Genomic DNA, 72,089 nt, shown 5'->3' on the forward strand with positions numbered 1-72,089 from the left:
TTTTTCGACATACTATACTGTAACTTTTTTATCACATTTTTTGACATACTAAATTATGACTTTTTATCACCTTTTCCAACATGCTATACTAAGACTTTTTTATAACTTTTTTAACATACATGCTATGACTTTTTAATCACTTTTTTTTGACATACTATACTAAGACATTTTATCACCTTTTCAACATGCTATACTATGACCTTTTTCGACATACTGTACTATAACTTTTTTCAACATACATGCTATGACTTTTTAATCACTTTTTTCGACATACTATACTATGACTTCTTTTATGACTTTTTTCGACATACTATACTATGACCTTTTTCGACATACTGTACTATAACTTTTTTCAACATGTATGCTATGACTTTTGAATCACATTTTTCGACATACTATACTATGAGCTTTTTCGACATACTGTACCAAAACAATTTTTCGACATACTATACTATGACTTCTTTTATGACTTTTTTCAACATGCTATACTATGACCTTTTTATCACATTTTTCGACACACTATATTATGACTTTTTATCACCTTTTTCAACATGCTATACTATGACCTTTTTCAATGTACTGTACTATCACTTTTTCATCACTTTTTTCAACATGCTATATGACTATTTTATCACTTTTGTTCAACTTACTATACTATGACTTTTTTATAACTTTTTTAACATACATGCTATGACTTTTTAATCACTTTTTTTGACTTACTGTACTAAGACATTTTATCACCTTTTCAACATGCTATACTATGACCTTTTTCGACATACTGTACTATAACTTTTTTCAACATACATGCTATGACTTTTTATTCACTTTTTTCAACATACTATACTATGACTTCTTTTATGACTTTTTTCGACATGACCTTTTTCAACATACTGTACTATAACTTTTTTCAACATACATGCTATGACTTTTTAATCACATTTTTCAACATACTATATTATGATGTTTTATGACTTTTTTCGACATACTATACTATGACTATTTTATCACTTTTTCCCCGACTTATTATACTATGACTTTTTGTCATACTATACTATGACTTTTTTCAACATACTATACTATGACTATTTTATCACTTTTTCCCGACTTATTATACTATGACTTTCTGTCATACTATACTATGACTTTTTTGAAATACTATACTATGACTTTTTAATCACTTTTTTTGACATACTGTTACTACTGTAACTTTTTTATCACATTTTTCGACATACTATATTATGACTTTTTATCACCTTTTTCAACATGCTATACTATGACCTTTTTCAATGTACTGTACTATCACTTTTTTCAACATGCTATATGACTATTTTATCACTTTTGTTCGACTTACTATACTATGACTTTTTTATAACTTTTTTAACATACATGCTATGACTTTTGAATCTTTTTTCGACATACTATACTATGACTGTTTTATCACCTTTTTCAACATGCTATACTATGACCTTTTTCGACATACTATACTGTAACTTTTTTATCAAATTTTTTTGACATACTATACTAAGACATTTTATCACCTTTTCAACATGCTATACTATGACCTTTTTTGACATACTATACTATAACTTTTTTCGACATACTATACTATGACTTATTTTTATCACTTTCTTTCGACATACTATACTATGACTTTTTTCGACATACTAAATTATGACTTTTTATCACCTTTTCCAACATGCTATACTAAGACTTTTTTATAACTTTTTTAACATACATGCTATGACTTTTTAATCACTTTTTTTGAAATACTATACTAAGACATTTTATCACCTTTTCAACATGCTATACTATGACCTTTTTCGACATACTGTACTATAACTTTTTTCAACATACATGCTATGACTTTTTAATCACTTTTTTCGACATACTATACTATGACTTCTTTTATGACTTTTTTCGACATACTATACTATGACCTTTTTCGACATACTGTACTATAACTTTTTTCAACATACATGCTATGACTTTTGAATCACATTTTTCGACATATTATACTATGAGCTTTTTCGACATACTGTACTATAACTTTTTTCAACATGCATGCTATGACTTTTGAATCACATTTTTTGACATACTATACTATGACTTCTTTTATGACTTTTTTCAACATGCTATACTATGACCTTTTTATCACATTTTTCGACATACTATATTATGACTTTTTATCACCTTTTTCAACATGCTATACTATGACCTTTTTCAATGTACTGTACTATCACTTTTTCATCACTTTTTTCAACATGCTATATGACTATTTTATCACTTTTGTTCAACTTACTATACTATGACTTTTTTATAACTTTTTTAACATACATGCTATGTATTTTTAATCACTTTTTTGACATACTATACTAAAACATTTTATCACCTTTTCAACATGCTATACTATGACCTTTTTCGACATACTATACTATAACCTTTTTTGACATACTATACTATGACTTATTTTTATCACTTTCTTTCGACATACTATACTATGACTTTTTTGTCATACTATACTATGACTTTTTTCGACATACTATACTGTGACTTTGTTATCACTTTTTTTGACATTCTATACTGTAACTTTTTTATCACATTTTTTGACATACTAAATTATGACTTTTTATCACCTTTTCCAACATGCTATACTAAGACTTTTTTATAACTTTTTTAACATACATGCTATGACTTTTTAATCACTTTTTTTGACATACTGTACTAAGACATTTTATCACCTTTTCAACATGCTATACTATGACCTTTTTCGACATACTGTACTATAACTTTTTTCAACATACATGCTATGACTTTTTAATCACTTTTTTCGACATACTATACTATGACGTTGTATGACTTTTTTCGACATACTATACTATGACTATTTTATCACTTTTTCCCGACTTATTATACTATGACTTTCTGTCATACTATACTATGACTTTTTTGAAATACTATACTATGACTTTTTAATCACTTTTTTTGACATACTATACTAATACTTTTTTATCACCTTTTACTACATACTATACTATGATTTTTTTTTGACATACAATACAGTGACTTTTTAGACTTACTATACTATGACTTTTTTATGACATTTTTGTGACATACTATACTATGACTTTTTTCATGATATACTATACTATGACTGTTTTATCACTCTATTGACATACTTTACTATGACTTTTTTAATCACCTTTTTCAACATACTATACTATGACCTTTTTTGACATACTATACTGTAACTGTTTTATCAAATCTTTTGACATACTATATTATGACTTTTTTATCACTTTTTTCAACATGCTATACTATGACTATTTTATCACTATGGTTTGACTTACTATACTATGACTTTTTTCGACATACTATACTAAGACTTTTTTATCACTTTTTTCGAAATACTATACTATGACTTTTTTGTCATACCATACTATGACTTTTTTCAACATACTATACTATGACTTTTTATCACCTTTTTTGTCATACTATACTATGACCTTTTTCGACATACTATACTGTAACTTTTTTATCACATTTTTTGACATACTATATTATGACTTTTCATCACTTTTTTCAACATGCTATACTATGTTCTTTTCGACATACTATACTATGACTTTTTTATGACTTTTTTCGACTTACTATACTACGACTTTTTTCAACATACTATACTATGACTTCTTTATCACTTTTTTGAAATACTATACTTTGACTTTTTAATCACTTTTTTCGAAAAACTATACTAATACTTTTTTTTTAATCACCTTTTACTACATACTATACTATGATTTTTTTCGACATACTATACTATGACTTTTTCGACATACTATACAGTGACTTTTTAGACATACTATGCTATGAATTTTTATGGTGTACTATACTATGACATTTTATGAAAAAAAACACTATGACTCTTTGGCGTACTATATTATGACCTTTTCGACATACTAATACTAGTTTGGTTAATACTATGACTTTTTTCGACTTTTTTTATCCATTTTTCGACATGTCCAACTATGACTTTTCTTCACTTTTTTTTGTGACATTTTTATAACTTACTATACAATGACTTTTTTCAACAATACTATGACTTTTTATGACATACTATACTATGAATTTTTTATCACTTTTTGAAATACTATACTATGACTTTTTAATCACTTTTTCCAACATACTACACTAATACTTTTTCATCACCTTTTTCAACATGCTATACTATGACCTTTTTCGACATACTATACTTTAACTTTTTTATCACATTTTTTGACATACTATACTATGACTTTTTTATAACTTTTTTCTATGAGTTTCTTTTTTTTAAATAATTTTTTGGGCATTTGCAGGCCTTTATTTGGATAGGACAGCTTAGACATGAAAGGGAAGAGAGAGTAGGGAATGACCTGCAGCAAAGGGCCGCAGGTCGGAATTGAACCCGGCCGCTGCGTCGAGGAGTAAACCTCTATATATGGGCGCCTGCTCTACCAGGTGAGCTACCTAGGGGCCCACCATACTATGAGTTTCTTATCACTTTTTTCGACATCAATACTATGACTTTTCTATCACTTTTTTTGACATACTATACTAAGACTTTTTTATCACTTTCTTTCGACTTACTATACTATGACTTTTTTCAACATAGTATACTATGACTTTAAATCACTTATTGAAATACTATACTATGACTTTTTATCACCTTTTTTGTCATACTATACTATGACTTTTTTATCACCTTTTTCAACATGCTTATACTATGACCTTTTTTGACGTACTATACTGTAACTTTTTTATCACATTTTTTTACATGCTATATTATGACTTTTTCGACATACTATACAGTGACTTTTTAGACATACTATACTATGAATTTTTTATGAAATTTTTGTGACATACTATAATTTGACATTTTGTGACAATTTTACAACATACTTTGACTTTTTATGACATACTATACCATGACTTTTTATGACTTTTTTCGACATGCTATATTATGGCCTTTCATCACTTTTTTGACATACTACAGTGTGACTTTTTTATGAAATTTTTGTGACATAATATACTATGACTTTTTTATGACTTTTAATGGCATACTATGCTATGACTTTTTATGACACACTATACTATAAATTTTTATGAAATTTTTTTAACTATAATTTGACATTTTGTGACATTTCTACAACATACTATAACTTTTTATGACATACTATACTATGACTTTTTATGAAATAGTATACCATGACTTTTTATGACTTTTTTATCAGTTATTTCGACATGTTATACTATGGCCTTTCATCACTTTTTATGACAAACTATACTATAAATTGCATGACATTTTTGTGACATACTATACTATGACTTTTTACAACATACTACACTTTGACCTTTTATTACATTAAGACATGCTATACTTTCATTTTTAATATAATTTTTTCACGACTTACTAACCTATGACGTTATTAACCATCACTGTACTTTGACACTTTTTCTGACATTTGTATGACATACTGTACTATGACTTGTTAGTGACATTTTGATGGCACACTATACTATGACTTTTTCATGACATTTTTATGTCATACTATACTATGACTTTTTTTTTTTAGTATTTATTTTGTAAGTAAACCGCGCATGCGCCTGGTCTGAAGTATGTGTGAGGTGCGCACATTCTCACCACACATTCTCCCTTTATAAATATCAGTTTATGCGTGGAAAATGGCATATGTATCACTTGGGGGCGTTGGTAACTGAACCTATGGAGCATTCTATGATGGGTATTTGTTAAGAGGGAGCATCTACATCACGAAAACCAAATTCTGGTTATATAAGTACATGTAGTGACATTTTTGACATCCAATTCATTTAATTGCACCAAAACATATATATCAAATACATTGACAAAGAATCAATATATAGTAGCCTAATAGTGAGTTCAAGTGTGTGTTAAAGGGAACAGGATTGTGTTTCTAGCTCTCGTTTCACAGATATTACTCTTTGTAATAAACATTGCATTAGTAACTCAATTCATTCTCTTGTGCTTTGTTCCCACACTGTTAATCGGAATTATGTTGCATTTATACATTGTTTTTTTTGTTTTCTACTGTCCTTTTTACTGTGAACAGCGTGATTTTTTGTTTAGTAAGATAAAAGCAGAGATTGATTTGGTAAATACGGATGATGCTCAAAGACTGAGATGGCTGTTCACATGTGTAACCTATAAATCAGCCAGTTATCTTGAGAAAGCCTGGGAGAAAAGGAAAAAAGCTCTTTATTGAGATGATCTGTAGATGAGGATTTGTTGTTTGTATATACTGTGTGTATACATATATATATATATATATATATATATATATATGTATATATATATATATATATATATATATATATATATATATATATATATATATATATATATATATATGTATATATATATATATATATATGTATATATATATATATATATATATATATATATATATATATATATATATATATATATATATATATATATATATATATATATATATATATATATATATATATATATATATATATATATATATATATATATATATATATATATATATATATATATATATATATATGTGTATGTATATATTTTTATTCATGTATTTCTCCGAATGATTTGTATATGCGTTTGTGGTGTCTTGCAATCCCATGTGGGATGGGCCAAAATGTTTGGTATGACACAGAAATAAATTAAACTAACTATACAGTGATCCAAGGAGAGGACAGTTTAGTTGTGCTATTTTACAATTAGTAAATTAAAGTTTGTGTGTCGCTGATGTAACCACTTAAAACTAGAAGTGGTCTGAAAATGTATGGAAAGGGGTCTTAAGGTATTGGGGCAGTGGAGGCCTAAAGGTTAAACTATGAGGTCGTCGGTTCAATCCCCCAGACCGACAGGATGAAAATCTGGGTGGGGAAGTGAAAGAGCAGCGCTTGTCCCTCCCTGATTACCACCACTGAGGTGCCCTTGAGCAAGGCCCTTAACCCCAACCGCTCCAGTGGAGCTGCTCAGTGGCCAGCAGATCAGACTGTGGTTGTAGTCGGCAGCTTCGAGGTATGAATGTGTAACTGTGTGACCTGTGACAGGTCGTCGTTATAAATGAGAAATTGTTCTCAATCTACTTACCTGGATAAATAAAGGTTAAATTAAATTACATGTAACTTCAGGATTCCTTGATATACCTTGGTCATAAATATTCGTTCAGTAAACAACAGGAGATTTGCGTGATTAATTCTTAACTATATAAAAAAAAAAAAAGAAACATGCCATTAGATTTTTCTCAAATTTAAAAACCAATCCTTAAGTCAAAACAGTACATGGAATGCCATTTCACTGTACAGGGGAAGCTGCAAAATAACAGTTACACAATATAAAAGTTTTCATAAATTTACAATTGTAAGAAAAATTATTCTGTTATAGACCCCCCAAAATAAAAGCTATATTCTATGACATTAGATGTGCTATTGTTTTTGTTATGTAACATTTTCTACCAAATGCGATCCTTTTAGAGCACAACAGTAAAAATGGTTATCCAGCAAACCAAACTATAATGGAGTCATGTGGCAATTTACACAAAATCTGCCAAAGAAAACATTTACCAACACTGAAACAGTTTTATTATTTCAACAGTGAAATTAAGTTGCTTGTACCCCTTGCAATTAAACAGTCGCAAAGTTTTTTTCTCCAGAAATCAGTTGTATTGTAAGTTTTAGATGGGGTTCCCCCATGAACTATCTATCTCTGTAAATATATTTCCCAATCAACACAATATGACTGGTGGCACAAAGAACAGCATAATTCGCTGCCACACCCATGAAAGACAGGTTTATCCACATGATAAAATGAGTTATGTTTCGCCCTATTTGTGTTAGTCCTGGTTGGTGCGCGGACAAAGCTGCAAGCATTATATATATGTGTTCAGTAAACCCTGCTAACAGAACATCCTGCATATCATTCCATTTACATATCAAGTGAGCACTATTGGAGTAGCCTAAAGTGAAAATAAAAATATGGAAAGCGCTTCTTATCAGTAAAAAAAAAAAAAGGGTTATACTTTACAGTGTGGTAGTATTTTGTTAATAACTACCACTATACACCATATAAAACCAAAACATGTTTGTGTATCCATTAAGGATATTTGCTGAGCTTCACAATCCACCATCTGAGGGAATGTTCACGACTGGAATAAAGGTCTGTGGTATTGTGAGGAGTGGCTGGAAGAGACTTGAAGGTATCAGGCTTTGGTCTCCTACGAAGACATGTTGACTTTCTTGACCATACTGATTTCCTAAAGAAGGAAAAACATTTTTTTAAATGCTCATAATACAGATTGCTGATGATGGTCAAGAAATTAAGACAAATCTACAATGACCTAACAAATTTAAAGCAAGACTACATAGAGCAAATAAACATGTTTGATCCATTCCTTATACTTTTGCCCTTTTGATTTTTGCTTTTGGAAAGGTATTAAAATCTTTGTTGATGCTCAACTCAATTAAATAATTAATCATTAAAACAGTTTTAATGTGTGTTGATGATTATTTAATCAAGGACTGAGTTCTGCAATAGTAACTCACCTCAGAAAGAACATATTTTAACTGCTCATAGGCATTCTCCAAGTTATCATTCATAATTAGGACATCAAACATACCGGGTTCTTTACCTAGAAGGAAATATAATTAGGTTCAGAGTCGCGTTTTTAACATTTATGTGGTTACATTTTTGCAAACAAACTATAAATACTTACTAAACTCCATTTCCATCTGAGCTGCATGTAAACGCTTCCGGAGGCTCTCCTCTGACTCGGTTTTTCTGTCTCGCAAACGTTTTTCCTAAAATAATACAGAAGGCATTCAGAATTATTCACAGAGCACCCAAAACCTGTATGACCAGAGGCCTGTACTACGAAGCAGGATTTGGGGTTAGTGAGGTAACCCCAAAGGATTAATCCTGTGTTTTCCGTTTTACCGTGGTAACTTATGCTAAATAGCTGCCCTGTTTCTTAGTCCAGAAAAAAACAATCAACCCGTATAAAGCAGTGCCTACTGACCAATCATATATATATATATATATATATATATATATAGTTGATAACCACAGTTGTGTGATTGCTTAGCGTGATAGCTGATGATAGGATTAGCGAAGCCAGATAACGAAAAGCTATACTGGATATATTGAACTAGCTTCGTAGTACAGGCCTCAGGTAACTGTGGTACAAAAATAAACTCAAGGTCACATCGAAGGACCCCCCCCACCACCCTCTGGTAGGGAAACAGGAACCTCTATTGATTCAACGAAATACATTTCCTTCTATGCTTACCAGGACTGCCATGGATGGCGGCTGGATAGATATGTAGATGGGATTGAGGTCTGTCCTTTTGATGTTTCTCACACCCTGCATGTCAATGTCAAGTATGCAGATGAGGTTCTTGGCCTGGACAGCTTGCACGGCAGCTTTACTCGTCCCGTACATGTTCCCCGAAAACTCGGCATTCTCAATGAAGTCGCCGTTGTCAATCGCTGTCTGCATCACCTCCCGTGTGACATAATGGTAATCTGAAACCCCAAAAAAGGAGACATGCTACCATTATACTGACTCCTAAAAATGTGATTGACTGTGACAGTGGTCATGAAAGCACAACATGTTGTACCTTTGCCATTCTCTTCTCCAGGTCGAGGATTTCTTGTTGTATCTGAGGGTTGAGAGGACAGTTACAGTATGTCATAGTACTGTACTTTATTTGAACCTTAAAATTAAACAATAATCGATGAATCCATTAGTTGAGCGACAGGAAATGTGTCAGAGCTGCAACTAAGGTTATTTTCATATTTTCATCAATTAATCATTTGGTCCATACATTGTTAAACAATGGTTTACAAATTTAAGAAAATAATGGGCAGATTAATCAATAATGAAAACAATCATTAGTTGCAGCCCTATTTGTATTTGCTTTTATGCGTGGCATTAACTAACATTATACACCTGTATACATCCACATCATAGAAAACCTGGATGACCTACAGGACTGACTATATTGATCAATGACAAGCCTTAGAACTTGTGAGAATGAAAATGAATGTTAAATGTTTTGGCATAGAGTGGCACACTTACGGGAGACGCTGAAGCCAAAGACACCATCGTATTCTTTCATGAGCTTCTTCAGCAGAGTGCTCTTCCCTGCCCCGGACGGGCCGCTAAACACCACAGGCCTGGGTCCAGCCATAGCTATAAGAGAGGTGGAGAGGAGAGTTCAATATAGGAAATTAGTGGGTGATGCTGGAGGGATGACACATATCCACTGGAATCCTATGGCATGAGTCATGTATGTGCACAAACATATGGCTTTAAAAAGATTTTACAACATTACAGCAGGCCCAACCTGCTCTGGTGAGATACATGTGATAAAATTATACGCCAGTGGTTCTTACAGGTGAACCAAATGATGAGACCAAAACATCTCCCAAAAAAGCAAAGGCAATCAATAGGTTGGAAAGCCGTGAGGTTACCATGGTGCAAAAACAATTACTCACTAATTGGAGAACCCTACTCTGCTTGGGATGGCAGGACAAAAACAGAAGAGCTAAGACATACAAGGAGCTAAGGAGGAAAAATGCTTTTAAAACTCTTTAAAACTCCCTTTAACTAAATTACGCAGAAATCCAATCACTGACAAACCTATAAATGTTACTTGTACTTTACATCTTTGCAAAATAGCTACTTCAACATCATACCTTCTCTACACTATATATACACTATACACTATATACTATATATTCTACACAACTTTTCTTTCATTAACAACATTTCTTAGGCAAGCTACTCAAGTAAAGAATAAAGTAATCGTCTGTAGCGTTCCTCCTACCTTTCGTCAATACACACAGAGCCGAAGCAGACCGCAAATTCAAGTGATTGTGTGTGTGATTGTGTGTAAGTAGATTAGGGAGTAGAGTAGAGAGGGAGGAGAGAAAAAGGGAGGGCAGTGCCATTACACACTAGATTTTGTTATGTATTGAGATAAATTTAAAAATGTTGAGTAGATTTATCCAGAATGATCTGATATTAAAGTAAAGACCTGTATGCGTGTTTTATTTCTAGTCCAAAAGCTGAGACAACCCTCAATTCTCCATAGTAATATTAAGTGTTTGTAGTTTTAAGAAGCGAAGAAAACAATGCAGTATAACTGGTTCTCAGTAAAAACTGGGAGCACCTTCCAGATATTTGCAACAGGAAACCAGCTATAGTTGAGCAATTGAGCTACTAAAACACAGTGAAAAGCTAATATTAATCATTAGCTTTTGGTAATAGGCCTACTACATCAATGTCAGGTATCAGACAGATTGGTAATTGGTCTGAAAATACAGTATTCCATATGACATGCACCAAAGTACAAAGGAGAAAGAAAAAAAAAAAAAAATATATATATAGCCTTATCAATCTTTAAAAACAAAAGTAAAAGTGTGCTGGATTTAAAATAAGAAAATGCTGTGGAATCACAGCATTACAAGCCTTCTTCTTTCCAAGCAAACCAGATGAAGGCGAGGTTGTCTGTGCAGGTGCAAATGACAAGAGTAATTCTCCATTGCCTCTTGAATGCTTCCCGTAAACAGCACCATGTCTAATTAAAGGTGCAGTAGTTCCTCAACATTTTCCTATCCTGAAGTGGGTATCACACCCTACCCTCCACCACACAAGTTATCCATAAATCTAAATCTATGTCATTATTGATTGGTCCGATTAATGGTGGAACCTCGTCCCTTTTTTGTCTGACTAAAATCAGGTCCAAAAGCCAAAGATATTTAACCTAAACAGCAGCTAATACTCACATTTGAGAAGCTGCAACCAGAGAATGTCAAGTATTTTTGCTTCATAAATTACCTTAACAGTTGACAGATAATTAAGTTGCTCATTAATTTCTGTCGATCAACAAATTGTTTCAGCTCTAAAACAATACAGGAAGGATGCTGTATGCCTCTGATTGGCATATAGTGCTAATTCTTTACTAAAACTACTGTGATCATTAGAAGAAACAAAACAATTATTTAATATGCCTCATGAGTTTGCTTGTTAATAGATGTATTGCCAAGATTAAAAGATGGAAAATTGATTCATGAACTAAATCAATCAATTCTGATACAAGACTAAATATTAGATAAGTAAAGTTAATATTTACTGGTAACAAAGAGTTTTGCTCTTTATTTACTAATACTTCCTTTAATTGTATCATCAACTGCCAGTCAAACTAAAAATATGCTATTTTAATTAATCAGAGAAATAGTGAGCATTTATCATAGGGTCTGACATTTTACAGACAGACTTTTTTAAATGAATGTATTGACAAAGCTTCTGAAACTTGCAGCTCCATATAATCCAAAATCCACCATGTGTATTTGACAGAGCTGCGTGACAGGAAATGAGCGACATGAGAGTTTACAATCAGCAGGGGCTGACACTTATTAGAAGCTGCACGTTGCTTGACTTTAACCATGTGCACTAAACCCCATGCGATTGATATTTGCCTGAAGCAAAATTTAAATCACGTGAAATCTTCAGGTCTCAGTAGTCTGCTAGGTGTTCAGTATGAGCGATGAAACAAGAAGTTGATAAATCAATAAATCAATCAACAAATACCAGCAACTACTTCTCAAGCAAATATGTTAAACATTTAATGGTTCCAGCTTATTAAATCTGATAACTGGGTTATATGTTGTTTTATATGAGAATATATTGATTATATTTAGTTTGAAATGTTAGTTGGGCAAAATAAGCAATTTGAATATGTCAACTCGGGCTCTGGGAAACTGTTATCAAATTGTTTTTTAAAAACAATTGACAGACTCAGTGATGAAAATAATGTTTTGTTGCAGCCCTAGAAAGTACAACCTACATTATGTGTTTTGACATGTATGTTGTACTTTCTAGGGCTGGAACAAAACATTATTTGTGTTAGTTTAGTTTACCCAGAGGAGTTTAAGTAGGCTGTGTTTAACCATTCATGGTCCTTATTCAGTCTAATGCTGTGATCTCTTCATTCTAATTTTTTTCATCCAAATATAGCATATAGTAACTGCCAAGTAGCTCTTTCATGTTCTATTATTGCAGAGTGATTGTCACAAGTGCTAGACTTTATTACTTATTTTACAAATAAAAACGACTCAGGCATTGCAAAGTGCACTTTGACTCACTGCTATAAAAGCAATTAACTGTTGTGATTTGCATGAAAATGCTGAATTCATGTTTTTAGGGTGGTAAATGCACACTAGAAAAGCATTCCATGAAGAAAATGTGCTTGAGTGATTTGTGCATTGATGCTGATGGGTAGGAGTTTTGATAACTTTATAATCATATGTAAACTAATTGAGCTAAAAAAGGTATTGATTGAGATTAAGATGCAGGAGTGAATAGGGGGGTCCTTAAAACAGCTCAGCATTAAGCATTAACTACAACTACATAACACATACACATAATAAACTGAGATACCAACATGGATTGTTTTTAAAACTCATGGTTTAACAGGTATCACTGATGGCTCACATCTACAAGGACTATTAGCCTATTATTAGTAGTAGTATTATAATAATTAGAATACTAATTAAGGACGATATTTAAACGACGATTAAACTACAGGTAACGTCAGTGAACACACAACAACCATCTTCTTCCCGTGCAACAACACAGCATAAACAATCCGACTTCTCACTGAATGGAATGAATGGCAGCATTAGCTACAGTGATAATGGCAGACAATACATAAAAGAGACAGATATTCTCCTTCCTACCTGAAAATAGCCTGGAAAAATATCTCATGTACATCGGGAGTTACTTTAGTCCAAGATTTTGGGTCAGGCTCCGGATTTTCTGCCTCCTCTCCTCTGAGTATTTGCTGTTTAAGCCCATAGACAGTATGTTTAAGCCATTAATGAAAATTGTGCTGAGCACGTCATCATTGCGGGCCAAAACATCGAAACGTTACGTTCGCGAGCGTCGGGAAATACGCGCGACAACAAAACACAAATCTACATCAAGACAAAAAAGTGGAGTTTATTATTTATCAATAGCCAAAGAGAATAGACGATAAAAAGGCAACCAATATTATATATTACAGCTACAGTTTCTACCTTAACCGGGAGAAACATATGCGCACTCTTAGTGTAGCTTTGTTTTTAGGTTCTTATTATACATCCATGTTTTCAGGTCGCAAAGTAAAGTTAGTTATATAGCATAGCCTAGCTTCAGTTAACGCGGTTTAATCCAACGATTCATCTTGCGCTCTGCAGCTCTTTGGAGGAAATAACTGACCACATTAGTTACCGGATCAGTTTCAAGGGTCAACGTAAACACAACCACTAGGAAACGCGTTGTTTCGATCAACACTGGGAAGATCAACTTAACGCAAAACTACCCGGATGAAGGCCTTACCAATCGTGCTGCTCTTGTGCTAATGTGGCTAAAGTCAGCTGGTTGAGCTAACGGTAGACCGCTTCTTCTCTAAAGTCATCAAAGCAACCGACAAAAAATGTTTGGTTCATCGAGATCCGGAGGGGTCAGAGGAGGTCAGGACCAGTTCAACTGGGATGACGTGAAAGTCGATAAACACAGAGAAAATTATCTCGGTAAGTCTTAAAAAACTGGCAGCCAAGTCCGCTATCACCGCTCACACCGCTAGCGTTTGCTAACTTGCTACCAACAGAGCAAGTCTTCTAAAATCCTAGTTAAACTACACACCATGGCTTTGGTACTCAACGTGCTGCATTTCCATACCTTTTGTTTTGGCGTCCCTCATAACACGGTGCTCGGTAGTCCTGTTTTCTACTTTATAATCAGCAGGTCCTAGTTTTTGTCGCTCCCTCTCCTCTGAGCACGCACACGTAGCCACTCTGCTATCTGAGCAAACACACGGCTGCCAACATGTCAGCATGCCAAACAAAAAGACCCACCACCGCTGTGACATAAAAGGATGAAATAGAATACAGTGTTGTTAAGCAAATGGCCTTCTTTTTGGAACATGAACTGACGTAAACACATGAATGCTAAAAAAATGCTCATGCCACAACAAATGACAATGCCTTTTCAACAGCAGAGCTTTTAAAAGTATAGTAAAATTGACAGGTGATTTTGGAGAGTCCCAAAATGTGTATTCTCCAAAGCGAAATATCATTGCCAAGGTTTTTCTTCATTAACGTGTTAGCTACATCAAAGGAAAAAATCAGCCCCAAAACAGAATAATTTGTGCTATTCCAGTTTGGATAGTGAAGTCAGTAGCTACAAACACCAACATCAGTGCAAAGGTGCACTGATTAGTCAGTTAATCAACCTACAACCAAAAGATTACAGACTGTTTTGACAATCGATTAATACTTTTTTTTTTTTTTTTTTTTTTTTTTAAAAAAAAAACAAAAACAGCATAAGGAGGGGCTGTTCAAAACTGAGCTGTAAAATACAGAAGAAATGAAGCATCTTTCTCAACTACTCTCAATTCTCCTGCCTTGTTTCCAGGGAACTCTTTAATGGCACCAGTAGGACGATGGCAAAAAGGCAAAGATCTGTCATGGTATGCTAGAGACAAAAAGGATGGCACACCTTTGTCCAAAGAGGAGGAACTTGCTGCTGTTAAGGCTGCAGAGCATGAGGCACTGATGGCTGCCCTGTACGTACAACTTCCTATAAAAGAAATGGTTGAAAAATGCAAGTGTGGGTTAAGAAATATATAATTAATTTATCTTTTCCATTCTGCATCTAGAGGGCACAAGAATATGAAGAGGCAACCGACTGGCCTGACCAAAGAGGTATGCCATTTAGTTTGGTACTGCTTTCACTCAAAAGCTTTTTTAAATTTGTAAAGAACTTGCATTTATTTAAAATGGTTGAATGATTTAAATGTTTACATTTTTGATACCAGGACCTTGCAGATGTTTGCAGGAGGGAAGATGATGGCGAAGAGAGAAATGTGGACCGTGTTTCAGGCTTGGGAAGTTCCAGGTGATTTTCTTATTTCTTAAAAACATTGTCAACTTTTGGGGATATAACAACCTATTATACAAAGCAACTAAATAAAACAAATCAGCAATTTTAAAAGGGCAGTATGTGAAAATAAAATAACCCTGTACTGAATATACATATAATTTACACAAGAATATGCAGAAATCATGGAAAGTTCCAATCATGGAAAGTTTCCACCTCGAAAATGTCAGAAGAAAGAATTCCTGAGCATTTAAAATCATAACTTTAAATACCCTCTTCATATGTAAACACAGCATTTCAGAAATTAAAACATCCACCACTTTTGTGAGTTTCAGTTCATTAAAGTCCTGCTTTTTACATTAGTAAGATCTTTCTTTCTATCTTGAAAATTGTTTGTTTTGGAGCAAACAGCATATTGGTAGGAAAATTACATTACATCTCACTATGTTCTATTTTTGTCTGTTAAAACTTATTAAACTGTTCCCAGTGATGGCAGGAGAGCCTTTTATCTTAATGCACTGTGATTGTAAAGTGTTTGTTATTAAATATGTTTTCATCTACAGTGCAGGGTCAAGAAAAATGGTGCTATCCCAAAAGGAAAAGGAGGCAGCTAAAATAGGCTTGCCTGTTTTTACGGTAAGTTCTTCTCAATGAATATTGTCACTGAACGTTTTAAGATGAAGACTCAGTAAGATGCAGACGTTTATAATGTAAGTGCAAATCATAAAATAGAAAAATAAATAGGCCTTTTGAATATATTGTGCATGTAGTGAAGAGACTTTAACAGTTTAGAGTAAGGACAGTTACTTTCATTGGATTTACAACTTGATGTAAAGATTAAAGAAGTTCTTACTTTCTTTACAGCACCAAAGAACAGAAGGTTGTCCAGAAACCTCAAAAACAAAGACATCTCAGAGTGTAGAAAAAGGGGATATGGAACAACGGTGAGTATGCTATGCATTATATAAGTTACCACCTAAGACCAAAATTGCTGAACACCCATACATTTCAGACACAAAAAAACATAAAACACAATGTGTTGTTGTTTTCTCTCTGTAGGCACGAGAGCAAAAAGAAAAAGAAAGAGAAAAAGAGCAAAAAGAAGGAAAAAAAGAAGAAAAGGGAAAGAAGAGATTCGTCCTCCTCAGGGTCAGATGACAACAGAAAGAGGTTGGTTCATTTATTCATACAGATCTTTGGATCTCTCGCCTGAGAGTGGAAAAAATAACAAGAACATTTATAAAGTATGGCATAAAAAAACCTATGCTCATGGCTCCCATATCATGTATTTGGAAGAACATCTCTCATCTCTTTCGAAATCAAATGTAATTATTATAGGCTTCACAAAGGTTGCATCAATGAGTCAAATTGTATTGTATTTTGTTAAATTATATTGCACATTTGTTTATGTGACTGTGTCCAACTCCTGTTTTGCGGCCAAACTTGCAAATTTACAGACTTGCTATGAAACAAAAGCTTTCGTCTGCCAGCACTAGAGGGCACTAATGCACTGTCCTACACAGGGATCTTGAAGCATTGGCTTTTTAAGTTTGGGGTGCATGTGTCAAAAGACCTTAGATATATCATGTAAATCAGTTGTGTAGGAAAGGGGGGGGGGGCATACCAGATTAAAATACTGTAAATGAATGTGCTGGTGAGAGAGGAATTATAATATAACCTCAACATATGATGGTAGCGTACAGATTTAATTATATAAGTTGTTAAATATACAGACATTTGTCGGTGTGGGTGGTTTCTGTGGATGTCACTATAAAGCTCATCTGGCAGCTACTTTTTCCCCGGCCTCACAACATCTTACCCGATCCTCCACGACCCTATCATTGATTATTTGTTTCCCTTTTACTCTTCAGGCAGAGAAAGGACCACCATCATCATAATCCATCATACTATAGTCAGAGTGGAGCCAGACCCCATGACAGCCATTCAAGGGGGGGAGCAAAGGCCGAGCAACGGCCCTCCTACCCCCATCATCGTCAGCAGCGGCATGACACGGACTCCTCTGATGGGGGGTCTCCTGTGCCCCGTAACCCTGTCAGCCACAAGACGGCTCCTGCTGGTGCCACACAAAGCCACAGGCGACGCCACGACACAGACTCGGACAACTAATGTCCTCCCCATCCCCCCAATTCTAAGACGCATTACCCGAATGCTCTACAGCAGCTTGGCTGGCCCTGAAGACCTCATTTCCCCCGAACAGCCAAACGGACGGTGGATGGAGACAGGTCGATGTGTCTGACTCGCAGGCTTTGGCCTCGTGTTTTAACTTCTTCACCCAATGAGTTGGTCAGCTAGTTATGGGACACTGGTGTATTTTGTGTTATATTGCATTGTGTTTGACAATTATTTTTTTTTGAACACAATTTATGTGATTAAACCAAGTATCTCATTTTCTATATTGTTATATGTTGTGATTTTTATCTCATTAGTGTAGAATACAACGCAACATATTTTGCAAAGCAAACACAATGCTCTTGTATTCCTAATGTCTGGCCCTGGTAGCTGTTACTGTTTGGGCAGTCTTAGAGAATTAACTCGGAACATTGTTGCTGCAAACAGAACAAATATGTATCCTGTGTGTATCCTGACACTGTGTTTACAACCGCTTAAGTAAAAGAATATTAAGGATACAGATTGAGTTATCATTTTTTTTTTTTATACAAACATTTCTATGGTAAGGTATCGTACATCTGGCAGCATTTCTGCAAAGTTGAAACTTTTGAAGGTTGTGTCATCAGGACAGTTAACCTCATCATTACAGAGAAAATATTTTAATATAAGACATGGAGCTGTCTCTTGCTAAATTAAGCCTACGTCTGAAAAGAGTCAAGCAAGTGTTCTTGAAATATTTCCAAGATGCTCCTTGATGCCTTTTTCCGTCCTTGCACATGTCCTCCATCCCACTGTGCCTCTTGCACTACTCAGCAGCTTCAGTCCTTTTCTTTTCTCAATCATGCCAGCGCTCCTTAATCCCTCACCATGTAGGTTCAGCTCCCTGACTAGTGCGATACCATTGGAATGCTCTCCACTGGTAATAATAGAGTGTAGTGTTTGCATTTGCCTTGAATTGGTCTGAAAGAGGGTATTCTGCTGGCTGGCACCTGGGGGGTGCACTAAAAAAGAGCAAGGCATTCATAAAGAAGAGTGCAAAAAACGGCTGGTCCTTTTATATGGCCGAGTACCGTTAGACTGCCACACACAAACCAAGCTGACGGAGCAGCAGGAGAGGAGGCCACACAAAGCAGCCCTATGAGGGACCCAAGACTCCAACTCCCTCCCCTTCCACCACCACCATACTTTCCTGCCATGTTTTATAGGCCTGGCTGCATTAACCATAGCAGCCTAATCAACCTGCAAGAATGCTGTCCTAGATTGCCACCCTACACAGTGTGAAACAGGGTGTGCTCTCCACATTACTACTTTAACCCAACAGTGGGTGGTTTACATTACCTTGGGGTATCTCATTTCTCCCTGGGTCAAAGGGTGACAGCCCCAACAGGTTGCTATGACACCACGTTCTTGGGTTTGTTGTTAAATTTTAGTATTGTTTCGTTAAGTTTATTACTACTTTGTTAGAGCTGCAACTACTGCCTTTTTTATTATCAGTTCACCAATTGTTTTTATTAATCACTGTCAATTAAATGTAAGACAAGTGGGAAAGCTGCCCATCACAAGTGAATTGCTTTTTTTGTCTGACCAACACACCAAAACCTTTTTGTTATAGAAAATTAAATTCCTTTTCAAAAATTGTATTCAACAGAAAACTAACACATACTCATAATAGGACTTTTCCACAGAGGGCATTTTGACTACAGACAAGGAAAAGCACAGGTGTGAATAATGAAATTAATGAAGCTTAATTCCATTTAGCTGCTTTGATTTCAGGTCCTGTTATGCATGCTTGCGTACTGTCACACACTGGAGCACTTGAATATAATGGAGCTGGAGACAGAATATTTGGCATTTTCTGCATTTCACCTCTATATATAAAGTTAGCAAAATTAGGTGTGCATGTTTTAGTAGCAGAGATGCACATTGTCAACATATGGAGAAAAGCTACACCTCGACATTCAGCAGTTTTATTGCATAGAGTAAGAATGAAAATCATTTGCAGAAACAGTTTTTATCCAGTCACTTTAATTACAGTGCTTTTTCCTCACAAAACAAACGCTTTACATTAAAAACAGACAAACTTAAGAGATTAACAGTTTTCAAATATTTAGGTTGATATAAATCAAAGACAAAAATGTTTGATGCACCCTCAAGACATGTTCAGAGCAGTAAAATAACACACGTAGAAAAAAGCTTGAAAATAAAAGGCAACATGTGTTAACCCAAGCACAATGCTGTACTGCAAAGGAAGAAATACTGGCACTACACTAAACATGTAGCTGAAACTGATTTTGTATTAAAATCAAAATGCAATTTCCCAGATTTGATAAATGAATAAAAAAAAAAAAAAAAAAAAAGGCATGACTTGCCAGAGCCTTTAGTGAAGACAGTAGGGCCATTGTAGTGTGCAACTCCTTTTGTTACAATAACCTACCAGTACAGAGTTACAGTATAGGGCTGTTGAAATAAGTACTCAGTGGAGTAATAGTTCCTGTGCAGCCTAATGATGTAAACACCCAGTAAGTTTGCATGTCCCTAAAGACCAACAGACCACATCATGCAATTTAGCTAATAAGTATATTGCAAAGGCAGCACACGATAAACCTGAGACTTAGAAATACAAACACCCAATGCTGACTCGACAGCCTGCCTTTCAAACAACCATGAAACACAGATGTGAGATTGCTGCAGCATTTCTCAATTCAAGTCAACATACTGTATAACAAAGGCTGGTAAATGTTCACAGACAGGAGTTCTCAACTTGGACAAAGTGATGTCAGTACAGAGTACAAATAGTCAATGCCAGTGTTTAAGAACACACTTTTGGGGGGCTGGTACATGAAGTCACTGGTTAAAGTAACCACAGTAGCTGCAAGTAGTGCATCAGTGTTTAATTCAGTTTTTTTTTTTTTTTTTATAATTATAAGCCCCTCATGGATCACTCCCTACAGTACATGTGACCAGATAATGACAAGTCATCAGATTGCATTGAGGTCTTGGGCAAATGTGCTGGTAAATTTGTATTCCTCACCTCCCTTTTCTTATTCAGTGGACACATGGCTGCCCAACAGCCAGAAAGAGAAATAACCACGGTAGGATTTGTAAGAGTGCAATAAGCTGCCCCATTACCAAATATATTTACAATTACATAAAATAAAATAAAACCTGACAGCTTTACAAGAACAGATCATCTCCACCACTGGCCTGTATGTTTGTGACAATAACAGCTGAGGCGTGGGCATCTTCCAGTACATTTTTTAGGAGAGGATAACTCAGTTTAGCAACACCTTAAGAGTAAAGAGCAAGGTCAAAGATTGGGTGGAGTAGATTAGTTGTAGATAGCAGGTGATTATTAATGGTTTTTGAGCTGACTAGACAACCAATCCAGTCCTTCGTAGAGGCCATCCCCGGTGGTGGCACAGGTCGCCTGGATGTACCAGTTTCTGCCGCGTAGGTTGTGAAGATTCAACTTGTCTGTGAGTTCTGCTGCATTCATAGCGTTTGGAAGGTCCTACAATCAATAAACAGTGAGACAACATTAGAAGCCAACCCTGTAAACAGGAGAAACTTGCAGTAAACTGGTTATGATATACACCTGCCTATATCAAAGCTTTTCATAAGTATATCTTACTTGTTTGTTGGCAAACACTAATAGCACGGCATCACGCAACTCGTCCTCTGCCAACATTCTCGAGAGCTCTTCACGAGCCTCCTGACATCGCTCTCTGTCATTGCTGTCTACAACAAAGATGAGACCTGGAACAAGAGCAAATAGGGAACAAATGAGTGTGTGATGATGTATCCTGTATCTTACAAAAATATAAAGCAGTGGACATTTAGTGAATATAAAAAAAAGGACATTACAAAGTGACTTATGTAAAGCAAACAAATGTCAGGCACTAAGGTTTTGACATAACTAAACATACCCTGTGTGTTCTGGAAGTAATGACGCCACAGCGGTCGAATTTTGTCTTGACCACCGACATCCCATACTGTAAAACTGATGTTCTTGTACTCTACTGTCTCTACATTAAAACCTGAATAAAAAAAGACAACAAATAATCACATTAAAACACACACCTAAAGTCCCCATTTAACAGTAATAAGGGCACACATATATTTATATGTAAACATAACTATTTTACAATGTTTAACTTGCCTATTGTGGGAATGGTAGTCACAATCTCTCCAAGTTTTAGCTTGTACAAAATAGTCGTCTTTCCAGCAGCATCCAGACCGACCATGAGGATCCTCATCTCCTTCTTCCACATATTAAAGAGCGATGCAAACATATTCCCCATGGCGGCTGGTGATGGGAACCTACTTTGGCAAAAAAAACTGAGGAAAAACAAATCAAGTGTTGAAATTAGGGCAGCATCGAAGACCATGCCTAATATAATCAAACATTATTTGGAGTAGATCTGAACAATTCGTCAATGAATAATAAAAAAAGTAACCTGCAATACCAAAAAGTATTTTTTAAAGCAAAAAGTAGTTCTTCCGACTACGTTGTGTTGAGCTTTTTAAGCCGTAATGTGGGTAAAAACACGGAAGCTACAAGGAAGATGCGTTGTATTTTATTGCTCAGAGCGTTTAAATAACACATTAAATAATGTTTCGTGTTTATTTCCATTTTAAAGCTTTATATTATTGATTGTGTCCCAGACTTCTTGCTACACTAGTACATTCCCACACCTCTAAAACATTGCTCAGAGTGTTAAACAACTAAATTAAAATTTGATGATTATTTCATTTTTCCGATAGCACATGAATGCAGCATTAGCAACTAGCCGTCATTCCGAACGTTACCGGTAATTAGCTAGCTAGCTATGCTTTCTCCCCAAGTTAGCTACACTAACGTTGTGTTAGAACCCCAGCATTTTCGCAAATACAGACCTAAGGCGGCTAACTGGAGTACTTTGACATTAAGCTTGCAAAGGGGCAATGCCACACTAACATAAACAAACAACGTTAGCTGGCTATGAGACGATGAAAGTATTGTTAGTCGTCCAAGCAGTTCACATTTTCGACAATTTGTTGGAAAACTACTTTTCAGCATGCTACGATCCTCATTTCATTTATTTTCATGTCAAATTAAGATATGTTATCTAGCTAAGAGTTAGAAAATAAGGAAATATCAGGGAAACGTTAGTATATTTAGCTAGTTAGCATCATCGGTAATGTTAGCTTTTAGCAGCCGTCAGTTTTTTTTCTTTCGGTGTCCTTATTATCCTAAAAACCGCGCTCACAAAGACGATTTTGCTTGAAAACGCATGGCTTCTTGTACGACTACATTCAGCGAAAACAGCAAGCTTGATTAAAGTTTTACACACTTACACAGTTGATATGTTTCCTTCCTCAAGGCGTTTCCTTCCTCAGGAAAATGGCGACAATTTGACACGTCAGAGTTTCCGTTCCAGCTAAACTTCCGTGAGCATCAGGCTGGAAGATGTCGCCCCCTGTGGTTGAGGGAAGCATTACACGCACCGCTGACATTGTTCAATGCTGAGGTTGTCAATCTTTTTTTCAGCCAAGGACCCCTTACTCCCTATGGGGTATATAACGGGGCCCCCTCATGTATGTCTCTTGAAATAAATTGACGTAGCATATTATGTATCTTTATATTGGGGGTTAAAAATAAACTGTTAAGGGGTCAAGTGTAATATTATTGGATTTCTTTAAACACACAGCCTAAACCCCAATACGCAATATTGTCATTTAACCTAAATTGTTATATAAATTATATAAGTCTGAAGACATCTAACCTATTGTAAATCAGCAATATACTCTACTTTAAATTGATTTATGGTAACTCCCAATGTTTTGTCACGTGTATTAATTGTCTAGACTAGAGGATGCCTATAAAGAGGGAATCTTTTACTGCCAAAGGAGCATCCTGGTGATGTCTTACTGTGCCGTTTGAATTAAATTAAATCTATAGAGGTATTTGTTTTCAAACTCTGCTACTTCCACTTCCACTCCTTTTGATCCAATGAGGAAAAGTCTAACCACGTTATTGTTGGGCCAGTTGAATTTTAACCAGGGTCAACTATGCCGGCTACCCCCAGCAGAGGGGGCAGCAGGAGGGTAAAAGGGCAGGAGAGAGCAGCAGGAGGGGAAAAGGGTCTAAAGTTGGGGATGGACCACACAGTAAAGGCTCGTAATGCTGTCTCACACTGCAACCATAATTTGTGGTTTTGCCCTGCCAAATGCCTGAGAAATCGCTCTCAGCATATTTTCACAGCAATTGATGTCTTTTTTATGTATGTGGAAGGTGTTTACTGAGTAGCAATTGTTTAGATTTGTCTCACATTTAACTCCGCTTTCAATATCAGCGTTACAATCAGACATAGACATGATTCAAATTCTGATTCACTATAACAAAACCCTCAGTATCTACAAGACCTTCTGTTTTTTATCTTCTTTTTCTTTTGCAGATATTGTTTGAAGATTTGTTCTTAAGGAAATAGTTCCTTAGAACATATTGCCAAAACTAATACTATAAATTGTTTCAATTTTAGAAAACACACAGCTATGTGACAATCTTAAAAAAACATGGACTAAAAACTTTGTCCATGAAACAACGGTTTCATAAAGGGTCAAGTGTCTTCAAGTGAAAACAGAAACTCTGACACGTGCCAGTTTTCTTTAACAAACTATGTGCTTTTCCTTGATATAAGGAAATTCTGCAACCTATGGGTTTATCTAACCTTTTCAAAATCAATTCTAAATTATAAAAAAAACCACATTAAAGTAAAGTTGCATTTCGGAGAACACAGCGATATGTATGTACATAGGTGTTGCGTTTATTGATGTTTCCAATATCGTATTTAGTGAATCAGACATTTACCAAAGTTTGTGCTGTCAAGTTTGGATAGTTACATTTGCATAACAAAGCATTTCACTGCCCATTCAGATTATCTAAAGCAAATCCATTTTCTAAAATAGTGATATCCAATGCATGTCAAGATGTATTATCTATATTTATCATCTTAAAAACATGGTTATGAGATCAAAACCTGTTCTTCACCTGTCACTGTAACTGTTAACCATCTTTACTTTTAATTTTTAACAGTATCAGTTAGACCAATAACCACCACTTAAATTACAGCAAAGAAAACATAAACAACACAGAACACGGGCTTCAGCTCTGCATTGTTCTGTAATTCCTCAATGCAAAATACAACACAGGAAATAGGCTTTAACAAATACAGTTTACCAAGACAAGAAGTAAGCTGTAGCTATACTGTTTGATTTGGTGACCCTCCATACAGCTGGAGAAAAAAACAAAGTCAAATCCATCCTTTCTCCTCTTTGCACAGCCAGAGCACAGGTGCATGTGTTGAGGTGGGACAACAGAGATTCATTCATTCATTCATTCAACCTTTATTTATACTTGAAAGATCATTGGGGAGGGTTGGGGGGGTGGGGGCAACCAGGGGCGATTCTAGGATCAGACCTTTAGGGGGGCTCAGCCCCTAATGAGAATGTGACACGGATACAGTGCCTTGCAAAAGTGTTGACACCCTCTCTACTAAATCAGTAATTTCATTAGCCAATAATCTCTGAGCTAATTACTGAACAACATCAGCTAACGTTTTTTGACACTATGATGGAACTAAGCCTGACACTTACAGTAGTAATGACCAATTTGACACAATGTTCTAACATTCAGCAATTTTAGTTGCTTACATTTCAATTTGGGTTCTAATCTGAGCCACGAAATTACCAACTTCTTCTCTGGGGACTACCAACGTTAAACTTCACAACCGCACTCCTGCTCTCCATCTGACAGATTAGATAAAGACTCAGTCAAAGGCGGGAGTCTGGCACAACCACCTCCAATTGGCCAAAACTAAGTTTCTGTTAACCCTTTTTGCTGACTGGGTTACAGGTGCATAGCATTGGCGTCAGCGACACAGGATATTAAAAGGGAATCAAGCCCTTTGAACCTGTAATTGTTTAACCTTAGTCACTAACAGACAAGTTCGCAAACTCTCACTTAAAGCACTAAAATTGATTTAAATGTTTTTTTAATCATTTTTAGGGGGGCTGAGATTAAATTTGGCTGAGCTTGAGCCACCCTAAAAAGGGTCTAAAATCGCCCATGGGGGCAACCCTAATTTACATTAACATTGAGTCAATTACAATAGATATACTAACAGATAAGACCGATATCATTATAAAATAATAAAATATAATAAAAAACCCATTAAAACCTTACGATTAGGGGAAACAATTTGATAAATAAACATTTTGCAACAAGGGTAGATCATTTGATAAAGAAATTAAAGAAATTAAAATGTGAAATAATATACAGTTTCTTAAATGTCCAAAAGGTATAAGTGAATTGATTTACAGGACATGCTGTATTTTGTTCCAGGAGTCAGGTGCACTTAAGTAAAAAGCTGTTTTTCCAAGTTTTGACCTAGCTCATGAAACATGAAGCAAGAGCCAGTCAGTAGAGCATGTCTGATAAATCTGAGTGATTATTAATTATTAATTTTCCAGAAGGGCCTTAATTGATAAAAAAAAAAAATCCAGTAAGTATAAGGTCTCTCTTGAAGAGAAGAACACCCAACCCTATCATATAAAATACAATGATGTGTACTATAGACATCACCAATAATAAATCTCAAGGCTAGTGATACTGAGGCCAGAGGATGCGTGTCTATAAATCACATCACCGTAGTCCAAGACAGACATGAAAACTTAACAACCCTTTTCCTACAAAACGTGGGAAAAAATGGTTTTATTTCTGTAGGAATAACCAACCTTTGTATGTGATGATAAACACAACATTAAAAATATAAAATTTAAATTTGAGTTTTTCATCAATCCAGGAAAATGGCTCAGGAAAATAACAGGAACTTTTAGAGTTTAATGCAAGTCTTAGAGCCTTGCAGAATATTAAAGGAATGCTGTAAGTGTTCGACTGCTAGATGTGCAGAATTAGCAACCTAATAGAGCACTGTGTCATCTGCGTACAAATGGGCATGACAGTTTGCCAAAGATGGAATGATATTGTTAATATAAAAAGTAAAAAGGACTGGACCTAAACCTGTCATTGTTGTCTTCTAACACGTACATTTTAAATTCAAAGAGATATGAGGCAGAAAAATTGCTCAGCAATCAACTGGATATTGTCAAGATTTAAGAATATCTCCAATAGCAGCTTACCTCTCTTTTTATTTCATGAGGATTTTAACTAAAAATCACTAAAAGCAGACTTTATTGGGTTGAAATTAGCATAATATGCATTTATAACGTACCATGTAATGAGCCAAAGGTACAGTAAAGATCCTAGGGGTAGTGCTAAATCCAACTTTCCATACTCCACAGGCAAACACAGCGGTAATATCCATTTGAAGGGCTCCTTCCTAGTTGGTCTTTTGCGGCTTCATATCTCACTAGTTACTGACAGTTGTGATGCGTAGACAGAGTACTAGAAATAGGACAGTAGGGGGGTGTATATATTACCCCCTCGAAGCACACACACAAACACACAAACAAATTCTGATGGCCCCGCTTGTGTACACGCTTTGACAATTTTTTTTCCACACGTGCACGTGTGCACTCTCTCTCTCTCTCTCTCTCTCTCTCTCTCTCTCTCTCTCTCTCTCTCTCTCTCTCTCTCTCTCTCTCTCTCTCTCTCTCTCTCTCTTTAAATCCCTTCTTTATTTGTGTCAAATATGTCCCCCGAACACCTATCCCCACCTGGGGGCCACAGCTGCAGACGGTACAGCTACAGTAAGACTCTGGAGATTTTCAAAGTGAAGAAAATATGCTTTTGGTATATTTATGGGCAATGTATATGGACTACATCATCACCTGAGGCGTTTTCCAAGTCGTTGAGTCAGTCATGCCCAAATCAATGTACACGTATGAGGGAGAGAGTGAGGCTTGTCTGCATTTTGTGAATGGAAAAGGGCTGCCAAAGAGCCAAACAGGCTTCCCAGTAGGAAGTGGGTAAGGATCTCAGTAGGGGCCTTACTCCCCTCTGAGACGAGGCCTTGCGAGGATAAAAACGCTCAGTAAGGGGCTTCGCTGATCTGGTGTGTGTGTGACAGAGGGAGAGAATGTTGGTGTGTATATGAATAAGAGTGTATGGGTAAGAGAGGAGTGTTATCTTTAGTTTTGTGAGCTTCACATTCTTAAACTTAAAATTATTCATAGAACTTATTTTAGATTTTGATTTTGTGTATATAGTGTGGCGTTTCAATAATCATTATAATCATGATAATAGAAGAACATTATAAAATGGCCCATGGACAACCAATAGACTGCTGTGTGAATCGTACAAAGGAGCTGGTTTGGGCTAAGCAGTGCTGGAACTTGGATGGACAGGCATGGGATGCCTCCCTCTGCGTCTCATGTAGTACTGGATTAAGATCGGGCAAAATCCCAAATGAGGTGTGAAGCAGGAAACAAACCAAACATTATTACAACGACTAGCATCGTTGCCATGAGAGGATCCATGCTGGCTTCATCCATTGGCAACAAGTGCCACTGGGCACCCTACCCCACGCCTCTCACAGTAGGGGGCGCTACAGAGAGAGACAGGCTGGGGCAAAAGGATAAATGTGCACTGGTGTCGGCTGCCAATCACCTTTGTACGGTGATTGTCGGCATTCTGAAAAGGTCGTTAAGGGGATTTACATAACATTTTGCACTCCGCCCCGGAGTGCATGCGGAAATATTTGATTCCATATTGAGTCATTACCGCATGAAGATTGTTCTCATGTATTCTGACAGCACAGTTTCTGGAAACAATGGAAATGAGGTAATCTAGTTGAATAGCAATGAAGAGTATGAAATGCATATCAAACCATGCGTTTGGGCAACAAACTGTTAATTAAAGATGGTAAAGTTCGTAAGCCACAATATTGTTTGTTTTGTCTTGCATTAATCAAACTTTTCTAAAAACCTACATGTACAGTACACATTTCTTCATTCTTGATGCAACAAATGATCTTTGAAGATCTTTATGATTGATTTTAGTTCCCCCGTATGACCCTTTTTCTCCTACAATGAAAACTGATCTAGTATGTGGGAGCCATTGGTATCGATGGGAGATGTCCTGGGACATCCGTGACAGATGGTTGAAAAAAGCTCTTCAGGGACACACAGGGGGCCTCTGGCGTGGGGGTGGGTTATTAACAATAGGAATCGCTGGCAAGGTGTAACGGTACACGTAGAACGCAACGTCCATGCCAGGGAACTGGATTTCCTGGTAAAGGATGACTTGGTTGGAAGTGAGGTTACTATGGTCCATTTCTTCACATTCTCAGCACCCTTTAAATGACATACATTCAACAGAGCATCTTACCTGAACTGGAATGACATTTTGACTTGTGTAATAGTTGAGGCTACATATGCTGCTCTAACTTTGAAACTAGCTTCAAACATCCACTTGGGCAATGACGAGCCATTGCAAGATGAAACAACGGTGAGGATAAAGGGATTTCTTTGAAAGACTTTTTTGTTTCCCTCAGTGAGTTGGTTTGAAGTTGATTCATGTTTGCTATGTATACAGGTTTTTAAGGGTTGTCCCACCCCTGTTCCCTTTTTTAAATCCAGCTATATCCCATTGGAGCAGGCATCAAAGATTAAAGTGTGAACCTGTTGCACCTTGGGGTAGATAATTGGTTGGAATGCACAGCATGTCGAAGCAGGGCCTCAAGGACCAACCAGCACCAACCAAAACATGTGGCATCAAAACCAGGTAGATGTCCAGATTTGGCACATGGGATTTTTCGCTTGTCAAGTTGATGCCAAATGATTTGTAACATGGTTTCACTCTCATCTTATTTCTCCAACATTCAGGCATCCGTGACATAGACATGTTCATTGTAAGTGGCCCTTTGGGCCCTTTAGAAAGGCCTCATGGTGACAGGCCTAACATGCTCCCAAGGTGGTCCAGGTATGGTGTTTTTTTATTGCTAGTGACAACTGATCTCTTTTGGTTATGTAAGCCCCTTAAAGATAATCCTTAAGTGATTGAATAATGAATTTGAGGCATTTTGGACATTGCATAAAAGTATGCAATGCAAGCAGTGTTATCAACCTATCATTGTGTTGTGTTGGTATTGGTGTGTTGTTTTGATAGGGAGGGCTTCTTTCTATGTGTGTGTGTGTGTGTGTGTGTGTGTGTGTGTGTGTGTGTGTGTGTGTGTGTGTGTGTGTGTGTGTGTGTGTGTGTTTGGTGTGTGTGTTACTCAATGGCGCACCTGTCTGCCTTGAGGCTGGAAAGGCTACAGCCTCTCATTTCTGGAACTCGTGTGGTAATGCATTAGAGGGCTTGTCATTGTACTTTATTGAAGGCCTCTAACAAGCTATTTGACACCCCTGACAGGGTCAGAGGTGTCAACCTGCTCAGACTGACAGGGAGATGGACACATAAGGGCACAGGGGAATTAGGTTGCTATCCGAGTCAATTGCAGGTTGTAGCCCTAGGACACTTTGCTGCTCTGCCAATAAAGCCTAGATGTAGTCACATTTGATGCATAGACAGAAAACAGGAGAAATGTAAATAACCTTTTAGCATTCAAACCATACTCAATTCATCTTTACATTCTGTTTTTTTCTTGTTTTTCTTGTGATATTGAAAAAAAACAACCTCTATAGCTATTAAATTGTTGTGGGGGTCAATACCTAAAAAGGTGAATGGATATTGCCAGTTGCATGTGATGTTTTACACACCTCTCAAATGTGTTATGTGCATGTCCACATGAAATATTGAAACGTACATTTGAGAAACAAACTTATAAATCTGAATAAATGGACAGTTAGCACATTATGTCACAATAGTTTGAAATATTGTGCTTACACTTGCATGTAAAGATGTTTAGAACTAAGGGCTTGTAAGGGCCACCAAATGGCAAACAATGTAACTGAAACTGCACAGGATGGAAATAATGGAACATTGAATTCTAAAGTCTCAAATCCTGGTTAAGACCCTCCATCTTTCAAACTAAACTGGATCACACCTGTTTAGATCCTCTAATCCCTCAGCCATTTTCCATTCTTTCTCTTTTTCTCATTTCAAATTGCAACTCTTTGGTTGTCCAGCATTGGAACGTTGAGAATTTGTCCTCTGACTGAAAGGAAAGTAACTATATTGAAGAAAGGAAGAACAGCTTGACAGAGCCAAGAATGCTACGGATCTCTTTAAGTCCCATAATGAGATGTTTTCTCTGCTCGGAGCTTGTATTGACATGGAGACTAATGATTTCCACAAAGTAATACATTGAGAAAGTAATGCGCAGGGGTGGGAAAGACAACACAAAGTGATTTAAGTCGAAGAGTAGCCAAGATGCTCAGTGCTTCTCTTTGTATGGGGTGTGAAGAGCCTTGATGACATCACTTCTCTGGAGCAGACACGCTGAGGCAGAGAATGTGCATGTATCTTCGAACGAATGTGGAACTAATGAACATTTCAAAAACACATCTTACTTGATCACTCCAAAATAGATCTGATCAGTTGTATTCAGGCAGCAACTGCTAGGAGATTTAAAAAAATGACAGGACTTGTATGAAACTTTCCTGCGGTTCGAGACCTTCCAATTAGGTACTAATGTTATCTATATTAACCCTTCGCCCCCTTCCCTGACTAAGCTTTATTGAGTGAAGGGCAAGGGGGTTGGGGTTGCCTCAATAAAAACAGCACTAAAAAGCAATTACAGTGCTGTGAAGAATGGGACTTGTCAGTAATTTGCTGTCTAAAACCGAGGAGATTGCAGGTCTGGGGTCGATTGGAATTCTGAGCCTGGAGTGCAGTGTGGGAAAAGCAGTGGGAAGGCAAGCACCACCCTTTGTGAGGTAATTACTGGAACTACCAGAGGCCAGTGCCAGTCCCTGCTAATGATAACCTCGCTCCTTTCCCCTGCTAGTCACCTTGTAATTGATACACCCAATCTCACTCACTCAGGACATGTCCACAATAATGTGGATGAATTTGGACATGCATTTTTTTTCCGACCCCCTTCATTTAGTCTTTCCATCAACACTAAACTGATGCTTTTCGATCACCAAGAATGGAACTTGGAAGTTGTATGCACTTGAAAATAAAAACAGAGCTACTAAACAGTAGCTCTGTTTTTATTTTATTTTGTATGGATGCATGGAAACCATATACGAATAGAATAGTGAAATGGAGTGTTTTGGGGTATTTATTGTTTTTTGTGTTTATTCATTTACATAGGTTCTGTTACTTGCAGTGTAGGTTGTAACAAGAAAGCTGTTCACAAGTTTTATTTTTTCCACCACTGCTAGCCATGACATGTCGTTTCTGAAAAACTGATCTGTCAATTGAGAGATGCCTAGTTACTTTTTTTTTTAACAAAAAACAAGATAATTGCAAGTTTAGATTTACTCTGGTTATTATGAATTATTAGAGTACATGTAAATGACAGAAAATGACAATCTGAAAATACAATTTTTTCATTAACTTGAAAAAGTTGGCATCCACATTGAAATGGTCTTGTGTTTCTACACTTTTATATTTTCTTTCAATGGCAGATGAGAAGTAACAATAATGATTTCACTGGTAAACTATTTTATACTTCAAGACTATACCTATATGCTGACACATGAAATAAACACTCTCTGAGAAGGTTCAGGGCCTCTTTCCATTGCTGCTAAATGTAAATACTTTGGTCATGTTTATAACGAGTTAACAAGATGACAAAATAACATAATAATAACAATAATAACAACAACAACAACAACAACAACAACAACAACAACAACAACAACAATAATATATATATATATACAATAACAAATAACAAACACCATTAGGATTCAATTTTCCACAACTGAATAAACAATGTCAATCTTTTCATTGATATTATTGGTGTACTATGAAGTCCCCACCACCAGAGAGATAAGAGAAAGAGCTAAATAATATTACTGAAACTGCTTCGGGAAATGCATACATGCTCATCCTACCTGCTGAACTACTTTGAGCTGCAGAGAGGTGAAAAGGTGACTAATGGGTGATCATGTCTGCCTCCTCCTCCCCACTACAACCCGCATTGACCTGAAGGATGACCCCTTGTCAACCTCCAGACTCGGCACCCGGCCACCACCACATCTTACAGCAGCATACCTGAACACAGAGGGCTCCCCTGAAAAACTCTTCCTCTAACTGAAGAGTCAGAGCAGTCAGTGGGGCAACCAAATGTGCACTCATGCATGTGTAAACGCACACCTGTAGACTGTGTGTAGTATGTCTCTTATATCGCCAGCTCCTTCCCCCTCTTGTTATCTTCTCCAGTTTGACTACTAATGTTCTCTTGTAAGTACAGAGGTGGCAAAATTCCTTTGTTGGCTTCAACAATACAAACAGGCACTTCAAAAGGGGATAAGGCTGCTTTACAGGTGCCACATGTCTTCTGATGATGCCTGTCCTCTTTAGAAATCTTGCAGATAACCCATCATCCTCATTCAAGGCAGGTGACATACTTCACACATTCCCCTCCCTGGCTGTAAAAGAGAAAATGTATTGCCATGATTGCTACAGATGTTAATATTTTTCAACACAGCCATTAGAGAATGATATGTTTTGTATCAGTGCATAGAGTTATCTGTTGAAGATCGTTTTGTCTGTCTACTGTGTCTAATGTTTATCTAAAGATGAAAAAAGGCGATTGTGTGATAAACAACACATTGGCGGATCTTAAGTTAGAATTTAGTGGCTGAAGTGTTGTATAAAGGTGTGAGTGCTGTCAGGATCTTTTAAAAAAAATATAAGTGAGAAATATTATCACTTACAAGCCATTTAAGGGGGGTTTGTTTGCAATATTTTAATTTGTGAGTCAAATGCTGTAATCACATGCGTTCGTTTCTCAAATTAGACTGTGGAAGTATACCAGATTTTCATGCAATATCCATACGACAAAAATAATTTCCGTTTTAATAATCCTCCGAACTGGATAGTCTGATGTGTTAAATGTGTTAAAGACATGTACTGAATCCAAGGGAGTGATCTAATTTCAGACAGAAGAACACATAGACATGAAAAGACGGGCTTCAAAGTCAGTTCCATAATGAAATGCCCACACACTACACTTCTCCTCTGTAGTTCAGTTTTGGCCCATCACCTTTGGTGTGTATGACCTATAAACAAGAAGAGCTTTGAGAAACACATTCTTTGAAAGCTACAGTATGTGTTGTAATGTTAAGCATTAGAGCAGCTGAGTCTCTCTAATATATAAACATTTGCACGCAGATAAAACCTCAAATTGAACATATTAGGTATCAACCCCAGGTTGCATGTTTGTTATCATGGATTTTTATGTTCATAACATCAAAAGGCCTCAGGAAGAGTGAAACTGAAAGCTGGCCGTAACCAAAGTGTGACTTCTGTGGGAGTATTTGCATCGTGTCATTTGAGTGTGGGCCTTTGCACCACTCCACTGTATATATGTCGCTCCGGTGTGCCCCACAACAACATGGCTTTATTGAAATGCATGCAGTGGTCTCTTGTGAATGTCAGGGTGAAACTCAAGACATAAAATAAAAAGAGGACACTGATTGCAATTAGGTCCATTGTCTTCCATTTATATGGTTATTGGGTGGTGCCTTTTGCAGTCTGGTCGCGTCAAAGTTCTCACAGTCAGGATGCCATCTCTCTCACTTGAGCAACCATAGCCTCCTCTGGCAACTATCTGCTAACAATGTTCATCTCACTTGGGTGACAAAGCTGCTAGGGTGGGTCTGGTCTGAAGGGAAAGGTCTATTTCCTTTCGCCAAAAGACAGCGTTGCTGCAGGGCCGGAGTTTCTGTCCATCCTGTGATCTGTTTCATGTTTTATACTTGTTTTCTCCCATTCAGATGGTGTGAAAAGTGTCAAAGGTCGAGGTGTGGAATGAGCTGCTGACAGCCTCCCAGTCGTTAAACCAAACCTGAACCTGGCTGGCTCCTAAGAGTTCATACACCATAGAGTGTTCAACAAGTCTTTATTCATTTCCCATCATGAGGCAGGATTTAAATGCCATAGCATTTTTATGAATCTCTGGGAAAATAAGTACACCCAAGTAATAAGTTTCAGTCGTAGGACAAACTGTGAAAGACGGCTTAAAATATAGTTTGAAGTGGGGGTGGGCTGACTAATGAATCCACATGAATGAGAACGGAAGGGTATCACTTTTTGTGGTGCTTCCACTCTGGAGGGGGTGTGTATCAATCTTTCTGTGAGATAATGGGGTTAGATAGCAGTGAGACCTGGCCTCTGGTGGTGACATTGTTGCAGGGCTCAAAGACTATCAGGGGTCCAGCGGCTGAGCCGGAGCACTGGTGGGCTCTATTCACATCCAACCCCTAATCTATCTTGAGATCAGGTCTTTCTCTTCAACAAAGCTCCATCTATTTCTTAACTCTCATCACTGAGTTTTTTTCTGGTATTATTGTTTCTCCAAAAAGCACAGCTGGCTTCTGCAGTCTCTCAAAGGAATCAAATTATTAGACCAGCTTTATTTTCTTCTTCTTTTGCCCCATGTTTGGGCATTATGGCCTAAATCTATTAGTCTTCCTGACTGACAGCTTGTCCATATTCTAAGTGTGCAACTGTGATTTTCATTCATTCAGGCATCAGTATTATCCGTGTAAGGCTGCAGTAGTGTCTTCACAATAAGGCACCGTCTATAGACTAATTCAGTGCCCTTATTTAACATGGTAACTAGGAATCAGCTGAATCTGGATTCCGCTACACGTTCCTTAATTCAACATCATTTGAATCAGTAAAATGTAACACAAGAAAGTATTCTGTTGTCTGAATTAAAGATGCAATAGAAGCTTTTCAATCTCTCACACCTGAGATCTGCAACAAATCATGACCATGTTTGATGCACAAATGTTTACAGGACATTGCATACTTTAGCACTACTGCAATATTTATGTATTGCTATTATTATACCAATTAGGGTGCTCCTGGACAAATCTTTGGGGTTCCCCTACCATCACCACAACCTGTTACTGTTACTTTACACCCTTCCAAAGCTGAGTATGACCAATGTCAGTCTATCATTCATAATCCCATTCCTTTCAACACAGAAATAGCAAACAGTCTGTCATTATGCATATTTGTGTCCTCTTTGGGAAAGCATAGTTTAGTGTGATGTTCCAATCAGGGCTGTTTAAAAAAATTAAAACTCTTTCATCACTTGTTTCTTTTTCTTTTATCCATCAATACAAACTATTTAACACATTTCAACTAAACTACTGGCCAACTAGCTCTTTTAGTTAACTGAAACTCACAACCATCACTTCACTTCCCACAATCCATCACACTAAGATAAATTAAAAGGAGCATTGCTTTTTTTAAAAGATTTTTTTCTTCTTCAGATGAAGACCAGATAATGCTATTACACAAAAGTCATGTCAGATTTGAATTTGAGACAGCCAGCTTTGGGTCTTTCTCTTTTAAAAGTGCTTGTTTTCATTGCCCAAGGCATAGTAGCTGAATAATGTTACCTACTTATTTCACATTGAGCATCGTCAGATCCATGTGCTACATTTACACACACATGTATGATAGTCGTACCTGTGTTCAGAAGCCTTCCCTCAGGTCAATGTCAATGGGCCATTTATCCATCTATGGTTATATGTTTATGTCTTGGCACTCACAATTCACAAAACTCAACAAAATAATTCATCACATAAGTTCAGTCATAGATAACAGAACACGTTTGGTTGTTTATGTTGCTTTATTTTGGTGTTACAGAGTTAACTTTTGAAATCTACTACAGGCAGTAAGACAAACATTACCTGTGTTCAGTCAGTGAAAAACAGATGAGGTAAAAAGGCTACAGCGTTACAAGTCACAACACTGTTTCGAAAAACATATTTCTGCAAATATATACTTTTACTTACTAATATTTACATAGCATGAAATAAATAATTATAAAAAAACATCCAATTTTAGAAATCCATAAAAACGCAAAAACTAGTTTGTACAAAACTTTGGATTCAAAGACTTGACAAAAAAATTAGAACATATGCAAATTGTCCACACAAGCAATCAATCACATATAAAGTATACAGTAATAAATGCATGATAACAGATCTTGTACTGATAATGGTTGCTGTGTAGTAAATTAAAGATGACTTAAAATGTGAAACTTGTTATGGCTGCTCATTAATATTTTCAGTCAGGATGAAAAGTAATCATGGGTAGGAGACTTTGATTAAAATGTTTGAGAACTATACATGCCTGAGACGTAGCATTACATTGGCTGTAAACAAAATTTCATCAGTGACTTTACACATGTCTTTATAGTCATGGCTATTGGTGAAATGGCATGCACACTTTTTCATAAGCATTTTGTTTCAGTAGTTTTACACTTTCCAAATAAATAAATACTGTGTTGTATTTCTTCTCAAATTAAGGGACAGCAACATTAATCATTGTGCCCTGATGTTTAGCATGACTACAAAACCATAGGCAACTAAAATAACATAAACTCTGTTTTGGTCTATTTGGTTAAAATGGAAATTACTGTATGCAATAATTAGTCAAAACTTCACATTTTTTTTTCCAAACTACAATAGGTTTCTTTCACAGAAAGAATCAAATACATGCAAGAATATACATATAACACAAATAGACAAAGCCATACTGTAAGGACCTAGAGACACACACACACACACACACACACACACACACACACACACACACACACACACACACACACACACACACACACACACACACACACACACACACACACACACACACACAGATATTATCTTTACTTAGCAGCATTAAAATAAGGGAAGTATTGATAGTTTCAGTGATGCTGCATGTTGTTTAGTTTGGGGAAAAAGAAGCCACAGCTGAGAATAATCTCATAGCACAGGTTTTGGTCATCATTTTACCACAACTGCAAATTATACTGCATTATACAGAGCTTAGATAATACAGCTTAGTTTGTGTTTTTGTTGTTGTTGCCATTTGTGTTTTATTTTATCAGGGAGTACAGAGTTGACCTCTATTTAATCAACTATCAAAATAAAAGAATAGTATATGTGTGTAAATGAAACAAAAAATATAGTGGGGATATCCCTTTTATAAATAACAGTTTTCCCCACACCCATTCACATGAGACATTGCTAATACTGATAAAAACAAGGAGAACATGCTTCATATTTCTCAATGGGACACAAGTGCTGACCTTTCAGATTTATTTACAGCTCTCTGACCACCTCAGACTTACAGGTTTTTTGTCTTTACTTGTCTTTGGTCGTAACTATCGATGTTGTTCAAAGCATTGTTACTCTTAAAAAAAAAAAAAGCTTCCAGTGTTTTTTAGGTGTTTCAAGACAATGTGCAGACTGGATATTCTTGTTTCGCCGATGTTCAGTTGATGTGGCTCATGTCTACTCTCGAGATAAAATTAGTAATTGAAAGCAGATAATAAGTTGTTAGCTTAAGAATTTAAGAATATGTAAACACATTACAGCATAATAACTACATTCACTCAGGTTCAAGTGCATTCTTACCCAAACATCAGTAACATAAAAACACTATAAAAAAAACTCATTCACACAACAATGTTAGTTTTCAGATACTTATAATGTTGAGGATAATGCATGCTGTTGAGTGTCTGATCGTGTAAATTACTCATAAATGTCACTTTTTTGTGGCAAAAACAAGTTATGATTAAACATTGAAGAAAATGTGACACTTTCATTGTTTGACCCATAGACTTAAAAGCATTGGCAGTGCTGTACTATTCTCAACAAAAGTAACTATTTGGAACAAAGAAAAAAAAATATCACCAATATGGTGTTTGTCAATTGGCCGACAGTTCTCCTTTTCTACGTCAGTACATTACAACTCTTTTGTCATCGCTAGAGATATCAACATGGTTGTCATCATCACCTTCATCACTGTTAATATGATGACGCTTTGTGATGTCACTATCTACTCAACCCATTCAGTTGATTAGGCAGAGACTGGCTCTTTTTGGCACAAAACACAAATCTGCTATGTTTGCCACTGGAGTCCATGGACAGATCAGACAGCTCTTCCGTCTCTCATGTCTTGTAGATAAGTTGGTGTAATTGTTCCTCTGCCTACTGAAGTCTTAAATTTTGGTGAGAAAAGGACGAGAACCAGACGTCCTTATTTGCAGGTGTGCACATCGTAGACTCTCACACACTCCTGACAGCTGACGTAGCAGCACCAGTGGAAAATACAGTGACACTTCTCCTTTCTCTTCTCAGTCCTGGTGTTATGGCCTCTGCCGCAGCAGAGGAGGTCACACCCATCTATGCCATGGGATGTCAGGTTGCAGATGCGATCGCGGGTACCAAAGGAGCCGGTCTCGGGATTGGGGTCACAGAAATTGGGTGAGCTTTCATAGTAAACCAGGTCGCGCTCTGTAGGGGGTTTGAAGTAGTTGTACTTGGGTCTCAGGGTCTCCACCCATCCGCGGGACTCCTTATGTTTCTCCACCACCATCTCTGATGCGCTGTCATACTTATCCTTCATGTAGTCGCCAATAACTCGGAAGTCAGGCTGAGACCACCAGCATGTCTTGACCTCGCAGCTGCCTGACAGCCCATGGCACTTACACTTCAGGAACATGTTGTCGTTAAGGGACTAAGGATAACAAAATCTATGTGTTAATCAAACATCTGAAGGTAGAAAAACTGCTACAACACAATCCGCAAAAAGAGCTTCTTTAGAAAACTCACCATTCTTCCTGCCTCATTGTTTTGGCGGTTCATGGCTGAACGTGCATCAGGGCGATTCTCTCTCGCATCAGCAAACTCCCGGGACACCATGCTCCCAAACTCTACATCCTCGCTGCAGCCACCCCACTTCCATCCCTCACCAGGGGGGCCCTTGTGGCGTGTGTCACATCCGCAGATGGTTGCTGAACCCTCAGCGCAGGCACGGGTCACTGCAAATGCCACTCCCGCCGAGGCAATAGCATGGACAAATGCTGACTCTCGAGTGGCTGGAAAGAGAAGTTCAGAAATCTGTAAGACATAGAGCATTGGAAAAATACTCGGAGGCAACATCCTGCAGAGTAAGAAATAAATTCCTAATGATTATTTTCAGGATTAAATAGAAAAGTTGTCTTATAATTGCTAGAGAATGTAGGTCACCACCTGATTATATGGTATTATATGGTGTTTTTGGTCTTGTATGATTGCATAAGCAAATGTTTCTCAACCCAAGCCAACAACAACAACACAACTACAAGAAACTATACATACTGTAGAGTCCATTACTTTTGTTGCCTTCATGTGTTTAGGTTGTATCTACCAAGGTGTATCTGAGTGTGTGTTCATTCAGCTCAGACATCAATCGTCCTGTCTCTGAATAAGGCCAGCAAGGCCTCAGTGCCTCTGTCTGACATAGCTAACTGATGACTCAGAGGGATCAGGATCTTCCAGAGAGATGAGAGGAAGAGACGGCCCTGACAGGCCTATAATTAAGAGACTCAATTAAGCTTTTGAAAGGTTAGGAAACAAATCATAGACACAACAATAAGATGTGACTGTTGTGTCCAGAAATGCAATCCCGAACAACATTTTACAGTTATAGAAGGGAAGAATTTTTTGCTTCAGCATTCCCTGCTTTAACAGAATTTATTATGGCAGGACTTTTGCCTTGAATATATGTAATTGTATGGTCTTGCACAATCACAAGAAAAGAGAAAATCACAGAGAGAACACGATAAAGAAAGTGGAAACACCAGGTGTACATATAAAAATGAACAAACAGAGAGTGAAGAAATCGACAGAGAGGGTTAAAGATCAATAGTGAAATTTGAGATTGTGTGTATGCATGTGTGTGTGATAGATAGATAAAGAGGCAGTCCATGCTTCTGTCTAAAGAAGAAGAACGACAGGGAAAGAAAGAAAAGAAAGAAGGGAGGAGTATAAAGCTAAAGGGAGTAGGAGCTCCTCCCTTACAGCAGGTTCCAACCAGTTTAAGGACTAAAGGGCATTTGAAACAATGATGCAAGAGAAAAGGCATACTGGCATCCTCACCACCCACTTCATATTGCTATTGTATACCCACAAGGTTACTAATGTTCACAATACATCTGAACCTCTGCTCTCCTTCCTGGAGTCACGCTTACTCAATATCATTTCACTTGGATATTGTATTATTTTCTTTGCAATCAAGATAGCAAAGGGCTGTAAGATGTCTAAAGTGATTTAGAAGGAATACGAACTGACCCCAACAAAATGTAGTTCTGTACATTACAGGATCACTATACAAATAATAAAAAGACTGGTTTTGATATAACAGGTTATCTGCCTTCAAGCATATCGATATCCATGCCAAGCAATGATGCTACTGCCCATAAACCTCTTAAACTCTTATTGGCTATGCAGAAACATTTTCCAATAAAATAGATATATAGATAGATAGATCGATAGATAGATAGATCGATATTCTTTATTGTCCACTGAGAAATTTTGTTTTCAAAGTCTGAACAGGGCCTCACAAATATACATACATACACACAGTAAACATAGACAACTTCACCCCAAACACCCTATAATGCACAGTTCCCTCCAGTCCCTTGTGCGCAGCATACACAACAAGCTGCAACCCTATACTTTTTAGTTGATGAAATACGTTGTTTTTATTCTAACCACTCACTAAAAACATTTAACACGTGCAAATACAGAACAATGCCCATCAGGATGTCAATTGGGAGATGAACAACAGCTTCCTCTTTAAAAAGGCACAGCAGAGGATGTACTTCTTGCGGCAGCTGAAGAAGTTCAACCTGCCAAAGACAATGATGGTGCACTTCTATTCTGCCATCATTGCTTCCATCCTCTCCTCCTCCATCACCATCTGGTATGCTTTTGCCACCACCAAGGACAAGGGCAGACTGCAGCATATTGCCTGCCATATTACTGCCTCCCACCCCTGACACAAACATTTTAATACCCTCCCCTCTGGCAGGAGGCGGCGGTCTATCAGAACCAAAACCTCATGCCACAAAACAGTTTCTTCCCCTCAGCAGTCAGCCTCATTAACAAGGCCCGGGATCCCTCTTAACCCCACCCCTAGTTACTACATGTTACATTAACGACCATCCTGGACTATAACCTGTCCACTGCACAACATATACTAAACTTTTGCACATCCCTCAACATCTCTATGCATCCTGCACTAAACCATACAGCCTTCTTTTCCCATTGTTAAACAGTCATATTGTATATATTTGTTTATTCATATTTCTTTAAAATGTCTTGTTTATTTCCTTTTTCTGAATGTGATTCTGATGGTTTATGAGGAGAGTATAGTAGTCACTATACACATTCACTGCATTATGAACCTGGTGCCAATTCCAAGGCATATTTTTACCCTGGTGTGGTTGAAGTATTTACACTTTGTATCAAAAAGTCAACAAACGTTATACAAATGTTCAAATTTAGAAATATTATTGAGAATGTCTATGTATCATACTTGGTATTTCATATGACAGGGGCTATATACACCTGTAATAACATTTACTTTACCTGGAAACACCAGCTCTTACATTAGTTGCTCTGCTTTATTTGATTTTACGACCAATTTATGGTATTTTAGGACCCTCTTACTCAGACTATGCTCCTCCACCAAACTTTGCCAGACCCTGGCAGGCCAAGTGGTCCCTACAACCTGCTGGGGGGTTGAATCCCCTATTGTGCTGCCACTGTCACGCTGTGTTAGTCCAACAATGGCCCCAGATATTTTATATGAAATTTGCCCTGGCCAGTGATTAGTGGGGACCAAGTTAAGTCATAGCAACAGAGAACTATGCATTGGCTGAACCCTGCTTGTCGGCAGACGGGGAAATCCCTATTCAAATGGTTTAATAAAACAATCTAAAGGGCGTGTGAATTGGGAAAAGCACTTTTTCTTCTGCTTAATCTCATGGTTGCGAAGATATTGTGCTCTGAGCAGTGCCCAGCAGGGAGTGGGGCTAAGGTCCCCCCATCAACTCCATTTGCCACACCCCTTCTTTCTTTCTTGCCCAGAGTTAATGATATACTGGTGTGCTAGTTTCCCTCCCCCAGCATGGAGATACATACGTCTCATGAGAAGCATAGACCTCTTAGCTCATCCTAAATAGTTACACCTTCTCATCCTCAGGTCATAGGTCGTAACCTACATCCCCTGACCTTTTCCCAGTTAGTTCAGTTGAGACTTAATGATTTAGGTTAATTTGTTAGGTGGATTTCCTGGTATACAGACTTTGCAGAGGCAGAGGTACTTACTTACTTACAGGGAATGGTTAGATAAGTCAGTATTGAACTTTGCAATCCATTCCAATTGCTTTATATATTACGTAATACGAGTGTCCTGTAAACCTTACGTGCATTTAATGGTTTCAAGTATATCAGTGACAGCGCATGTCTATACCTGTGTGGGTGGTAACACCTGCACAATTGTGACTGTCCGCTTTTCGTAGCAAATTTGCCCTCACTCATTTTATCATATGACTCATAAACTGGAGCCTGATTATACCCATAAAGTTAGTAGGTGTTTTGTATATACAAAGAATGCAGAAATGGCGCTGGAATCAATTCCGCAGACTAAGAACACCTGCGCAGCTCTCTATTACCTTTCATCACAGGCAGATTCCAGCAGTGCATGTTTTGACACTTTAGTTAATGTAAATTAATGATTGCTGACGCAGACATAGCCTAGAGGTAGGGCTTGTGATTTGGGGTGTGGAGTGAGAGAGAAACATAGAGAGACAATCAGGCCATGTGAAGGGGAGAGAGAACGTGCACATAGAAGAAGTATGTAAGTATTTTACAGGCAGGAGAAACTTAACTCTTTTATGTTTTGGTGCATGAGGTTGAGTATGTGACACTCTATTTAGATAGATGAGTGTTTGTGTGTGGTCAAGACAATGCATGGTCCCAATTTGTATTAGCATGTTTATGCATATTTGAAAGCAGGTTGCGTAAGTGATCAAAGCATTTCTCCACAAGTAGAAACTAAAAAACGTTTTCCATTGTATTAAACTGTAGTCTCAACTCAATTAGCAGAATACCTTCTTTCCTTAATGGTACATGTCATTCATTCTTCTAGTACTTTTCCAGTTTTTAATCCACCTCTGAAAAACGAACTTCTAATGTCCTCGGTGAAGGTGAGGAGGACACGGGCAGTGATGGACTAACTGTTAGGAACTAAGCCCCTGAAGCCTATAAAGGCGCCTACTCTTCCTTTCAGCTTTGGCCCCCAAAAAGGCAGGAGGAAACCGACACACAACAGTCTGATTCACAGACAAACAGACACCAGTGAGGACAATGGCCCTGTTGCACAGACAAACACCAGCATCAATCAAATCCAATGAAATGGAAGCCCTCTCCTACTAAGCCCTATCAAAGGCCTGTGAGCCCGAGTCACTCTCATTGGCCTCTGACAAAGGCACTTAATCCAGCCACTTTGACCTCTCACATTATTAAGGGCCTCAGTGACCTTAATCCAATCAAAATGATTTACTAAAGCCCAGTAGCTGCCTACTCTTTACACTCAGTACCCCTGCAATTTAGGCCTGGGAGGGAAGGCAATCGTAGAGTTGTGGTGGCATTTTGCACCACAATAGGGCTCGGACTGAGAACCCCTATCGTTAGCCACCTACTTGAGCTCAAGCCTCTTGTTAACTGGCTCAGGAGTTTATTAAAAGCAATTGCCCTACGTAACCTCCAACCCTCTCTGTTTCCATCAATTTTCTGTAAACTATGTGACAGGTTTAGATCCCCGACCCTCCCTATGTTTAGTGCCCATTCTTAATTTCGGAGCCTGTAACTCATTTTAACGTTAGCAAGACGCAGCACAGACGGAAACAAGAAAACCCAGAAAAGAGCATCTTGGGACACCATATAAGAAGCATCTGCTCTACTCACTGAAGGCATCAAAGGAATACTTGGACATTTTTCAGAAATGCGCTCATTCGTTTTCTTGCCCAGAGTTAGATGAGAAGATTGATACCATACAATAACATCTGTCCATTAAATATGAAACTACAGCCAGTAGCTGCTTAACATAGCACAAATACTGAAAACAAGGTGGAAACAGCTAGGTTGGCTCTGCTTGGAGATAAAAAAAATCTACCAACACAGTGGGGATTTCTGCAGACTGAGCCCATATGTAGACCAAAATTGACATACACTTGAAAGTCTTAATACATCATCACATAATCTAATGGAAAAATGCATTTTGTAATAGTCCATAACAATCACAGGGGATTCCCTCCTAAAGAAAACTCCAACAAGACAGAACTCACTTGTCTCTATTGTGTACATCATTTCATGCGTACAGGCTGCTCAGAGCTTGTTCAGTCTACAGTCTATTTAAACAAGGGTTTGAATGAGCATAATGAATGATGCATGCAGGGAGTGCAGCTTTTCTAATGCAAATATAAGACAGAGAGAATATAGAATTGTTAATGGAAGAGTTAATCAGCACAGCGATACAAAAAGTCACTTTCATTTTTTTCAGTGAAGTCTTTTTGCAGGTGGTTTAAAGAACTAAGAACTTCTAATAACTTAACTAGAGACATAGAAACATAATTTGAGGGTGGTAGGGTCAGACAGCATCACCAAAGTAAAAGTATTTTTGGTGTGATATTACATGCAGTTACTCAAAGCATTATATTTTCCTTCCGAAACTATCTTTACAAAAATAGGTCTTGCATGATGAAACTTGGCCTATTAATTTGTTGTTGTTTCTGGAATATACATGTTTCGGTTATGTCTGTCATATTTTTCCTGGTTATGTAGATTCTTGACAGCCTCTTACTTTGATAATTGGGCAAGTAGAACTTTTGCAAATGCTACCAAGACACTGGTTTTGTCTGATCTTTCAAAAGCTGGCTTGAAAAAGGTAAATTTGGTTGATAGCTTTGACGTCTGTTAATCACAAATGAGCCAAGTAAACCACATGGATGGTGCCAAATTAAAACGGCAGAAATCTTTCGGGGGAGTTTAAACATGAATATTGGCGACCTGTGTTTGAATTTTTTTGCATGACAAAATGCAGCATACGTGCACTATGATAATGTTAAAGAAAGCACACTGCACAAGTTATTAAGTCCACATGGATGTGTTTGTTCTATAAAATTACCTTTATCTAACACTGGCCCAAAAATGGCCAGATTGTCATTGACCGTGGTGCAGTTCCAGCGTCGGCCTCGGAACTGGTGCTGGCACTCCTGGATGCCAATCTTCACCCCCTCTGCCACACTGGGCATGATTTCCACGTAGTTCCGGCAGAAACGCAGCTGCTTAGGCACCAGACCCGGGATGCTGCCACAGAGGATGGGTTGAGTGCCCAGTGATGAGTACTGGTGGCCCACTGCTAGTGACCTAAAAGGTGAGGGGAAGTCACATTGTCAGAGCATTTTCATGATAGCAGTTTATCTGTCTGTCTTTATCTATTTATTTAACACCACAAAATTGGCGGATTGATCCCTGACTCCTCCTGTCTGCAAGTGTCCTTGAACAAGACACTGAACCCTGAGATGTTACCTGGGCCCTATGTGGCTGTCCACTGCTCCTAATGTTTAGGATTCAGGAGACTGAATTTCATTACATTGTTTTGTACGATTATATGTGACGTATAAGAAATGTTTCTCAAGTGGAAGACTAATTTCCCTCTGCAGGTGCAGTGTAATTCCATGTCTGAGTTTGATTGTGTGTGTTTATTTGCTGTATCAGATGCCACCATTAGGCATCCATTCGTTATCCCTTAAACTACCCTCTCTGCAGACACCTGCCCTTTGTATGTATTGAAATTGTAGCCCTGCTACCACAGAAGCAGCCAGTGTTGCTGTGTAAGATGAAAGTCCACAATGCATCTCGAGGTCTTCATAGACCTTAAGCTGACAACTTGGAAAACTACACCTTGTTATTAACTGTCCGCACACTTAACAGGCCTTCGGCTTAGGGTAATAAGAGTGCAAACCCTACATTGAAACTTCAGAGAGTGTATTAAGTGTAACACAGAACCCAACCCCCTTCTTTTCCTTTGAGGAAGGTATTCTGGGATACAACAAGTGCAAACTGGTTCACTGATTACATCTCTCCGTCTCGTTCTCGTTGTTGCTTTCTCTGTCTTTCTGTCTTTATTTTCTGTGTCCTCTCAATTAGGATTTTTAGTAACTAGTAATCATAGAAATGGGATATCCATTGTATCATTGCATAGTATGTAATTTAATCAATTTGCTGTACTATGCTTTGACATGACCATTTATTGGCATTTCCACATCACAGAAAGCCTTATTGGCTCATACTAAAAGTAGATAATTGGTTTGATTGGTTACGCTCTATATATGTTGTGCATGACCCGCTGACCTGAGTTGTCATAATTTAATAGCACAGTTCCTATTATCTTTGACAAGCTTGTTGGAAATCCAGTCTACATGTCACCTCAACTGTCTATTAAAGAGTGAACACTGGCAGCAGTAATCTGCTGATCCTCCCCTGAGTGATATGGGCTTGATAACAGTTACTGTAGCTGTTGCACAAAGGCGAAGCCAGAGCAGTTGTGTAGTCTTTTGCCACTCAGTTAGCTCGCTGTCTGTTGACCCGTTCACTGTTGTTCAAGGACTAATCGGCGATCACATCAAGATTACCAAAAGTCCTGACATTGGCCTCAGGCGGCTTTCTTTAAAAGCGCACAGCCCAAGAAAAGATCTCCTCAGCCAACTGACCCCTGCCTGACCATGATGGCAGCAAAACATGTTGACCTTGAATACCTCAATTACATGTTGAATTTAATTCATTTCATTTTTAATATTACACTTTAATGTTGTCTGTTGTCAAGGTGTGTGTAAGCCATACACTGACCTGTTGAGTAAACCACTGTTATTTCCCCCGAGCAAATGTCAGAGTTATGTGTCACACTGGTTCGCACAAAATTTCTCGCCTAATTTCGACAGACTAGACCACTCTAGTTAATCATAAATGAGACATCCAGTAAGCGAGCAATGGCAAGTTGAGTCCAGAGAAAATCACATTTGCCTGCAGTTTGTCTACAACATCCATCAGTAAACAAGGGCATTCCAATTACACACTGACCTCTCTTTGGCCCTTGTCAGTCCATACACCCTGAAGCACATCTTTCTCTGCAGAAACCTGAGTCCACATCGCAAACTGGTGCAGACTTTTGGTTAGCCTCTGACATGCACAACAAACAACGTGTACAACAATTCATCAGAGGTTCATCATTGTGAGGTGTTTAGTGGGACTGAAGGAGGTGAAAACAAGAGCTGCAGGCCTGCAATTTCTTTTTAAAGATAGTAGTCTCCTGTCAGTCTGGTCCTGAACCTCCTCTGCTTCCTTTTGCTCTACGAGGAATAAATGTGGTGTCTCTGAGGTTTTCTGAGGTGCTTTCATCACCTCCATCATTGTCAAAAAAAAGTTCCATTAGTGAATGAGCACAAAATGTGTCTGAACACAAAATGTATCTGAACAGCAAAACAGTGCAGAATTAAGGTCATATACGGGTTTCCTCTTGACCAGAGTCTGTAATGAGCCTAACTACTCATCAGAACTACACCTGTGAGGGTCTTTTTGGGTGCATTTCTGCAAACTAAACCATGCCACATAAAACCATCATGAGTCAATGTGCTTCAGTTGCTCCACTCATGAGCATCTCTGTGTCTGTCTCAATGGGGCTGAGTAATCCATGCCACCTCTTCCTGTGTTAGGAAATGGCCTAAAAGAGGAGGCAGAGCTTGTTCCACCAGGGATGATTTATGATTTTGGTTTTAATGAGCTATTGCATAAATGCCAGAACTGTTGGATAGCTCTAACAAATATTTTAACTTAAATACTGACGTTTCCTGGATTTTAAGCATCTATTGAATGCTTTTGCCTTCATTTTTTATAATTTCACCGGAAAAATCCATTTATCCTCCTCACACCAGCTGCCCTGCAGAGAAAGGGCAAGTGTAAGCGGTCATACAAGAGGATTCACTAATGCTATTAAGATTCATGATGTCAAATGAACACTTTATTGTCAACTGTTACAAATAAATACTTAAGTATGTATCATATTCAATTTTTGTCTCAGTACAGACTTTCCCCCTCTCATCTAAGTGCATCCAGCATAGGTTTAATGCATATTTCAGCAAGCCCAAGCAGGGTACCTTAGAATTACCACTTTACTCGTGGGCCCTGGGGCCTTGGAGCCGACTTTGACATCAAGAGAATATGTTTGGGAAAAGGAATGTGCGGCAAGCTTTCACCTCCAGGTATTTATCTTCTAAGGTGGGGTGGACTCGGGAAGGGGGCGGTGGGGTGGCGGTTGCAGCTAGGCTATGGCATGGCAGGTCGAGTAGAGACAGACAAGAACCTGCCTTAGTGCATATCCCTATCCCCAGAGACTACTGTGGCACAGAGGTTGAATGTGATGCAGCTCCGATGGCCACTTGAAGCAAAGTTCAGCAGAGTCTGTCAGCAAAACATCCCAGGTTGCTTTTCACAGAAGTGAAAGCTCATGATAGCTGACATGCTGTTTGAAAACAGAAAGACAATGCAGCCGTATTGAGCGCAATCCAAAAGGAACAACACTATTTGACTTGGGATGAGTTGCTACGAAACAAAAAACACATCAGTAGTGCTGCATGAACACCCTCCCCATCAGTATTACGTCAAGAATATTCAACTTAAGGTGACTTCATGTGCTACTTCTGCAGCTTGTTTCTTTGGTAGGAGTGATACAGCAAACTTGCTCCCGTTATGTATACTTGCCACTCTTTTGCTTCTCTTAGACTCTTCAATCAAAGACCTGACCCACCCTCCAAAATCAAACCATCAACACAGAAGCTAGATTTGCTGTAGTTTTGTTATGACTGAATGGAAACCTCCCTTCCATTGTGTCATTTGTAACTGGCTCCACAAAGAGAATAAATGGAAAAAAAGAAGCTCTTATGGAGATTGAAATTCAAGGCCAGTGTGCATGTGTGTCAATCAGCAGAGCTATAAGATGGCTCACACACACAGGCGTCAACAAAGAAGGAGCAAAACATATCAGGTGATAAAACACAAAAATGAACTGAACATCAAGTTGGTAGAGCGTCCTGTGTGACTGTATGCACTAACTTTTAGAAACAGGACTTTCCTGATTTGGGTCAGTTTTTTTCCGCCCACTGTTATATCAGGATTTCCTTCCAGCTGTGCGTGTAATTAGTTTCTCATCAGTATTACCACCAGGAACCCCATTAAGGGAAGTAATGGGAACACCCAATAACTAAGCAAAACCAAATATAGAATGATTTAAAAAATATTATTGTTAGTTAAGTGCTAACAAGACATATGTGATTGATGTGTGTAGCTGATGGATCAAGCATGAACACTGTGGAACCAGACACCAGCTTCTAAAAATGAGACAGAACATTTATACAAAATTACAATGTGAAAAAATAGTGCCAATTAGTGATGTTTGTCAGTTCCTTAAATATGAAAAATTATAGGCCACTTTATCATTGATTTACAATCTCATTAGTGCATGCTACGCAGTGATTCTGTGCTTCCTTGTGTGATTAAAATTAGAAAGAAACTGCAACAAAGGCATCAGTTTTTGATTTTTGAGGACATTCGGAAAGTGAAGAAACTGATTGGAAAAAACAGTGTTGGACTGAGACATCTATGATATCCATTACAGAAAAGGTTGCTATCACACTTCAAGCTGTGGTGAATTTGGTTATTAAGCCTTCAAAAATATATTTCATTAAAAGAAAAAGAGGATCCCAAGTCAGATAAGAAAAAAAGAAATCATTCTATTTCCAATTATGTAGCCTACTGATTATCCTCATAACATTGCCATACATAAATATAAATTACATAATGAATATGCGTATACAATATGTTTTACATGATCAGTTTGTTCTAAGATCAAACCCAGGGCAAGATTTCATATTTGTTCTGTGCCACTTTGACCCTATATGAGCGAACACACACACACACACACACACACACACACACACACACACACACACACACACACACACACACACACACACACACACACACACACACACACAAACTTTGCACCTGCTGCACTATGAAAATTAAAATTGCTCTCAGTCAAATTGCATCAATTAATTGTTAATTTTGCATTAATGTTGCAAATGTCGGGGACCATAGCATAACAAAATTAACATACCATTTGGAAATATGCTGTTTCGTTTTGTTTTCTACAGGTCCGTTTTCTGCTATATTTTTCAATTTAAAAGCGTCATTATTTTTCTTCTTGTCTGGTTATTAAGCAATCCTTTGCAACTCATTGCTCAAAACAACTTTACCATCAGTGCAGCTAAATGTTCCGCTGCTGCTAAAAACGAAATTAGAATCATAACCACTCAAACTGACACACAAGCGGATCATCAGATACTTCTCAACGTTTCAAAAAAATATGCTACCCCATTCGTTCCGGCATATAGCCTAATGAAAATAAAACTTACCACCAGATGGGATAACTTGCCATGACATGCGTAAGCCCACAGAGCAACAGGAAACATCCAAGGTATATCATCCTTAAAGTTTCGCTAAAACTTCTCCAGCAGAAAGCCTACATGCGCGCTCATACGCGCACTGAGATTTTACTAAGATAAAAAAAAATAATAACGAATCTGAACGGATGGATTTGTTCTATCCTCCAAAAACACTGAGGGAGAATCTATCTTTCGCGACTACTCGTGGCAGAACTCGGGAGCCAAATATTAAAAGTTAAAAGCTGCTTGCTTTTTTTTTAGGACCCAATCAGCAAATATTGCCAAAGGGGGAATTCTGATGATATGTTCCCTCTGTTGCCTAGTCAGGCAGTTTGAACTCAGACAACAGAACGACCTAATTTTAAGATGTGTTTTAGTGCTCATTGAGAATTGGTCGCATTAGCATGCAGTGTGTGTGATATATAATGTTTAAAGGAGAGAGGGAGGGTCTGAGGGGTTTTAAATAGACATCGGAACCCCTGTGGATTGCGTAGCTATAACAACCTGTCCGGATTTCACTCCCTGGCTTGAGGCTTCTAAAATGCAGAAATAAATATGTGTGAATTGCTTGAGACCATTATTAAGGGCTCCTGTCTTTATTTGTGCCTGCTTGCCATAAAATTAGAATTTGAGAAGTTTTTTTCTACGGACTGATGGATTCACGATGAACTGAATAAAATGGGATAATTGATAAATTGCTATTGGATTTTTCCAAAGAAATCCTTAATTATTTGGCCATCTATTGCATTTATTCATTTATTCTTCTAAATATACTATACTCTAAAATATCTGGCTTTCTGTCACCATACTGTATTCTCTTTTAAAATATGCTCTGAGATTATAAAATGGCAAAAAAAAGTGTTGTTCATTCTCTTGTCATCATAACGCATCCAGGTTCAGGTAAAAAGGGCACATTTTGAGCATTAGTTAAGGAAGGAAACGTTTTTTTTTTTTCTCCACGTGGTATTACTTCCTCCACTGTTTATAACTATTCACAGCTTGAAGAGATTTACTTTAAAGCTGCCTGCATGATGAGCTGCCAGTCTGTTTATTCCAACGAAAATATTCGATCAAATTGGCCGCACCACTGAATTTAAATGGCAGACGTCTGCTTCCCTTTCTCAATGTCAAGTGGCTGTTGATAGCTGATCTAATAGGAGGTATCTCCATTTACAGGCACTGATGCATACTTGAAGATAAAAAAAAAAATCAGTCCTAGTTGTGCAACATCAGTGACTGTATAAAAGACAATTTCTGAACACTTTCACTGTTATTTTCACTATTTTTAGTCAACACGTGTTATTGTTTAGTAGACTATATATAATAATAATAATAATAATAATAATAATAATAATAATAATAATAATAATAATAATAATAAGAGTGCATTTAATTACAATGAAAAAAGTTACCCCAAGGCAGCCAATAGCAGCTAAAAAACAATTAATGTGCAGTGAAATTAAATGTGCATATTAATGAAGCTGCAGTGACTATTGTTTTATTATATTGCAGAAGCATGCAGCTGGACATGCATTCTTAAGTAGTTAATAACAGACATCTGTCTCAATCTGCCCAATGGTAGACTGTGTATTTGTAGGCCATAACAACTGTAACCAATTTTCTAATATCAAAATAGAAAAAAATTAGATTCCATTTTTTTTATTTGCTCAGATTCTGTTCTGTGAGCTTTGAGTTTTGTTTACTTCACCTGTTAGAGCTAATTTAGATATCTTCATATTTATGCAACATTTATGCAAGTCATTCTTCTCTAATTTCCAAAACGTGTTTACATGCTTAACTTAACTTACACATGGTGCACACGCCCTGAAGCCTAAAGATGCTAGCGTCATCTAGTGGAGATTGTTGCACATTGCAACCCTGGCAAAGACACCAAAAAGACTGAAGTTTAAACTCTCATGTCACAGTTAGACTGAGGCACGCCACCTACAGTATATACCTGCTTTAACATCCAGTGGTGGAACGTAACTAAGTACATTTACTCAAGTACTGTACTTTGTACAAAAAAAGTTATTTCATAAGAATATATATTTAAGTTTTTGTTTGACTACATTTATTTGACAGCTATAGTTACTAGTTACCTTGCAGATTTTACATAGAAAACCTATGATCACTATATAAAATATAATGCATTGTGGCAGATTATACAAAGAAGTTTAAATTAGGCCTTTAAACAACTCCCCAAATCGGCTACACTATTAAAATGCTGCTTACAGGTTTATGCATAGATAATAATAATCCCATATGTGGTAATATCTAAAAATACAACTCTGACAGGATATGCATAATGAGTATGATTTACTTTAATTTAGGTGATACCACTTTTAATTTTACTTTGAATCCAATACTTTCACTTGTAATGGAGTATTTGTTTTTACATTGTGGTATTCCTACTTTTACTCAGCCTAAATGTAAGGCATCATTTCCATACATAGAGTAAATAACTGGAGAGCTGCATAGAGGAGCCAGAGAGTTTGGGCAGCTGCAGAGGGGGAAATCTGGAAGTTATAGAGCAGCTATGAACTGGGCCTTTTTTTCTCCCCAGTAGCTGTCAGCACTGGCACTGAGGCCAAGTCAGCGAGGGTGTTAAATGCATGTGAAAAATGTGATGCCTGTTCAGCATATGGCTACTGACTGTAGATCATTTAGTACAACAAGAGATTTAATAAGTGCTAAAAGGTGTGTAAAACATGTTTAACTTCTGTATACAATAAAATCTACCAAGTTATGGTTTTATATAAAGTGGTCACACAGTGAATACACTTTTCCAAATAAATGTATTCAGCAAACTGTACTGGTTTATGTTTAAGTCATCTCCATCAACACGTTTGCCACCATGCTGTCTCTGTAGTCCATCCATTCAGGTTTTCCCCAGAGCAAACAGAAGGACATCATGGCACCTCTGTGTGCCCATGTTGACCTCACTGTGATGATGATGTCATTTAGCAAAGTGCCTTTAGCAGCAAGTCATGTCCGACAAGTGAGTCTTGTCATTGCTCTGCATCACAGGCCTCAGTCAGACTCCCTCTGTTTGACAAAACACAGCTACACCTACATCATGAAATACACAAATATTGAACTAATCATATTTTCATTACTTCACTGACTTTTCCATGAATATTTTCCTGATGTGCCACAAAGCTGTTAATGCTCATTTGTGCATTCAAGTGTCTTAATAAGATGCAACATACAAAGACAATTTTAATTTAACCACAACAACAATTTAAGAACTTTGTTGTGTACAAATGTGACAGGACCACTAGATGTCAGCATTGTAATGGAATTACAAGACCGGAAATACACATTATACAATTCCATTTTATTTTCTATTTATTCCCTGGGAAAATGTGTTCAATATCGATCCAATTGAAACAGGTTAATATTGTAAAATTATTTTAATATTTTAGTTTTTGTTAAATAGCAGTTAGTCAATCTCATATTGAGACAGACTTGTTCTGTGGTGAATTATCTAGAAACAGTCGTGCTAAATAAATGGTTTAAATTTGATTAGTGCATGATGTTTAGTTTAAGCTAACACGAAAAATGATATAGGCTAAGCATTGTGAGGACCTAAATTGTTATCTCTCAGAATGCATTGTCCAATGTAATCTTCTCTGTTGCTAAATGCAATTTATTGTAGATGATCATCAAAAACAAACGTAGACACACACACACACACACACACACACACACACACACACACACACACACACACACACACACACACACACACCAGCCCTGCAGAGATCGACGTACACACCAACGCACAAGTATAAACTTCAGGCCACTTATATAGGCTACGGCCAAAAATCTTCATGGAGCCTCCGCAGGACCATAAATCAAGCTTAAGAAGAGTAAAGGACCGAGGACTGATCCCTGTGGTACTCCATGAGTGTAAGTGAGGATTTATAGTCCCCCATAGCCACACACAAAATGTCCTTTTGTTTTCCAAAACAGTATCCAATATACCTACCCAGTACTTAAGACCTTTGGTTAAAATCAAGTGGTCAACTGTATCAAAAGCTGACGAAAAGATCCTAAAGTAATAAAACAGATGTGGTTTAGTTTTAATCCTTTAATTTAAAGGAGTCACAACTAATATCTGAGGCCTTGAGAAGCAAATAGGTGCACCTGAAGGCCTAAAATCTTTCTGTCTGTCAACAAGTGTAGCCTGTTAAGTCTCATTTAGTCTATAACTGAAGTGTTGTAGGTCACAAGGCTTTTCCTCAGAGGGACTCAGATAGTTGTGTTAGTGCTGAGGTCACACATTAAGCAAGCGGGATGAAGCTCAGGCCAGAAAACAAGAAGAGGCAACACAGCTTTAATTACAGGAACAGCCCTGTGTGTCATATCGGGGTGCAGTGTTTTCTATCAACTGCTGAGAGAGAGAGAGAGAGAGAGAGAGAGAGAGAGAGAGAGAGAGAGAGAGAGAGAGAGAGAGAGAGAGAGAGAGAGAGAGAGAGAGAGAGAGAGAGAGAGAGACCTTAATCCAGTCTCTCACACTCACACTTTCTCACACTTTTTCCACACAATGACACTTTGCTCTGGGTCATCTGAGGTCGCAATCAGCTGAGAGGGAGGCTGCACAGACTGCAGCTGCTCAGCTGGACTCTGTCTTGTTTCATTAACGCTAAGTTAAGCAGATCATACCATTCCATCAACACCACCTGCTGGTCAAGAGCACGACCCATTTGCTATATGTCTACCATATCGTCTGTCTTCACACAGCAACCTGTACTTTCCTGGCTCCAACTCTCCACATGTCACTACCTTTACTGTTGGGACTGTGTTGTGTCATTGTAGATGCTTTCACCGGTGAGATGAAGTGAACCTGGATGAATGGCCGTGTTTGTTCAAGGGCAAATAGAATATTACGATTCTGTAAACACCATTCAAGCAGTGTGTTTTACAGGTTGCTGGGAAACCAAAGAGTGGATTGTATGTTGCAGCTTTGCCAGTGAAAAACCTCATAGACTCTGGTTTGACATCAATGTCAGATATTAATGTCATTGTCTGCAGGACAGGAAATGTAATTGATCCTTAAAGGAGCAAAGCTGTTGGACGCCTACAGGACGAGTTAATAGAATAAACCAAAAGATGCCTGCAGAAAGAAAATTTCTCTAATGTCACACCAAACTAAATTTAAGTGATCACTTTTGGAAGATCATGTTTAATACAACCAACCATTTTACCTTGCATTATAGGTATTTCATGTTTCGTCCCACAGATACACAGCAGCAGCAACAGCTTAGCTGTGCCTACTTAAACACTTTCAAGAATGGACAAGCTGCCACATGCTCATATACATTTTGGCTCAAGTGTGTCATAACATGTCACTAGAAAATGTGCATGGACCAAATGTTACATGCTACAAATGAAGCACCGGGATTAAGTTCCACTATAGTGTTTTTTGATAGCAAGGTGCTCCTTTAAACTGCAGCTACTGGTTTCTGCAAAGAAGGTAAATCCCAGAGACAATCATTATGGTATCATCTAAGCTCTAAGGACACCTTTTAGTGGTTTCGTTTCTTAATTTAGTTACTTTTTAGTTGGGAATTGTGGACATTATTTTAGTCCTTGCTCTCCCTTAACCGTCTTTAAAATGTGTTCATTAGCAATATCTGATTTGTTTTCTCTTAGGGATGCAATCAAGCCAACAAAGGAGGTGGCTGCGCTTTTACTGAGAATTTTACAGCTACCTCTCCAGCCTCTAAGAACGGGCTTTCCTGAATCCTGAGAACTGCTGCAAATGGTGCACCCTGAAACAGAGTGGCGCAGACGCACCGTCAGCCTCCAAACCTAAGCCACAAATTATGTCTGGTAAATGGAAAAGATCATGTGGCCCTGCAGAGGAGTAGGGGTGGTGAGAACGAGGAGTTTGGTGGTAACTGGGTTGGGATTGGACGGATACGATTTACATTCCTCTCCAGGGATGTGATATCAAGACAGACAAGGTCAGACCAAGGCTAATACATAAGACTCTGAGGAGAGGGAGGTGGAATTTAATCTTTGCTCTTTATTCAAAATTATTTTTTCATGTAGAATACAATACCATATTTTATGTTAAGTCTGCAAGTTGCATAATTTTGAACGAGATACAATCTGTCTTGCATTGTATTAATTACTTACATCTTTCTAGATCTCTTTATTTGCCTAATTTATATGGACATGCAGCAGATGCCTTGCACGCAGTGTTTTTTAAACATATGGTACATTGAAATGTTTTGAATGCATTTTTGGAGATTTTCTTTAGGAGTTCCTTTGAAGGAAATACCTCAAACTCCATCAAAGTCCCATAACACATTCCATCTCATTTAAATAGCTGGTGCACAGACAAACCTCAATGCCCAGAGGAACATCACTGTAATTGCAAAAGAATTGTAACACTGCAGGCTAACACTCTAATCTGAATTGAGTATTCCAGTCACACTTTGAGCTGAAACAAAGTTGACTTCTTCTACACCGTTACTTAAAGGGTGACTTTCTCATGGATATCTGATACGACTATTTTCAGAAAGATCCATAATATAATATCTAAAATGGATTTTGGTCAGTTATATATGCATGTTAGCTTCTGAGAGAGAAGTAGAGGAGGTATCTCCAACAGCAGGCAGGGGGAAATATCCTGACTGCCTAAAGAGATTAGTGTCCATTACCAAACAAATTTCTGCTACCACCTACACCACTTATGACAGCCCTCAGTTCAACTCTCATAGGAGCCCTGTTAGAAAAAAACACACGCTTTTGTCCTCATGGCCATGTTCCCTCGACACCAGAATGAAACAAGCTCTGTTTTCTTGGTTGCTGGGTCTGAGAAGAGGGGGCGAGTGTGTTTTAAGAAGGGTGTGGGAATCAATTATCCCACTCAAGAGACATGCAGGACCAGTGGGTAGTGCTTGGGATTAGTGTCCATTCTTGTCATGTACTGACAAACCCTCCCGCTGATCTTCTTAAAACCAGGTGTTATTAAGAAGCATGGCCCTTACTGGGGGCCTGTAGGCTTTTGAATAACTGCCCTTTAGGAATGACTGACAAGCTTATAATGTTAAAAAAAAGTGCATTCCTGTGCTTTCAGTGCTCACCTGTGTGAATTATATTGCGCATTCAATTTAGATTTAGTGAAATCATGCAAACAACAAATTCATAAGTCTAAGTACGTTATAAGCTGTGACTGCTTCAAATCCTGTTATACAAGTACAGCTGTCATCTTCTGTGAAAAAGCAGCATTTTTTGAAATTTTTAAAGCAATAGTTTGACATTTTGGGAAATATTTGCTTTGAAGCTACAGCCAAAAGTCAATTATCTTAGCTTAGCTTAGCATAAAGAAAGGAATTAGCGGGAAATAGCCTGGCTCTGTTTGAACAAAACAAAGTACGCCTACCAGCATCTCTAAAGATTCAAGATTCAATAGTTTATTGACATGCAACTAAGTTGCTAGGAATTTGGTGCAGTGTGCTCATTACAAAACAAAAACAGAAAGCATTTATAGCGGGACGGTCATTACATTGAAAACACATGTAGACACATATAGCCCCCCTAGCCTCGTCAGACCGTCTTGATCTTGCGAGCTCCAGTTTTCCACTCGCAGATCAGTCTGGCATCTTGAGGCAGAGAAAATTTGGAGCCGTTAGCCAAACGACCGGGCCAATCAGCGTTGGTTTTGAGGTGGGTTAGGTGGTGATAGACCGATGGTTTATCCAATCAGCTAACCAGTATTATCAGCCAGCGGTAGCCCTAATTCTGTTAGCCGCTTGCTAATGCTTTTTTTCTCTTAGATCCTTCTTTTGGAATATGGTCCGGGAACCTGAAATGGTGACTTTTATTCCTAAATTCTCGTTACACAAATGGCAAATATCCTTTACCGACATGTTGCTTGCATGCTGAGCTTACGAGCTATGCTTTGCCTGCAGCAGCAGGGGCGGGCTTGTGGTTGTATTTTCATACGCTTCGTGGATCTGATTGGTTGATTTGGCCCGTCTATCACCAACATAGGTGATAGACAGATGGTTCATCCAATCAAATAACCAGTATTTCCGCCCCTTCCCAAAAGTTCTCCAACGGAAAGTTCCCAGATGGATATGCCGAGCAAATGCGAAGCAATCCATCTGGCGGAGTCAGGTTATAGCCCCCCCATCCCGTCCATAAATGCATACCATTAGCACCATACCACAATAAAAAAGTAAAAAAATATGTTAAAATTGTAATTTTTAATATGATAAAAGTAAACTGTAAAGTGGCAGTGCTGAAGAGCCTCCTACAAGTCAATCAGAGTTATAAAGTGTTGTTTCCATGAGGTGCGTGAGGCAGTTTGTACAGCTAAAGTGCAAAGCTAATATGTGTGTAAAGCTTAAGATATATCTTGTTTGTTTAAGTGTAAAAATGTAAATTTGCCATTTTACTGTGGGTTATGTGCAGGACTATTTCTTGGCTTTGAGCAGTTGCCAGGCAACCAGCAGAAACAGGAAGTAAAGGAACAGTCCCGCACATAACATCGCAACAACGTATTCTCATGAATGGGTTTGTATTATATAATCTGAAAATGTATGTGCACCAATTCGTATATAATCCTACGAAATTACGCGACTGGTCACATGAGTTAAGTTTAGTAAAATTTTGCCACGAAAAAAGGTTACTGTGAGCCTGGTACCGGTCACCATGAGGTGCCGGTTGTTTCAGAGGGTGTTGCAGTTGAGTTTAGCTGAGGCAAAAAGTTGACCATCATGCAGCAACAACAGTTAAGTTTAGGCACCAAAATGAGATTAGAAAAAAGATTGTGGTTTGGATTAAAACACCAAGGCCCCTAAGTAGTACTCCCGGAACACAAACACACGTTTCCTGGGTGAAAGTCTTGTATTTTGCCCGGGAGAGCTCCGCTTTCCTGATGAAAGCCTTATGTTCTATGACCCAACCAACCACCTAAGCCTCCTCCCTACACGGACAAGAACGGTCTCATACAGCAGCCAATGTGGTGCGAACAGCAATAAATATGTGCAATACATATACCAATTACAGTGCATTACTTTTTGTAACTATATGTACGAATGGTTCATGAAAACAGCCTGTGCCATGACATAAGGCTACACATGCAAATGCACAGAATGATTTTAGGCCTTCAGGTGCTCGTGTTTGCTTCTCAGAAATTAGCCCTGACCTCTTCATTCATAACATGGTGACAAATGAGGCAATTGTTTGTCATTTTGGGAAATGCACTTATTCTCTTTCTTGCTGAGAATTATAAGATAAGATTGATAACACCCTCATGTTTGTCTGTTAAATATGACACTTTAGCCAGCTGAGCTTATCTAAGCATAACAATTTGCTAGCCTGGCTCTGTAACAATTTCTGCCTACCAGCTCACTAATTAACATGGTTTATCTTGTTTGTCTAATATGTACATAAAACCTACTGTGAAAAAAAAACTTCAGGAAATCACTGCGCCTAGCCAAGAAATAGTCTTACACATAAATTCCCATCTAAAACCCCAAGTTGAACTTTTTACACTTTTTTCCTTTTTGTACAGATTACTCAAATGAGTGTAAGATAACTGGCTGCAGGCTATAGCCATATACTCAACAAACACATTTTCCAAAATGTCAAACTTTAAAATAGCCTTCCACAATGCAGCAAGTCAACCTGTCATGTTCACTCATGCTCAGATATCATTATGCAAAAGCCGAATAACTAGGGATCTGTTGATGGGAGCGATCATGAGAGATCCAGTATCATGTGAAACACGCAACCATAAATTATCAAGTTTGCTCACTTTAATCTCTAATTTGAGGTGCTATTTTGTTTACACACAGTAAGTAGAAACCTGGCTCTGTGAAGCCACTTGGCCCATCTGTGCATGTTTGTGATCTGCGGTGAACGGGCTGGATATTGTTTGAGATTGGGAATGAATAGACTTCATCCCGAATCCTGGCAGGAGCGCTTCCCAGGTGTAGCTGAAAAAACCTGGACCCTTCCCAATTTCAGATACTGTACCTCTCTCTCTTGACGTGCCAGAAATTAAGGTGTGTGCGGACACAAAAGATGTCAGGTGGTAGCTGAGCCACTGAAAGGTGTTTACACAGGAGTTAAGTAGGGTTGTCCCTGACTAAAGACATTCTCAGCTGGCAAACAGTCAGTGGATATCATTTACAAATCAAGAGGTCAGCATCAACAAATCTGTAATACTGCTTCTAGAAGATATTGCTGTCATGCCAGTGAAGTAGTTTAAGGGAATTACTCTCATTTAATCATCTATTCTGTTTTGAAATAATACATTAAAATGGTAATATCAACCTTAGTTTTAGTTACATTTATTTGTGAAATAATCTATTGTTTCAAGCTTACTGTATATAATATGTTAATGTATGTATTTTCCAATCATGTAACTTTCTACTACAAGTGAGTCAACAGGGTTTGCATGTTAGAGAATCTTTTCTGTGACAATAACTAAATGTTTTGGTAATCTTCAAATCTTATGCAATCAAATGCGTAGGAAGAGTAAATATTTTTCAAGAGCAGGCCTGCCAAAGTGTTCAGATTACTTGCCAGAATGATTGATAGTTTGCCAATTGATTTATGCTGCTTAATATGATATTATGGAAAGTGATTAAATGTTTCGTCTTCAGCTCTTGCGAAATCGCCTACAGTTATATTTGCGGATAAATTTGCTTTCTTCATTGTGAACTGCGGATGAACTCATGGTTTAGGAGAAGTGATCGCTGTGCCTCGCAAAAAGGCAAGACCAGACTGATATGTATTTAACTTCAACAGACAATCTTTAACCAGAAATCTATCAAACATGGAGCCTTTTCTGGCAAATGATGTATTCTTGACTGATGAAATCAGCACAGGCACGATGTTATATGGGGCATATGAGTGAACTATTTTATAATACAATGTCTAGAGCAAAACTTACAAAAAAAGACAGTTTGGACTATAAAACCTCAACATACAATGCAGTAGTGGTAGAAGTGATAAGATCATTTACTTAAGCAAACATAGCAATACTACAACGTAACAAATGCTCCATAACATGTATAAATCCTGCATTTGAAACCTTATTTGAGTAGCTATTTGAGCAAAATGCACTTTAAGTATCAAAAGTCAAAAAGTACTTGTTATGCAGGAAAATGACCCTTGTGAGTGAATACATGTTTACTCTAAGTTCAGGTGGAGCTAATTTTAACTTGTACAGATAAAACTTGTACAACTTGTACATACAGTTGGACAATTTAATGTCTAACAAAATGCATTGTATTTTATAAGCCCATTATATGTTTTCTGTGAATCTGCAAAGTAACTCCAGCTGTCAGATAAATGTAGAGGAGCAAAAAGTACAATATAGAAAGTAGTATAAGCATATGGAAATAGTTCACTCCATATCCTACTAAATATGTCAAAACTCAGATTTAATTCAAATTGATTCTTGACCTTGGAAACAGCAGTTGACTATTTTGACATAAGGTCCACTTGTGTAAATGCTCGAGAATTTGTTCTGGAGCTTTCAATCGTATCACAGGATCTTCCTCAGCAGATGGTGTTGCCCTGGTGGTGAGCTTGTTTGGTCATATACTGTATATAGACTATGTCAAAACTGTAATAAAGTGCAGTACTTAATAGTGAAATAAACTTACTTAATTACTTTCCACTGCTACACAAAAATAAGATAACATAAGATACAACTTTATCTCTTTAGAAAATTGTTCATGTTGTTGTAAAAATTACAATTTTAACATATTTTTCTTAGCCGATATGGACTTCACATCCATACAGTGCAGGACATGGACTGTATTTTCCTGCTTTTCCTGCTTTATACAAGTGCAGGGTTTGCTGTTCTGGAAATAAACTGTCACTGACTGATGATAAACAAGTATTTGATCAAATACAGGCCAGCTGAAACTGACCTCAGTCTGCACAAACACTGACGGTATGGTGCTTAAAACGCCCACAGAGGAGAAACTGCCATGCCAATCATAAATGAAGACAACTGAGAAGATGTGTCTGTCTGGAACCTGAAAGTGAATTGTGAATCAGTTCAGCTCTGTAGTATGTAATGCCATATTACTCTCTCTCTCTCTCTCTCTCTCTCTCTCTCTCTCTCTCTCTCTCTCTCTCTCTCTCTCTCTCTGTGCTGATGGGAGGAGCGCAGCGCAGCTCCTCTCTGTATAAGAAGTGTTGGACGTTCAACAAGGGATTTTACACAGCTACTCAGGAGAAACGAAATGATCTGCCCTGGAGCCGCAGCAAAATGCTGGATGGACACCTACTCCTGGGATGGTTATCGTTCACTGTCATAGTGTATCTTCTCAACTTGCCTGGACCAACCGCAGCATATTTCGGGTAAGGATTGACAGACATACAGACAGACATAGCCTACAGTAGGCCCATGATGCTGCTTTCATTGATTTGATTGGTTCCTGAAATACAAAGCAGGTATCAACTTTGTTCCTACTTTAAACTTACTGAAACTTTTTTTTTTTAACGCAATTTTATTTAGCGACTCTGGAGCAAAAACAACATTTGATTTGTTCTATGAGTTGTTTCGATTGCATTAATATCCGCGGGTCAGTGAGGTGTCATTTGGCGGCGGTTGAGCAGCGCTCAGCGGGCCCTCGCAGCTGGGGGCTGCGACAGGTTGTCTGCACATGATTTGGCCTCACTGAAGCTGCTGTGACAACAGGGTCTCCTCTTAGCAAGCCCATAAACACAGCATATATTATAAGGTAAATGCAGCCTCGGAGTAATGTTGGCCAAGGAGAGTTCACCCCATTCTTTCCCTGACAATTGAGCCAGCGCCCACTGTAAAGTAACCCCTGGCACGTTTGAATGGCAGGTAGCGGTCGAGTGATTATTTTGCTAAAACACTTGTAAAATCATATCCTTAGTCGACTCTGAAAACAGCCGCGGAGCGAAAGGTGATTGTATATGCCTCAGACTCCACAGCTGGTAACAATAAAGCAATCTGACTGACTGAACTGGTGGCCGAAACGTCTGCTCAGCTTGCACAGAAAATTCCCCCATCCAGCATAAACATCACACAACTCTGGCAGGGTTTTTTTTTTTCTTTTCTTACTGCTGCCTCCATCAACTTTAAACAACACTTGGAACACGTGTTAGGAAATTAATCAGAAACATTTAGCGTTTCATGTATCATGCCATATAGACAATAACGTTTAATTTAGAAAGAGCACAAGGGTGTATATTTCAAAGTAAGTAATTCCCAGGGAACGCCTTGGATTATAGGTGTAGCCCACTATGACCTCCACTTTCAGAGTGCGTACTTTAATGCACTGAACTCCAGTTTGCCTACTCACATGAACTGCACTCTTAGCTTTTTCTTAAGTTACAGAAGAGCATTAACCCTGCAGGGAAGCCAAGGTTGTTCAAATTAGGTCAGCATGTCAGGTGGAAGAGCAGCCATATTTCACCTTTTTATCCAACACAATCTTTACAAACTGACAGAACAAAATGTACCAAGGTGGCATGTCACAGAACAGAAGCAAGATCTGGGTGCTTTTCCGTAGTATCTAATATCTGTGTTAATGGGTGTTGTTAGTGCTCCCCTTGGCTGCAAACAGTGCAGACGTGCACAGAGACAAATGGCTGTAGACTGTGGAGTGATGACACTTGAAGCCTTTCCAGCAGAGTCAAATTTATAGTTCTGTAGGCATGGGTGTTGTGCAGGATCCAGGAGTGTTAAATGATCTGGGAACAGGAAGTGTCCCCTAAGGGCCCATTAGAATCGTGTGATAGACCTGTCTACCTGTTCAAGTGGGTTTTAGCTTCTCCTGGGTGTATAGGCTATCTTCTTAAGGTAAGGTATGTTGGTATAAAAATCTTACAAAAACTTAAAAACAAAAAAAAGTACTGAGTCATTTTCTAGATATCACACTGTCTGAATAAACCTGATTGTTGTGATTTACACACAGTTTTTCATATGCCTGGGTAAATGTTGTTCTCTTGGCTGTTGGACCGAAGAGTTGGCACTCATGTGAGTGATGTAAACATGCTGTACGACAACTGTAATATCTCTGTATGATGGAAATATCTCGGCCCTTCTCAGTACAACGTCGTCATCTATAATGCTCATGCACATATCAAGTACTTTCTCTGTCTTTGGTTTCAGCTCCAAAGTTGCATTAAAAAGACAAATTTAACCCTGCACTCTGTTTCTGTCTCCCTCCCTTGGCAGGCAGTATGTATTAAGGCTGACGTGCCAAATTGGCACTCACATCAGCCTTAATGGTCCTAATGGCAATGCATATTTACTTATTCAGTTAGTACTTGTTTTCAATTCCCTCTGTCAGTCTTTTTTTTTTTTTTTTTTTTTTTATCTGTGGCCTGTGTAGTGCAGCGAGACATGTGGTGTTGCGATACTCCCAGATTTATTATTCCGCAGCTCAGTGAGGAGGAAATATGAATGAGTGTCAGTGAGTGATTTAGCCCTGCAGCTGAGGAACATGAAACATTCTGAAAGAGCCTGCACAGGTGACACAGATACAAAATGTGACTGCCCCGTGGCCAACTTCCAGAAACTCGACACTGGTGACACTCCAGCACAGTCCAGCTCGGCTTTGACTGGTGGACACACTAGTACAAACCTGTTCAAATAAATATTCCATGAGCATGAGGCATCCTAGGGCCTCTTGAGTACTGATTTACTCAAAATAGAGGGTCAATGTTGCATACCCAATTTCCAGAGTGCGGTGGAGCGTAAGTGTAACATAAACACAATCTCTCCTGCCCATAGTCTGCGCAGTCGAGGGTGGGGTGGGATTCCTGGCGTAGTCAAGCACCCGCTTAAATTGTCATCCTTTGCCACAAGAATGTGAGCACTCATTTTCTTTCCCTCAGCCTGTTGTGGCAGGTGCTGGTTCTGCTTAATCCGTTATCATTAGAGTTTGAATCGGAGATGTATGCTGAGCTTTCGTTACTTGATTTGATAGGCTGCAGCACCTTGATGAGATATTGTGTAAACTGTCAGAGACTGAAGTAATTTGTTTGCTCAGTTGACCCTGTCGGGACTCCGAGGGCTCTCTGAGACGACTGTTGGTTTAAATTTGAGTTTTTGTAAAAGGCATGTCATTCAGTGGTCTTGTAAACTGTGCTGAATGCGAGTCCTAACACTGAGTCAAGAGTTTGTTTTTATTTAGTTCATGTGCGACATATACAGGAAGGCTGCCCACAGTCATGCAACTGGGATTAGCCAATCACAGAGGCACCGCAGCATCCGGAAGAAGCAAATATAGTGGTTGCCTTTGCTTGCTGTTTAATTACTGTGATATCCTTAAACACTGTATTGGCATTTAGTTCCTGAACAGAGATGATGCCCTTTCAGAAGATATTATTGTTTTCAGTGCTCCATTAAGTGAGGCAGAATGCCAAAAAACAACAGGATAACAAATGGGATGTGTGTACATTTACTGTGGAGGAGGGATTTCTCAGTTTGCAGCTGTAAAAGGTTTTTTATCACTGTGCTGAATTAGTTCCTGGTGTGTATCAAACGGTGTGTGTTTTAAAGTTTAAAGAAGCCACATTTCTTTCGCACAGAAATGTTACAAGTTGTTTTTGAAAAGGCTCCATGTAAACATTTCCTTTGGTTCCCTTCTCTTTCTCCCCTCCCGTCTTTTGGTTTGCCTGCCTCATGTGCGTGCCGGCATCCCTGCAGTGGTTTGTGGGGAGCTGCTGGGTGATTACCACTCATTAGGAGCAGCAGAGTTAGTGTGGGCTCAGGCTGGCGATGCCTGGCAGACAGTGGTGGCGGGCGTCTCATTACCAGACCTTAAGGACTGATTAGCCCTGACGCGCAGCAGGGCGGGGAGCACCGTTGATAGAGGGATTTCCCAACTTCATAGGATATCCTGTGGCTACAGCCACACCTCAAAGGGTATCACTTTACTGTGAGCCAAGAAGATAGGATTCTCTCAGCACTGGCGCTGTGACCATGTAGCGTGGTGAGATCATGCAACCCTGGAGGCTTAGATAACAGACTGCATGGCCTCTGAAAAGAGAGAGCTTTGTTTTCTTTATATTTCTGTTTGATAAATCCGGATTTGAGCTAAGCTGTGCTTTGAGTGCTCTGCTCTATAACATCCCCGTGGAAAGGCCTGCTATGCCTGTGGATGCCACAGGGCGGTGCAGCGCCTTCTGAGAGTTCAAGATGGTCCTCAATCAGCACTTTGTAACCTTTTTGTGTAACAGTAGGAGAGTGGGAAATGAAATGAGAAAACATCAAATGTAAAGGCAGCCGAGTCTGTGAAAAAATAATTTAGGAAAAGAAAATACTTCTACGTGTGCTTAGTTGTGGTCAACCTGCATGACATGTACAAAGTGTCTTTCAACTAACAAAGCAAAAAATCCCCTCTGCACAGAATATCATGTCTTCTCTAAACTAAGTAATGCACAGCCTTACTGTTTATTTAACAGGTTGAATCGTCAAAATTTTGCAGAGTAGTACACACCTTTTGTTATGGAGGTTTCGGTGGTGTCTGTAGTGGGTTGTTATGGGGCTCATACTGTATAATAACATGGTTGTTCTGAATATTTTTAAGATTACATGGCTTGGTTAGGCTTTTGAAATGTGTTTGGCCTGCTCACATCACGCTTACAGTTCTGGTGTCATCAGCATGCCGAGGAGACCGCAGCTAAGACATATTTGATTTTAAAAGGACTGTCCCAACAGTCAGCTGTGCACTTAATTGGTGGATAGTGAGAATATATGGGAAGGAAACTCCTGTTGAAGGAAACTTGTTGGTAACGCATGATGATCTTTGCAGATGGAACTGGAGACATGGGTAATTTGCAAAACAGGAAAACTAATATAAACTCAAGATACTTTTAGTGGTCAGGCATTGAGGAGATGATGCTAGTTAGTGTGACCACTATGTCCTGTGTTTTCCCTCCTTGACCACAGGAGTTTTCTCTGCCTGGTTTGTGGGGATAAAAGAGACATGGCACTTTACATACCTGCCAAGATTAGCAGATTGACAAACCCTAAATAAGGCTTTGGCCTTTTAGAGATATCTGTGCATTTGTCATGTCTAACATTGTTTTATTATAATTTTTTTGTCAATTTTCACAATTTAAAATGTCTTTCATTTTTAATGTCATGCACCTGTTTGCAAAGATTAATAATTTCATGAAGGATGAAAGAAATTTGTCCATACCATTTCAAAACTGCAGGGTTAGACTTTCACTGGACTTTATCAGGACGTACATCTTGCATAAACACAATCATACAGAAGCCTGACCTGACATGCACTCAGATACTCTACTCAAATGGTGTGTTTGCCAAATGGGTGTTATTAAATAGACTAAGGTTTGCCCCAAAAGACATATTTATCCATAAAGCCTGAGCTTTAGTTTGAGAATGGACACAGTCAGACATACGCTAACATGAATGGGCCTAGGCATGGCAAGCGATCTGTGCTGTGATTAACCCTGAAGTAGATTAGTTCACATTAAAATGGTCCATTTGCATGACTTTTAACTGGTTGTCAGTTGTCAAGAGTCAAACCTTTTCACTCCAGGCAATAAATTAGCTGTGTGTACATGCACAGAAACTCATGCTTCTGGGGAATATTTGTCAGGTGAGGCAAATTAACAACACTTTCCGTCTTTAACTTTGAAATTACTGTCACAAACATGACTGTTTGATGCATTTTGTACGTCTATGAAAAGTGATATCCATCCATCCATCCATCCATCTTCGTCCGCTTATCCGGTGTCGGGTCGCGGGGGGAGCAGCTCCAGCAGGGGACCCCAAACTTCCCTTTCCCGAGCAACATTAACCAGCTCCGACTGGGGGATCCCGAGGCGTTCCCAGGCCAGGTTGGAGATATAATCCCTCCACCTAGTCCTGGGTCTTCCCGAGGCCTCCTCCCAGCTGGACGTGCCTGAACACCTCCCTAGGGAGGCGCCCAGGGGCATCCTTACCAGATGCCCGAACCACCTCAACTGGCTCCTTTCGACGCAGCGAGCAGCGGCTCTACTCCCGAGCTCCTCACGGATGAGTGAGCTTCTCACCCTATCTCTAAGGGAGACGCCAGCCACCCTCCTGAGGAAACCCATTTCAGCCGCTTGTACCCTGGATCTCGTTCTTTCGGTCATGACCCAGCCTTCATGACCATAGGTGAGGGTAGGAACGAAAACTGACCGGTAGATCGAGAGCTTTGCCTTCTGGCTAAGCTCTCTTTTCGCCACAACGGTGCGATAGATTGAATGCAATACCGCACCCGCTGCGCCCGATTCTCCGACCAATCTCCCGCTCCATTGTCCCTCACTCGCGAACACAACCCCAAGATACTTGAACTCCTTCACTTGGGGTAAGGACTCATTCCCTACCTGGAGAAGGCATTCCATCGGTTTCCTGCTGAGAACCATGGCCTCAGATTTAGAGGTGCTGATCCTCATCCCAACCGGCTTCACACTCGGTTGCGAACCGATCCAGTGAGTGCTGAAGGTCGCAGGCCGATGATGCCATCAGGACCACATCATCTGCAAAGAGCAGCGATGAGATCCCCAGCCCACCAAACTGCAACCCCTCCCCACCCCGACCACGCCTCGATATCCTGTCCATAAATACTACAAACAGGATTGGTGACAAAGCGCAGCCCTGGCGGAGGCCAACCCTCACCTGAAAAGAGTCCGACTTACTACCGAGAACCCGGACACAGCTCTCGCTTTGGTTGTACAGAGATTGGATGGCCCTGAGAAGAGACCCCTCACCCCATACTCCCGCAGCACCTCCCACAGTATCTCCCGGGGACCCGGTCATACGCCTTCTCCAAATCCACAAAACACATGTAGACCGGTTGGGCATACTCCCAGGCTCCCTCCAGGATCCTTGCGAGAGTGAAGAACTGGTCCGTTGTTCCACGACCAGGACGGAATCCGCATTGTTCCTCCTCAACCCGAGGTTCGACTATTGGCCGAACCCTCCTTTCCAGCACCTTGGAGTAGACTTTACCAGGGAGGCTGAGAAGTGTGATACCCCTATAATTGGCACACACCCTCTGGTCCCCTTTTAAAAAGGGGAACCACCACCCCAGTCTGCCACTCCTTTGGCACCGTCCCAGACTTCCACGCAATGTTGAAAAGGCGTGTCAACCAAGACAGCCCCTCCACACCCAGAGCCTTGAGCATTTCTGGACGGATCTCATCAATCCCGGGGCTTTGCCACTGTGTAGTTGTTTGACTACATCAGTGACTTCCGCCTGGGAAATCGACGACAATCCCCCATTATCCTCCAGCTCTGCCTCTAACATAGAGGGCGATTAGTCGGATTCAGGAGTTCTGCAAAGTGCTCCTTCCACCGCCCTATTACCTCCTCAGTTGAGGTCAACAGTGTCCCATCCTTACTGTACACAGCTTGGATGGTTCCCCCCCCCTCCTGAGGTGGCGAACAGTTTTCCAGAAGCACTTTGGTGCCGACCGAAAGTCCTTCTCCATGTCTTCTCCAAACTTCTCCCACACCCGCTGCTTTGCCTCTTTCACGGCAGAGGCTGCAGCCCTTCGGGCCCTTCGGTACCCTGCAACTGCCTCCGAGTCCTCCGGGATAACATATCCCGGAAAGACTCCTTCTTCAGTCGGACGGCTTCCCTGACCACCGTTGTCCACCACGGTGTTCGTGGGTTACCGCCCCTTGAGGCACCTAAGACCCTAAGACCACAGCTCCTCGCTGCAGCTTCAGCAATGGAAACTTTGAACATTGTCCACTCGGGTTCAATGCCCCAGCCTCCACAGGGATGCACGAAAAGCTCCGCCGGAGGTGTGAGTTGAAAGTCTGTTGGACAGGGGCCTCCTCCAGACGTTCCCAATTTACCCGCACTACACGTTTGGGCTTACCAGGTCTGTCCAGAGTCTTCCCCACCCTCTGACCCAACTCACCACCAGATGGTGATCGGTTGACAGCTCTGCCCCTCTCTTCACCCGAGTGTCCAAAACATACGGCCTCAGATCAGATGAAACGATTATGAAATCGATCATTGACCTTCGGCCTAGGGTGCTCTGGTACCAGGTACACTTATGAGCATCCCTATGTTCGAACATGGTGTTCGTTATAGACAATCCATGACTAGCACAGAAGTCCAACAACAAACAACCACTCTGGTTTAGATCAGGGAGGCCGTTCCTCCCAATCACGCCTCCAGGTGTCTCCATCATTGCCCACGTGCGTTGAAGTCCCCCAGCAGAACAATGGAGTCCCCCACTGGAGCCCCATGCAGGACTCCAGTCAAGGTCTCCAAGAAGGCCGAATACTCCGAACTCCTGTTTGGTGCATATGCACAAACAACAGTCAGAGTTTTCCCCCACAACCCGCAGGCGAGGGAGGCGACCCTCTCGTCCCACTGGGGTAAACTCCAACACAGCGGCGCTCAGCCGGGGACTTGTGAGTATCCCCACACCCGCCCGGCGCCCACACCCTGGGCAACTCCGGAGAAGAAAAGAGTCCAACCCCTATCCAGGAGTATGGTTCCAG

At 38.8% G+C, this 72,089-nt stretch overlaps 5 protein-coding genes across 9 annotated transcripts in view; 2 read left to right on the top strand and 3 right to left on the bottom strand.

Annotated features, from left to right (window-relative positions):
• Positions 1-7,299: 7,299 nt before the first annotated feature.
• Positions 7,300-15,062, bottom strand: guk1a (guanylate kinase 1a). Of its 4 annotated transcripts, none has more exons than XM_028593742.1 (8): positions 14,448-14,727; positions 13,808-13,911; positions 10,143-10,256; positions 9,682-9,723; positions 9,351-9,586; positions 8,778-8,862; positions 8,682-8,693; positions 7,300-8,318 (listed from the first exon to the last, which is right to left on the bottom strand). In XM_028593742.1, the coding sequence occupies exons 2-8, from the start codon at positions 13,839-13,841 to the stop codon at positions 8,179-8,181; spliced, it is 663 nt and encodes a 220-aa protein (XP_028449543.1). In that variant the 5' UTR covers positions 13,842-13,911; positions 14,448-14,727; the 3' UTR covers positions 7,300-8,178. The 4 variants fall into 4 exon arrangements, with proteins under 4 accessions (XP_028449543.1, XP_028449541.1, XP_028449544.1 ...); XM_028593743.1 differs by having other exon boundaries at positions 8,190-8,318; positions 8,608-8,693; positions 14,448-14,725; XM_028593740.1 differs by lacking the exons at positions 13,808-13,911; positions 14,448-14,727 and adding an exon at positions 14,790-15,062.
• On the top strand, positions 13,990-18,637 carry c12h1orf35 (chromosome 12 C1orf35 homolog). Its single transcript, XM_028593739.1, has 8 exons — positions 13,990-14,641; positions 15,525-15,675; positions 15,769-15,814; positions 15,928-16,007; positions 16,553-16,625; positions 16,854-16,933; positions 17,049-17,159; positions 17,861-18,637. Exons 1-8 carry the CDS (start codon positions 14,545-14,547, stop codon positions 18,114-18,116), a joined length of 894 nt encoding a protein of 297 aa, XP_028449540.1. The 5' UTR covers positions 13,990-14,544; the 3' UTR covers positions 18,117-18,637.
• A 1,477-nt stretch (positions 18,638-20,114) lies between these two features.
• On the bottom strand, positions 20,115-23,577 carry arf1 (ADP-ribosylation factor 1). 2 transcript variants are annotated; one of them, XM_028593157.1, is made up of 5 exons: positions 23,451-23,577; positions 22,279-22,457; positions 22,046-22,156; positions 21,751-21,875; positions 20,115-21,630 (listed from the first exon to the last, which is right to left on the bottom strand). In XM_028593157.1, exons 2-5 carry the CDS (start codon positions 22,418-22,420, stop codon positions 21,472-21,474), a joined length of 537 nt encoding a protein of 178 aa, XP_028448958.1. In that variant the 5' UTR covers positions 22,421-22,457; positions 23,451-23,577; the 3' UTR covers positions 20,115-21,471. The 2 variants fall into 2 exon arrangements, with proteins under 2 accessions (XP_028448958.1, XP_028448957.1); XM_028593156.1 differs by having other exon boundaries at positions 23,457-23,574.
• Positions 23,578-39,249: 15,672 nt separating this feature from the next.
• wnt3a (wingless-type MMTV integration site family, member 3A) lies at positions 39,250-51,642 on the bottom strand. The gene is made up of 4 exons (XM_028593817.1): positions 51,572-51,642; positions 46,228-46,469; positions 39,825-40,090; positions 39,250-39,729 (listed from the first exon to the last, which is right to left on the bottom strand). Exons 1-4 carry the CDS (start codon positions 51,640-51,642, stop codon positions 39,250-39,252), a joined length of 1,059 nt encoding a protein of 352 aa, XP_028449618.1.
• A 12,143-nt stretch (positions 51,643-63,785) lies between these two features.
• Positions 63,786-72,089, top strand: part of wnt9a (wingless-type MMTV integration site family, member 9A) — a 21,533-nt gene continuing 13,229 nt past the window's right edge. The window contains exon 1 of the mRNA XM_028594007.1: positions 63,786-63,949. Coding sequence (XP_028449808.1) covers positions 63,858-63,949 — 92 coding nt within the window. The 5' untranslated portion in view covers positions 63,786-63,857. The remainder of the gene's footprint in view (positions 63,950-72,089) is intronic.

Source organism: Perca flavescens, chromosome 12, assembly GCF_004354835.1.
Source record: "Perca flavescens isolate YP-PL-M2 chromosome 12, PFLA_1.0, whole genome shotgun sequence".
Taxonomy (NCBI): Eukaryota; Metazoa; Chordata; class Actinopteri; order Perciformes; family Percidae; genus Perca; species Perca flavescens.

Bases quoted from the DNA above. Each gene is read 5' to 3' on its own strand.
- arf1 (XM_028593157.1), bottom strand. From the start codon at position 22,420: ATGGGGAATATGTTTGCATCGCTCTTTAATATGTGGAAGAAGGAGATG. The intron at 21,876-22,045 runs GTATGTTTAGTT...CTCTTGTTCCAG, and splicing joins TTACTTCCAGAACACACAGG to GTCTCATCTTTGTTGTAGAC. The intron at 21,631-21,750 runs GTAAGATATACT...TATTGATTGTAG, and splicing joins TAGTGTTTGCCAACAAACAA to GACCTTCCAAACGCTATGAA.
- wnt3a (XM_028593817.1), bottom strand. From the start codon at position 51,642: ATGATATACCTTGGATGTTTCCTGTTGCTCTGTGGGCTTACGCATGTC. The intron at 46,470-51,571 runs GTAAGTTTTATT...CTCACCTTTTAG, and splicing joins GCAAGTTATCCCATCTGGTG to GTCACTAGCAGTGGGCCACC. The intron at 39,730-39,824 runs GTGAGTTTTCTA...TGTTATCCTTAG, and splicing joins ACAATGAGGCAGGAAGAATG to TCCCTTAACGACAACATGTT.
- guk1a (XM_028593740.1), bottom strand. From the start codon at position 14,979: ATGTCACAGCGGTGGTGGGTCTTTTTGTTTGGCATGCTGACATGTTGG. The intron at 10,257-14,789 runs GTATGGAAATGC...CCTCTCTTATAG, and splicing joins GAGGGACGCCAAAACAAAAG to CTATGGCTGGACCCAGGCCT. The intron at 8,863-9,350 runs GTAAGCATAGAA...GTATTATTTTAG, and splicing joins CGCCATCCATGGCAGTCCTG to GAAAAACGTTTGCGAGACAG.
- c12h1orf35 (XM_028593739.1), top strand. From the start codon at position 14,545: ATGTTTGGTTCATCGAGATCCGGAGGGGTCAGAGGAGGTCAGGACCAG. The intron at 16,626-16,853 runs GTAAGTTCTTCT...CTTTCTTTACAG, and splicing joins TAGGCTTGCCTGTTTTTACG to CACCAAAGAACAGAAGGTTG. The intron at 16,934-17,048 runs GTGAGTATGCTA...TTCTCTCTGTAG, and splicing joins AAAGGGGATATGGAACAACG to GCACGAGAGCAAAAAGAAAA.